Here is a 60948-nt window from a genome sequence, read left to right on the forward strand (position 1 = left end):
TACAAGAAAAAAAGACATGACCATCTTAACTTAGTTAATTAGCATTCTAATAACATGTACGAAATTTTGTCCCATTTAGATTTCTAAAAAGACTAATTTCGAAAATATTATAAATATATACCCCTAACTCTCTTTTGACCAATTCTTTTGACTCATATTGATTGTTATTAGGTTTATTATATGGATGGTTAGTACAATATTTTCAATTAAAGTCTAACTTAAAATATTAGGTATATTTTCTATTAAAAAAAAGACTTTTATCACTTGATTTATTAGCTTTTATTCCCACAAAAACGTAGGAATTATCCCAGAAGTGGTTTTGATCTAAACTGAGAAGATAAAGAGATTGTATTAATGTTTTTTTTGTTACCAGAAAGATGTGAATGGAATGGAAAGAAGCAATTTTGAGTTCATCTAACCATTTAATTTGATAAAAATGAAGAAAAGTGAATTTTTTGAACTCAAAATAAGAAATATTATTTACTTAAATACTTTATTAAACGTTTTAAAATAATGGGGAGAGGATCCTTTGCTCCCGAAATTTCGTTTCTCTTCTTGTTTCCTCTCACAGGGAAGGGACAAACAATAATTTGAAAAAAAATTGTGTACCTTTTGTCCCTGCCTATGAAAGGAAACATGGGGAGCAGAGAGATTTCGGGAGCAGACAACCCTCGCTGAATAATGGGTTGCATTTCTAAATAATAAAATGGATAACATGTATAATATGCTCCCGTACATTTAACTTAGTTTTAATATACATTATTTTGTTTGAAATTGTTCATTGTATATTTATTTTAGTATGAAATTGCTCTTATACATTTATTTTTATTTGAAATAGTAAGTTTTTTCAAACAATACAAAATGAAGAACAATTCTTATTTTATGCTCGAAAGTTGAACCATCTTGATAAGTAATTTAAAATCATCAGTATAAGATTTCGACTAAATTGTATTTATTAGATTTGGATTAGAGTTTATTTTGACTAATAAACTCATTTCTTCTTCAAATCAAATTACATTCATTCTTACTAAAGGATAATCTCTCTTTTGTTGTAAGTCAGGTATAACCGACCGATTTAAACCTATTACGAGTTTTGTATTTTATAATCTTTATCATTATTACATTTTAATTATATGATTATCGTACATCTTCATTTCCTTCGACATCAATATTTTTTTATTGTTTAAAGATGATTAGGGGCACAACACAATTTCAATATCTAAATATGAAGAAGACGAATGAGTAACAACCTCGTCATAGTCTTAATCTGCAACATTGATTTTAAAAATGAAATAGAGTAGATGCGTCATCATTTAAGAATCACGTTAAAGAAGTCATCTCAAAACGAATGTGGAAGTTTTGCCCGCAATAAGACTTAGAAAAATAAAAATAAAATAATATATCACATATAAAAGTAATTTGTGCCTATTTGTAACACAAAATGGTTTTATAACATTTTAAATGATTTTAGATATTTATGATATAAATTCAAACAAAAATAAATGTATTACAAAGATTTTTTTTGTTGCAAATAAGAAGAATTAACATGACACTCCTATAGTCATGATTATCCGTTTTCATTCAAAGCACTATAATAGGAATCAAATATGTGATATTTTGGTATTTTAGGTCGACTCTTTCTACTAAATCACCCTTGCAGGGTGTATATTGAACAATTTCGTAAAGAAATAAATGTATAATGAGCTATTTCAAATCAAAATATATGTATAAGATATAATTTAAAACAAGTTCATGAAAATGAAGATATTCAAAGTTTAATTAAATATTATAAAAAACATCATGCCTTCTACCCTTAAAAAATAAAATCACAAATTAAACTCTATATCCATTGCTAGAGATGGACAACACGTACGCATGTGTTAGCACCATCATGGTAACAAAGAATCCTTTATGTCATGTATTGTCAACCAAAATTGAATCAGACATACCAAGAAGGAGATCAAAACAAATATAAAAAAAATAAAGAAATGATTGAGCGAGGGAATTTAGGGGAGGGAAAAACGTGACGCAATTTGATTCGCTGAAAAAATAACAAATTTTCTTTTTCTTCTCTCTACTCACCGGTTAATTCGATGTTACCACTACAGGCAATACATGTATCTCATTCATGAAGTGACATATATACACAAAAGTGAAACATTGCCTCTCTCATTTGTTGTTTTTTTCTCTTTGCACATGTGGCGCTTTCTTAATGGATATATGCACTACATGTATTAGTAAGCATCGAACTAACCATCCTCACCCTTTATCCTTTTTCCAGCTAGTGATGTGGTGACACGTCATTTCATCTCTCATTCTCTCTCTTCCAAATTCCCTCTATCACTTCTCATTATTTATTAGCTCGACTCGAACTGGAAATAGTTTATAAATTTGAGTTTGATCTCGATTCAATTATTTGGGTTAATGCTGCAATATGTTTCCTAGGCCTTATTCGGTTTATGGTTATTTAAATAACATAATTTAATCAAATATCATTTCAATCTCTCATTCATTACATTATTCATTTCATTAATTAAAATATTAAAATATTATTTATTTTAAATTATTATTTTATTATTATATATTAACATTTTAAGTATTTTTTTTTAAAAAAATTACTTCTTCAAAATCTACTCAAATCATTACTTTTCTTGTTCTCTCATTAGATTTTTTTAAAACCCCCGATCAGAACAAGACCTTAATCGACCTAATGGAGGTTTACATCGGACACCTAGGTGACCCTCTGCAAGTGTCAAAGGCCACGAGAAGGGCCCAAAACTTAAACACCATCCACCATAGATATATATTGGTTGATTTGATTTTATCTTAAGTGAGAATGGATCAGATAAGTATTGATGATGACCCTTATGTAAAGTCACTTTCTAAACCTAACTATATCTAGAATCAATTTATCTATGTTTTTGTTTTAGTATATTCCTTAAAAATTTCTATGCAAACCAGACCCAATCATTACATCATATATATATATGATTCATAATTATATCAACCTATCATGTTTTATTATACAATTCATATATTATTATTATTATTATAAAGAATTGTTTTTTCAGCATTATATATTTACCTTACATTTAACAAAATAAGGATTTAAGCTTAAGATTTGTTTTCCTATTAGTTTTAAAAAAATTGGTTATAAAATTCAATATGCTTCGATTTCTCACTCTCTTTTTTATTGTATTTTTAATAATAATTTAATTCAAAGTGAAATTTAAAGAAAGGGTGACCATGTGTGAGTAATTTTTTATTTTATTTTATAATAATCATAAATAATATTGTATTAAAAAAGATATTAGAATCATTTAAAAAAAATATTATATTAAAATGAATTCATTTGGCATTTCTTATAAATGTTTACCTAATATAGATATTATTTAGAGATGGGTTGGTTGGGAAGTCACTCACATTCTCTCTCTTTCTTATTTTGGAAAGGAAATTATATTTGACACAATTAAAATACTAATTAATATATATTATTTGAAAATATTATATATTTTAACCTGCTTTTAAACTTTTAAAAAATTATATTTTTTATAAAAAAAATTAAAAAATAAGCCACACCTAATAATTATAGCTCTCATTTCACCTCATAATGTTTGTAAGTATGAATTGGAATTTAAATGTTTAATCTCTTTAGTAAAACTCTTTTAACTTGATTTTTTTTTTTAAAGAAAATAGTATTTTGCTCAAATTTGACACACCATTATTATTATTTAGAATTCTTGCTAAATACATCAAATCTCAACTCCCATATTTGTTACATGAAAATAATTCAGTAGTGGTCAAAGTTGAGGGTACCCTAAGTAGAAAACAAAATTTGTTTGATTTTTTTTTAAATTAAATTTAAAAAGTATAATAATTGGGTATCTTAAATCAATAAATATTAACTAATATAGTCAGTTAAATATGATGTTAATGTGTAATTTTATTACGGTATTATTTTACTTTAGAGAATAAACTATGATTTAAAGATAATGATATAATTTTCAAACGATGAATGTACTTCAAGCTATTTTAGGACACAAAACTAGTGTAACTAACGCTAATTCTCAAAAATAAACACACAAAAAGTACTTAACCCAAAATTTGACGAACTTGTTTCGAAATGAGGAAGAGATAGAAGTGATTGAAAAGCTATGGAGTAGGAGAATTAATCAATCTTTACCCCACTACTTAAATGCTTAAACAAGAAATAAGAGGCTTAAATGAAGAGACAAACAGATCTTTAAAAAGAGATTTGGTTTCCTTTGATTAGACAAATTAATAGTGGAATTGAACATGGGAACCATATGGAGTGTTCTCCTAAAAAAAACCATTTGCAAAGGCCAATCAAACTCATATGTGATGCCAAAAACAAACATATATTTTTTATTTATTTATGTCCATTTCACTTCACTTCACTTCACTTCATGTGTATGTCCTTTAATTAATTATAAACTCCTTTTTGATCAACAATGTTAGGTTATAAATGAATGTTTCTACATGCAATTATGGAAGTTAATGTAGTGAGTTTTGTATCATGTTTTAATGTGTTTCTCTTTAGGTGGATATTGCAATTCACCCATCTTACCTTTTTTATAATCAATTATTGTTTAGAATGCTACTTTTAAATTAGTAAATTGTTAATTATTGGTAATAATCTTTATTGATTAATTTTGAAACCCTAATAAAGTGATATTGACTTGGAATCGAAAGGCTTTTTCTCAATGTTTTTTTAAAATAATGCAATAGTTTCACGTTTCCTTAGAAGATTGGATTGCTCGATGTGAAAAAATTCAATCTTTCTAATAAAAAAACATCTTCCTATTTACTAGGGTAATTTCCCTCCGACTGGGGTTCTTTTTAAATTTCTTCGACATTACTTCTTCTTTTAACTTGTTTTGATGTCGTTGTACTATTCTTTTTCAATTTCATTCAAAATATGTCTTTTTTTTTGTTGTTGTGATTTTCTTGTTTTAGCCGAAATATGTTTATCGTACCCAAACAATGATACTTCTTATTAGAGGCGGATGTATGTCCAGCCATCCTTAATTTATTTTATTTTTTTACGGTAAAAATATGACTTAACCTCTTAATTTCTTAAAAAAATTCAATTTAATTTATTATTAATTTTCTCTAATTTATAAAAAAAAATATGAGCAAAATCATTTTTATCTACTCGTATTATTTTTTTTTTAGTTCATTCCAATTATTTTTCAAGCCAACCCCAACTCAAATTACTGAATCCGTCTTTGTCTCTCGTGATATTGTCTTTCATCCCAAACAAAATCCCCAACAAAAGTGGAGTGAGACTCTTTTGTTCGTTGAGGGGTCGGTTCTGGTTATTGCAGTTCTAAATATATTATATGATCCCGAGACTTAGTTGGTTGCAAATTTATAGTTAGTTGGTGTTCGAATTATTGCTTTGCCTCCTTTTGGTGATTCAGTTAATGGCCATCATCTTGGTTCACTGAACTTTTAACACGTGATTCTCGTTTATTTTGCGATCATTACGATGTCTTTATTGTTTGATCTAACCCTTCGATTACATTGTCAATGTAAATTTTGCAACATTTTTGTGGTGTGTCTGAGCATGATGATCTGTCTTAAGCTTTCTAGTTTTTTTTCTAATGTTTTATCCTTCTAAATTCCAGTGTTTTGTACTTGTGTTTGGTTGATAAGGCAGTACAATAATTTCAACTTCTCATATGTTGTTATTGTTTATTTTTTAATTTCAGCAATAAATTTTCATACCCACTTATAAATTGTTGGTCTATTCCTCCTTTTCAGTTTAGTAATATAATTAATTTTCTTACTTCTCAAAAATAATTTAAAGAAGTCAATTCTCCTTAATAGAAGGGATTTGTCTCTAGATCTCTCTTTATCAATGGATTTTTGTTTTTGACTTAATGTTTTGATACTTTAATGGATAAGTGAATGATTTGATCTAATTTTATTTTATAAAAGAGAACAAAAAAAAAACCCAAAATGAACTCCATTTCTTATGACAGAGCTAATCATCATCAAGTATTACTAAAATGTCGGATTTAGAAAAGAAAAAAAATTGATATATATTTTTTATATGAAATTGTGAGATTATTTTTAAATTATTCAGTCTAGTAAAGCATTTTTGTAATCAAACTATTATCTAAATTTTTTTTGGGTAATTATATATATTTATAAGGATTTAATTCTAATTAAATTCAATTAGAAGTTACATCTATCAAAATAATTAGTAAACAATAGTACAAAATAACCTTTAGGAACATTTAAAAAAAATACAAAATATCCAGATATCAATTTGTATAGACAATTTACAAAAATATAATTTTCAATGAAAAAATCCAACGATCATGCGTCGCGCAGTTTGTTGAGACTCATTTAAAAGACGAGTTCATTAGAGTTCTTGAACGATGAGTGTTTGAAGTAAAAACAAGTCGAATGAACCGATGAAAGGTGTCGGAAATATTTCTACCAAATATTCTGAGCGACGATTAAAATTATTCCTAACTAGTTGATAGAGAGGATATCTAAAAAAGAGTCTTCATCATATGAAAGTCTTCATTGAAAAAAAGAAAAATAATTACATATCTGATTATTTCGCTTCCTTTGCGACTATAAAGAGGACATACATTTATTCGAGAAAAAATCACTAACACAATTAGAGAATTTAAACAACAAATGATCCACCAACGAATGATAATATTATTCGGATTATGAAAATCTGAAACAAAATTTTAGTCCGGCTAAACATGATATTATCATGTTGAACCGAATAAAACATAATATCAATTATGAGATATAAAAAGAAAAACATAAAATGATAAAAATAATAATAAAAAAATGAAACTTTTAACTTTTCTAAAGTTTTCTTTTTTAAAGAGTAACGAAATAAGATTGATAATTAATTAATTATATTATAATATATTAAACATACATATTCAAATAAGTCCAAATTTATAAGACCATCTCCAACCCACAAACCCATTCCTAAACCCAAAATGCAGTAAATGTCACTTCAAACAGTAATTCATCTCCAACCCAAAAACTCATTTTCAAACTCAAAAGAATATTCTTAGAATTATTTTTTCTTACACTAACTTTTTAACTTTATTAATATTATCTATATATTTATTAACTTTACATATTTAACCCTAATCTTTTTTTATTTTTAATAAAATTAAAATAAAATTAATTATATATCAATAATTCATACTTAACATATAATTTAATAATATATTTAAATAAATAAACATATTATACTAAAATTTAAGTTATAGAATATAACATAAAAATATATAATAAAATAAAAAATAAATTAAATAAAATTTAAGTATAATAAAATTTAATATTTAATTATAGAGCAAATGAAATGTTTCAAATAATTCATATAAACAAGTTTAATATTTAAATTAAATAGTGTATATATTTCAAGGGCTTATTTGAAAATTTATAAAAAAAATTTGGGAAATGAACAGTAACTACGCATATATGGGTTTTTTTGGTTAGAGAGAGTAAATTCTCTTTTTGGGTATGCGTATGGTGGCCGGTTGAAGCAAAAATGGGAATGCGTTTGCGTTTTGGTGTCCGGTTGGAGATGGCCTAAGAAAACAGCATTACTTGATTAACAAATCAATTAATTATATGTTGAATTATGTTCACATGAACACAAATCCATTTTAGAAAATAGTCACATTAAATAGTCTAGATATAGGTAACTCAGAACTAATTATTTATGGCCTTCTTGAGTTTTCTTAAAATAACATCAACATTAAATTATTTTCTTTTCTTTTTATAGACATAATTATGGTACGGACAGTAGTCATCCATGCCTTGTTTGAAATCCAAAACTAAAAATTTGACTCAAAACTTGTTTGAAACTTAGTAAATAATAGTTTTTGCCTCAATAACTTAAGAAATATTATTGTCACACGGTTTGACATATATTTAAGATAATAGTAACGATAAAAACTAAAAATTTAGTGTCAATTAATGATGTAGAAAATAATGTGTCTCTATTTATACAACTTGAAATTTAATAAATACTGAATTTTTACTCACGTGTTGTCACATCATTTATCTCTATCATTTACTCTTTAGATAAATAGATCATTATCAAAATAATGGTGCTATAAATTTTGAAACAAATAAATAAACTATTGATTCTAAATCATACACGAGTTAGAGTCAACGGATTGACTCAACTAAACATTTATAAAAATAAAAAATAAATGTTTCCAAAATAGTTCTAGACATTATTGATATAGAATGAAAAAGTGGTAATATTGGTTCCACATTAGGGCAAAAATATAAGTGGTCAAGATTCATGGGTATGTCTTGATTAGATAGACCACTATTCTTACTATTTGTTCATCCCAATCCCATATTTCTCTTTCTAGATATAAAGTCCTTGTTTGATTTCAAGTTTAATCCCCCAACTATTCTATAGTAGCTTAAACCAATATGTTACAAATAAACCAAATTAAACATGTCTAAAATTGATTTTAATGAATAAGATAAGGAGAACCATCATGATCCCCGCTTTCATTTAAGGTACTTCTCGTATGTATCGAACCGACTCTTTCCATAGGACCACTACGTGGGTAAATTAGGTCAAGTGCTAAAAAGTTGAATCAAACAGACCCCATGTTTATCATAGTCAGTCCTTCTCTCTCTACCCAACAAATAGATCAAGAATAAAGCATTTATTCTCCACCATCTTCACCATTTCATTTATACATAATGGAGCAAATAAATCAAACTTCCTAAAAATGGAGTCTTTTACAATGAATCAAGAAACAGAAACCGTCGCAGGCGGCGGCGATGAATCCGGCGATTCCGCCAATCAAGAACTCAATCTTATCGACAATCTGAACTCAAACCCAATTGGGATCCCGTCGGATGATACCACCGGCGACGGCGAACCAAGAATTTTCTCATGTAATTATTGCCAGAGAAAGTTTTACAGTTCACAAGCACTAGGAGGCCATCAAAACGCCCATAAAAGAGAAAGAACAATAGCCAAACGAGGTCTCCGATTGGGATCGGCTTCTTTGTTTCCGGGTCAACCGTATTTCTCAAGCTTAGCTTCTCTTCCTCTTCATGGAGCTTCATATAACAATAGATTTCTTGGAATTCAAGCTCATTCTTTGATTCAGAAACCGTCCAATTTCATGCCTAGTTCTTCTGGGTTCAAGAGTATGTTCGCCGGAAATGGGGCTGGATGGTCGTCGGAGCAAAGTTTAGCACCGGCGCAGGTGAATCGGAATGGGGCGGCTAGATTTGTGACGATGGGAGTTCCGGTGGGAGCCGCCGGCGACGGTGGTTATTGGTGGTCAGTTGGTGATGCTACTGGTCGTATGAAAAAGGTTAAGAAGGATGATATTAATAAGCTTGATTTATCACTTAAGTTATGATGTTGTAACTTTTAAGTCCTTTAACTTTGTATTTAGTCAAGTATATCCTCTATACTTTTTCCTTTTTTTTTGTTTTTTTTTTAGATTGGAAACCTCATTTTCATGATTGATATTGATCATTGTTTTTGCTAAATAAAAAAAAGTTCATAATTATAAGGTAGTAAACTCTTAATTAACTTAGTTGATAGAATAATAGTAATCCTAATTAAAGAAAGATGAGATGATAATAGTTATATTTTATCAAATAAATATAATATATTTATATTATTTTGATAAATTTTATGTTAATATTTATGTCAACTTGACTTAAGAACTAAATATTGTCAGTGATTTTATTTTTTTGATTTTGGGCGTTCGTCGTTGAGGTGATTATAGGCAAACGTCGTTGACCTTACCCTAGAGCGAGTCTTATGAGAGACTAAATTCTACTCTCTTTTATAAAATCCGAAGAAAACGTCTAGTTTAGTTCGTTAAATTTTATGTTAACAATTTATACCGAACTTGGTTTTATTTTTTATTTTTCTGATTTTGGGTGCCTATTGGAAGGGTAACCTTATGTCACCGTCGAGCTGATATTAGATTAGAGTCGTCTTATGATAAACTAAATTTTGTTTTTTTTTTAATTCGAAATTCATATTTTTATAAAAACAAAATTATGTTGATTATTTGAGATCTTTTAATGGGTTTTTATCCAAAACAAAATCTAGATCGATGAAAACAATAAATTGTTTAATTTTTTAATTGATTAAATTATTATTATTGTTCTTTTTGTTTAAAATTTAAATTATAAAGTATGGGCTATTTTAGTAGTTTGGTTAATTAATTGGATAATAAAAAAGATATATAATCGAATTATTGAATTTTAGGTAAAAATCTTTAAAATAAACGCATCAAACTAGTTCTTAAAGAAAAAATACTCCCCATTTGTAACTAAAAGGGTCATATGTATATGAAACAACTAGTTAAAGGGGTTGATTTTGTTTTTGGATTAGGTTTGACCAATAACAGTTTAAGGTTATTAAGAACATGCCTTAAAATTATGTATTTTTTTTATCTTAATTATATTGGGGGAGCTGTCGGTTGATTAGCCACAACTTATAATTAAATAAATATATTATAATTTATTTATTTTTGATAAAAACTGTCAACTACAAACAGTAGAGTGAATAAAACCTAACCCATCAACTATGTGAGTTGTAAAACACTTGAGAAAAAGACGTTTGTCCTTTTGGATGTGTTTTTATGTTAAAGTTAAAATGGTCATTTTCTATATTAACTAAATCATACTATTTTTTTCCTTTTCAATAGTTGACAAATGCATGATGTAGCTAAATGGGTCGTGTCAATCGGGTCATGCTCGACCTGACCCACACAAATAATGTTGACCCGTTTGACAGTTAATGGGTCTTGAAATAATGTTGCCCTCATTGGGCCTAGCCCGGACCTAACTTCAAAAGTTTATGATAAGTTGAAATCAATTAGTTAGGAATTAGGTCAAATCAAATACATATGTTTTAATTGGAAAATTTGTTTAGGAATAAAATAAACAATATAATCCAATTTAATTATGACAAAATGGAGAGATATAAAACAATATATATAAATATATGAATGTGAGTTTCAATTAGTTATCCCGATTTTTTAATTCGAACGCCTGAGATTTGTTATACTCTATTTGTCATATAGGTTCTAATTTTGTTCATTAATCGGAACAAGTGTTCATAAGTTTTCATGTATGAGCAAGATAATTTATATCAATAATAACATTGTTCCAAATTTGTTCAACAATTCTATGAGTATGTGTAAACACTCTCGGCCCAATGTGATAAATGATAGCACCATAGAAACACTTAAGCACACTAGAAAATAATTTATCACTTTTTGTCTTTTCCAAAGCTAAATTCGCAAAGACCTTTCTCCACGAACATGGGGAATCGTCTCTTCTTTATGTTGTTCCTAATTATTTTTAATTTTCATATAAATATATTTTGTTTAATTTTATTTTGTGATTGGAACCCACAGTAGTCATGAGCACCCTTAAAATCAGAACTTAGAAAATTATTGATGTTATTATTATTGGGGTGACTTCTTTAGATAAGCATTAATATTGTTAATTAATTAATAATAATAATAATAATAATAATATAAGCCAACTTCACCCTGATTATAGGGGATTTTGTCACTGCCATATGTTTTTGTCACACTTCCACTTTACATCACTCATTTAATACAGATTATTAAAATAAGAAATAAATAAATTGTATATGGATGGTAGGTATCATGGTGATGAATTTTAATAATGAAAAGACCTTATATAAACAAATTTACATGTTTAAATTAAGCTAGAATAGTTAAATTGACCCATTGAGTTTATACAAATGTCTCTTTACCATTGAATTCTAAAAATGTCTAATTTTGTCCATTAAACCTATTCAATTGTCTCAATTCAATTCCATGAACTCGATGATAATAAACCGGTTTCTGATTTGGGTAAACCCTAAACCGCCTAGTTTATGATAAGATGTTCACATTTATGCAAAGATCGAATAAATTTAGGACTATGGTGTGTCATTGTTTATTTAAATTTATTGTCCAAATTAGATACCAAATTGAATTATTGGTTACTCCCATTTTTATAACATGGGTGTTTTTGTGTAATGGTATTTTAATTTTTTATAAATATTTTTTTAAGAAAAAGTGACCCAATTCAAATAATCATATAACATAAACAACTCATTGCCAGGCTAACTCAAACTATAGTCACCACTCACCAAGAAAGCCAGCCAAGCTTGACAATTTTTTAGGTCCATTTCATTAATCTATTTTAATTGAATTCATTTTTTCATTTAAAAAAAAAAAATTAATCCTATTGTCACTAGCTTATGATGTTCTTACTAAGAATCGAATCAATTTATCATCGGTTCTTTTACGATAATCCCCAATACAACAATTTATCATCACGATAACTAAACAGCTAAGAATAACGAGTCTATTTGTTATCAAAAGATCAATCCGAAGGAGAATTCAGTCATTCTTAGTCATGAATGTCTCAAAATTAAACCTATTCAAAATAGAAGATATGATATCTTGAATAATTCATCAACTATTCTCATCTTACATAAGGTATGTTCAATAACAAATAGGTTTACCTCAAACAAATCAATACAATGTGATAAATCGATTGAAGAACCGGAGTAATAAATATCAAACAAAACCTAATACTCATCCAATAGAAAAAAAAAATTAAAAATTAGCCCCTCAACTTTTCCAAGCATACAAAAGAAGAGAAAAACCAGAAGAAGGTCCCTTAAGCTCATTCTCCTCCATGGTTGCCCACTCCATAACCGAACTACAACTTGAAGAACCCGATGAAAGTGAAGAAGAAGAAGAACCCTTTTCAGAAGATTTCATCAAACTCTTCCTCATCTTCATCTTCTCAAACCCAAATCCACAAGATTGTTGTGACCCAAATGAGAAACCATTCTTGTTCATCACTTCTTCATGATCATCTTCAAATAATCCAAGGTTTTCAAATCTAAACATGAAAAGACCATACCCATCTTCATTATCTTCTTCAAACAACCAATTATAAACATCCCAAGAGATCTGAACATAAACACCATCAATTTCAATTCTCTCATTTCCCCTGAATTTCCACTTCAAATGCTTGATTTGCAACACCCTTTTATCATCCACACTAAAATACAATCTCGAATCATCTCCTGTTCTACAAAGTACAGAGATTTCTCGAATTCTATTTCCAAATTGGGCTTTTGTTTTGTATAATTTATTCCCATTGAAATGCTCCCTTCGAAGAACAACCGATTGTGACTTAATTGACTTAGTTGACTTAGTCTTTGAAAAAGCTTCCGCCGGCGAGTCTCCGGCGAGAAGAACCATTGACCCATCTACAACAACGGCGATGTAGAATCCTGAATCGGGTTCAGGCTGTAAACCGAATTTAACCTTAGAAAAATCCCAAAAGATCTGAACCCATTTGGATTTGGAACTGGAATTGGGTAGATTCAGATTCAGATTCAACTTTCTGGATCCAGTTCTGTTCCAGAAAATGAATGGTTTGAGATTAAGTGAGAAAGATGGAGAAGAAGAAGATGATAGATCGCCGGCGTCTGCGTCTAGGAGGATATAGAGATGGAAAGAACGGCGGAGGAGATTGCGACACCAGGTGAGGGCGAAGAGACCATTAGAGGTTTTGTAAACGGATGTTGAGAGGTTATGGGCGGCGGCGGCGGAGCGGTGGTCGCCGGAGACGGCGGAGGTGGTGGATGAACGGAAACAAGGTAAGGGGGAGGAAGATTTGACGTGGGTTGTCATAACTTTTCCTCTTAATTTGGGATTTTTTAGATTTGTTGATTAGGGTTTTTAGAGGAAGTAGAAAAGATTGGTTTTTTAATATGCAAGAACTAGAGAGAGAGAAAAAGACTGAGTCTTTGTGGTGGGACAGGTCACAGAGTGTGTATAGGTTGAAAAATGTTTGGATCTTTTTGGTTTTTCATTTCCTTTAATTTTATTATTATTATTATTTACAGAGTTTCCTATGTGAAGAATATAATTTATTATTATGAGTGCGTTTGATTAATCGTTAGCGCTTAGGGTTAAATATGACAATTATAAACCGTCTCGTCTTGCGAATTACGGCTCGAATATTGTCTCGTTAGGGCGGCGGTTTTTTATTTGTGTCCCCTGTTCTGACTCGGTTTCGATCTCACATAGATTCGACCAAAAACATTATAAACACAATTAAATATATAACATCCCAATATATTTATTTATTATTTATATTTTATAAGAGTATTATGCTAGTTCTTCTTTAATTTTTAAAAATAAGAATTTTAAGTCTATTTATAAATAATATATTACAATATATATATATATAATTTTTATAAATCAGTTTAAATAATTTTATTGAAGTTATTTTTATATAAATATGATATAACGACGCCTTTTGAGAATTTCTCGAAATAGAATGAGACGGACGGTAAACGCATTTTCCGAACCGATTTGCCTCATTGACATACTTAGTCTGCGTAATAATCTGCTACATTAATTTTACGTAATAAGTTAATGCAAAAAATTATAATCAAACAAAGTTTACGTTTAAACGCAATTTTGACTAAGTTTGATTTAGCTTATACTTAGTTAATTCACTCTACCTTATTTAGTTTATTTACGTTTGATATGATTAAGCTTTTATACTCAGCTTACTCGTTTCAGTTTATTTGTCAATAAAGAATTTACAAAAGAAAATTGCGTTTAAATGTAAAATGTATTTGATTATAATTTTGTATTTTAACTTATTACGTAAAATTATTATAACAAATTATTGTGTAATCACTATATGCTTGTATTAAATAACGAATCAAACATGTCACTTTTCTCTACTTTCTCTTTAGGTGAATAAGTTGAAAAGAATAAGCTCAATATAAATTGAATCTTATGAATAATATTTGAGAATAAGTTGAATAAACTAAATAAATAAATTAAGTATAGGATGAACCTATATCTTTCTATATTAACTAATTATTTATTTTCCGAATTTATTAATTATTATATTTTGCCAACTCAGAACATGGTTTAGTTTGATTCCAATTGCTTAGTGTATATTTGTTCTGTTATTTGGAATAATTTAATATGGTGTTATAGAAGGAGAAAATATTTTTTTACTAAATTTGTTATTCATATTAAATTTATTTAAAGCTATCAAATATTATGTCTAATTTTTTTTTGGGAAATAATGTCTAATTTGGGATAACTAACTTGTAATTATTATTACAATAAATGCTGGTTTTGTGTTTGACTCATAATTTCCTTTTGTAACACTTTCTAAATAACATTTTACTACATTTTAATGAAGGTGTAACTAATTTAGAACTATTAAGGAATGAGACTTTATAGGAGTTGTTTTCCAGTTCCATTATAAATTAAAATAATAATAATAAGAAATCTAATAATTTGGTATACCATATAAACTAAAACAATTAATATATTCAATCTTCTATTATTTATTCAACCATTTGCAAAGTCATAACAACCTTCATTGACCTTGAAAAACTGACTTAGCAGCTTCTTAGAAAATTATACTTTTTAATAATTATTTCTTTTTTTTCTTATGTAATTTAGATATTTCAAAGAGAATAATATATAAGAATTTGTCAACTTAAAATCTAGTTTAGTTATAGGTGTAATTTCAAATAGAATGTCTCATTCCAAGGAAAAAGAAAAGTCTAAGATTGAATTTTAATTAAAAAATAACCTAAAAGTATTGTTAATTTTTTATTTTAAAATATTAGACATTATTTCATCTAAATCAATACCCAATTAAATTTTAAAAACAAAATAATTTTTAAATTAATTAAAAAAAAAATGTCCAAAGATTTCCTAACTTTATTGATATAAAATTATTATTATTATTATTTAATTTCATATTTATTAAGTACTATCATTTTAATTATTTTTTTCCTGCATACATTTGGAGCCTGCTGGATCTAGATTCATTTCAAGATAAACTATTATTTTAAAGAAAAGAATCTTACATAATTGAAAGACAAATGATTTGAATCAATTGATTAAAATATCCTTATTATTTATTATTTTAAACTATTATAAAGAATAAAATAAAAATAATTTAATATTTGAGTAGATGATCTCAATTATTTGATCAATTAAAAAAATGATTGATGTTGAGAGTAATTAGTATATTTAGATTTTATTTAAATATAGTCTATAGGAGTTGTCAATATTAATATTAAATATAATAACTTTGACATTAACAAAAATTAGCAACAATATAAATATAAATATAAATATAAATATAAATATAAATATAAATATAAATATAAATATAAATATAAATATAAATATAGATATAAATATAAATATAAATATAAATATATATTTATATTTATATATTATTATCGAAATGACTTTTTATTTTTAAGAACACAATATTCTTGCATATAAGAATAAAAGTTTTCAAAATTCCATTCTTATTAAAAGGATCTTAAATAAAAGTGTGAATATAACTATAAAAGCAGTGTTATTTTTCTAAAATTTTAATAAAAATATGAATCACATTACTTTGAACATTGTTGAAAGAAAAACTAAAATAAATTTCTCTCTTTTCTCATTTTTTTTAAAGGAAAATTAAAATAAATTTCTCATTTTTTTACTTATTAGTATAATTTTTTTTTTTAATGAATCTCTCCTTTTCTCTATTCCAATGATATTTTTGAATAAAAAACTAACACACATTGTGGTGCAATAATAAAATATACTCATAGCACAACCATATTAAGTAAATAGAATTAGAAGATTTACGTCAAACATACAAGAAGTAATCTCAGAATAGAATAAATCAAATTTTTATTTTCAGAAATCAACAAATTTTCTCACAATTTTTTTCAACCATAAAATTATTTCTTCTTCTTGGGTGGACATCACCGCATTAATACCTTTAACAAAGAATATATCGCTTTTGTATCTTATTTAGACACTTCTTTCAACTTTTCGTCGTTTTGAGTTATTAGTGCCAAATTACAATTATTTTCAACTATTGAATGATTAATATTAATAACAATTAATTTGTCTTTCACTTCTTCTAAAACTGGTTAGACAGAGAACAAACCTTCCTCATATTTTTTTCCCAAAATTGTTAAACCTCATTTATTAAAAAAGTAAGAGCTTTGTATCAAAATTTCCTGAACATCATTGAAATTGATAGTGATGTTTTGATACCCACATTTCACATTTTTCTCAGTCAATAATATAATATTCAAGAATCTCAATCACCTAATTCATTATCAATACAAAATATTTCAAAACTCAAACATTTGGGTCAAGACAATTAATTAACTTGACAATCTAACCACAACTTCACTATTTCAAATATCATAATTAGGCATTGCAATAAATATTTTATTAGTTTAAAAATCTTCAAATTAAAAAAAAAAAGAAAAAAAAGGGCAAAATCCAAAACTTTTTAATTTTCAATATTTATTATTTTAAAATGATTATATTATTTAACAAATTATTTCAAAAATGTTTTAGAATGCAAGTAATTATAAAAAAAAACATCCATAGTTTTTACTTACATGAGATTTAGACATTATGTGTCCAAAATTTATCTCTCACATATACTGTACATGCATCTATTTATTATATTTTTTATTCAGAGAGTTCATTCTTCAAGTAATGTTGATTAAAGTCTTTGAATGAAAGAACTTAATAAATTGATAAAGATATATATTAAAAGGTATGTCTAAATTGAAGAGAAGTAAAATTATAAATATTTTTTTTTTGTTGACTAAGTGCATTCTATAACATCATTGAAACAATTTGTTCAACAATATAATTATTTTGTAAAGAAAAAAAAATGAAAATGAAAAAGTTTTGAACCTCGAGAAAATTTGTACAATAACAAATATTTAAATTGAAAAAATATGATATTTGAAATAGTGAAGAATATTTTGATGATAAATTAAAAGAACTTATAAAAAAACCTGTTGTATAAACACTTTTTTTGGTGGTCATTGTTTGAAGAAAATAGAGGCAATTCATCTTACTTGCAGATTTTGTTTTATTATTGTAAACTATTTAGAAGTTATCATTATTCTTCTACATGCATATGCCTAAAAATAGGATTATTAAAAGTACAAACCTGGATTCCATCCAAAGCTGCCAAAATCTGAAGTTAATCTTATTCAAAGACTCGCTTCGAAGGGCCGAAACACTTCAATTTTCAAACCGAGTCTCGAGATCTATCCAAATGAATCGCTAATTTTCCATATTACCTACCTTCTAACAAGTTCCTCCTCACCATCCAATCCCCACCTCGCTCAAGAAACAAGAGATAATACCGTTATTCTCTCCAAATTTTTCTATCTATATGCACAAACCAGAGAAATAGTTTTTCCTTTCTAGATTGGACAGCAAATCAAGAAGAATTTCTACAAGATTTGTTGAGGATAATATCAAATCCATACAACTCGATCATGATCCATCATTTGCACAAATATCCCTCAAAATAGTGAGTGAATATCCTAGAACATCGACAGAAATGATTCCATTTGGGAGATTAGAATTCAACCCGGATATGAAATCAACCATCCTAACAGTTTTTTGAACATTCCAATAATACAATGAGCAAATCACTTGAAACATTCTAAGCATTCAAGATCTCCAACATCATACTAAATAGAAATACTTGTTCAGGCATAAACACATTTTCTCCAGTTGAACACATATTGCAGTGAATAGTTCAGGTAAACGAGATTCTTCTAAGCAGATTCTCGATAAAAAACAGCTTTAATTTACCATTTCTCAGCAAGGCCATCTAATTATAATCAAAACAGAAAGGAAACAAGTGCAAGATGCCAAAGGATCCTTTGATTCAATTTCAGAAAGCGAAAAATAGCTTATTTCCTACAAGAAAATATACCTTAACAGAATTTCCACAAAGTTCATTGATAAATTTTCAGGTTCTGTCACAACACGTATAAATAACCATGAACAGAGGATCGGAAACCTAGTTTCATCGCACCATTGCAATCTCGAGAAACTTAACAGGTTCCAAATAGAACACTGATGAGACATTAGCTATAACTTGCAATAACGTAAAATGGAGATTCCTCCTTCACAAGAATGTAATATAGTCATAAGAATCTCAATTCCATTCTTCTAGATTAACAAAGTTCTGGTTTACTAATTCATCAGCACATAAGTTTCTCAGTAGCAGAACATTCAAAGCATTCTCTAGATTTGAGAAGTCAGAAACAACAAACAAATGATTAAGGATTTCAAGGAACATGTAGAATCTAGTTCTTGAAGCATTTTCAATCAAATCTATAAAGTCTAGTAGACAGTTTTTCATAGACAATGATACTAGTTATCCCGCATAACATCTATTCCATGATCAATTGACAAAAGAGAAAAATCAGTGTCATAAACTGAAGAACAAGAATCTATACCATCGAGAATGAAGACTAACAATGAACAACATAGTTCAGAACAGTGCAAATGAGATATGAAAAGGAAGAAGAATGTCGAATCCTGAGATACCTGTGTGAAAACTGAGCGGCTAGGGTTGATTGCTGAAGAAACTCACCTCATTGATTTCTTCTACGAGACTAAAACAACTACTTTCTGCATTCACTGGTCAAAAACCCTAAGGAGATTTTGGGTTCTGTTTGGATGATTTGGTCAAGCGACAAACCTAAGTTTATTTTATCATCCGGTTCGTGGTTTTCGATCCAAATTGCTCCTCTCCGTTAAAAACGGTTTTACCGTTTAATCCATAGTTGACCTGGAATGGGTTGGAATGATATTTGTGTTTTGAAACTACTTGGTCCCGAATACTAATAAACACTTAAATTTATAATATCTATTTAGATGATTTGGTCAAGGTCAAATCGGTGGAGATTCATGGCCTAATTTTTTTTTATCTGGTTTATGGGGTAGATGTTAAAGAAGTCAAGTTTAGTATTAGTAGTTTATTTTTTATTTTCTTAACATACCTTATTTTTAAGCATTCTATTAATTTGACTTAATTTTATTTTGATTTTATACTATTAGTTAGACTTAGTTTCAAGGTTTAAAGGTTTTTTAAGTTAGAGCTTTTAGTACTTTTCGTTTTTAGTTCTGAATACTACATTAGACGCGTTTTTTCCATTTAATCGAGATAGTTGATCTGAAAAGAGTATAATCATATTTATCTCGAAATTATCCCTTCCCGAACACTAATAAACACTTAAAATTACTAATCTAACAACAAATTCAAATTATTTTATTTTATAAATAAAGACATAAATATCATATCTATAACTATAAGTTATAATAAATAAGAATTGGGTGAAATTAAATTTATTAACTAAATAAATATATATATGAATAAAAATATACATTTTCAAATATATCACTAAAATTGTTTTGATTTGAGTTGGCCCAAATAACTTGTTAGGTTTAAGATTTACTACGGCCCAATTAATAGTCCAACTCCAAACTCAATTTTTTATTTTTGTTCAAACAAATTTTATGATTCAATTAATTACATTTGCTAAAAAAATAAACACATTTTTTTAAAACAAGTTTCGAAAAACCGTCAACCTACAAATCAATTGTGATACGAGAACCCGATATATATTTTTTTAGTAGTTATGATTAAATTATAATGAAAATTGATTAATTTTTATAAACACTATTGTTTTTAAATTACTAGGACAATTCAAGTAACAATTAAGAATACATTTTAAGTTGAGATGAGGTCATTAACTTTTTTAATTAAAAAACAAACACTAATATTCTTGAGTTAAAAAGTATAATTTAATATAATCACAATTTTATATGATACTAAATTGTTGATTTTAAATTTGACTAGCTAGTATAGATAGATTATAATAAGAAAGCTCAAATTTATTTTGAGGAACAAATAAAATTTCATTTAGTAATAATATGTGACTGTGTGAGAGTTTAATTTGTCAAACAAATTGATAATTAAGTTTATAAACTTGATTTTAGTTTATAACAATCTATCCTTTAATTAATTTTCAAACATTGTGAGGTTTTCTAATAATCAATATTTAATCATTTTAAATATTAAGACAAATAGTGTTATTAGATATTAAGTTTATAATAATCAATTTTGAAGTAAAATACTTATATTTGATTGTCACATATTTATTATAGTCTAACTTAGTAGTTGGAATCTTTATTTTTTTACAAGAATAAAAGTCTCAAATATAATATTAAGTATGAATAATTAGAAACGCAAAATTAGATAAAAAAAAAATAGTTTTTCTTATAATTGACTGCTTTGTTGTGATAATATCTAAAATAAAGTATAAATAAAAACGTATTCTTATATTTTAATTTACTTCAATTGAATCGTTAAATTGATCTGATTATTTTAAAATTACATATTTCATACCAATTATTTATATGCATATATTCTTCACTTATTTGTGTTATGATCGCTTCATCTTTAAAATGACAATAATTTAATTAAGTTTCAACAAATTCTTTCATATATGTTTATTAACAAAATAATCTAAAGTTATCAATCAACATCATTTAAATTTTCAATAAAGTATGAAGAACATGCATGAAAAATCTAAAAATCTAAGGATTGTGATAAGAACAAAGGAAAAGACAATTAGGTTTGTACTATAGACATCAATTTCAAATTTGACATGGCATTACCCTTGTCCATGTTGAAGGGTACATACCCTTCCTTCATCCAAGATTGAAAGGTTTTGCCTAAGTGAATGTATAGATCATATAGAATAAGAGAGAGAAGCACATGGGCATGATTCCAAATTTGTCCTAAATCAAGTTAAGAAAGAAAAAGAGGTAGTTAGGACCATGTGGGTGTTATAGCAAGAACATGTTGTCACATGTGAAGGGATGGAGAAAGATTGGGATATTTCATATCTAGTACTACTAAAACAATTTTATGTCGAACTTGAGACATGTCATGCCAATAAACCCTAAACCAAAACATGTTTTCATTAGGGTTTTTCATTTTCATTTACTTGAGACATGTCTATCTTTAAATATCAGGTGTGATTTTTTCGGCATGATCAATCCATTTAAAAAAAAAAAAAAAGTAGTTGTAGTTGATTTAATTTTAGATTTATATTGAGTTATCATTTTCATATAAATAGTAACAAACTAGTCCAACAAGAAAGATAATTTATATAATTAATGGTCTCAAATTAATTTTCTAATTAAATTATTATCTCTTTCACCACACACAAAAGGTTTTAAAGTGCTTTGGCTTTTCCCATGGTGAAAGCCACCAACTATTTCTTTTAATCCCTTGAAAAAAAAAGTCTAGTCATTTGCCTTATAATCCAAACTCTACAAAAATAATAATATAAATATTTTATTAAAATAATATTATATTTTGAGAAAAGTAAAATAGGCCCTCCAAGATTTCTCGTGTGAGATTCTTTGTAGCCAAGCATGATAGGGTCCGCTATAATGCGCTTTGACTAACTTTTTTCTGAAAATAAAGATCTTTCCTCCTAACTTTGACCTATCTATAGAAATTATTTAAGATAATTTGAAATGGGAACAATTGTATTTTGATTTAGATTTTGTTTATTTTGAAATGGGATAGCAATGGGATCGATCGGGACGGATGTGTTTACCATCTCATTTTATTTCGATATTTTTTTTACTATCATCCTTGCCCGTTCAGTTTTAGAAAATTCCCGTGAGTTATTTTTATACCATATTCTCTATAAAAATAAAAACAATTTGATAAAATTATATAAAAGATTTTTTTTATATATTATATATTATATATATATATATATTAATATATTAAAAATTTATATTATTATAAAGACATAAATTTAAAATTCTTATAAAATAGGAATAATAAATAAATATATTATTAATGTTATATATTTAATTGTATTTATTAGTGGTCGCAAAATCATGATAAGATCGTACCGGATATACAAATATATTCTATTCTCATTTTATCCTTAGTCAACTATCAGTTAAACTGGGCAAAAATTACTCTTAACTGAAAAATTCAGTTTAAAAACACGAGATAAATTAAAATTGTCATTCATAATTTTGAAGTTAAAAGTTGGCATACATCCTATAACTATAACTTACACTTTTATTTAAGGTGTTTAAGTGGAATTGAATCGGTGACCGTATTTGTATTTAGATATAGATTTGAAAGAAAATTATTTATAATTTTTTTAATAATATATATATATATATATTTAATAAATATTAATATAAATGAAATAATATTCAGAAACATACTTTATCAAATATATTCATATATTTAATAATGTTTTTCATATCAAACTTAACTCTAGCTAGCTCCAATATGATATTTCAAACCCGAGATTTAAATTTACAAAGACATGATTATGATAGTATTAGTCCTAAAACAATATAGGGTAGTTGTAAGTGTAATTAGAGGTAAATGGTAGAATTGCAAAAGGGTTTCATTTTTTCTTTAAAGAAAAGTACCCGAAAATTTATCGGACTCGATAAGTGGATGGTCAGGTAAATGAATTGTCATGGTTATTAATGTTCTTGTGTTCAAAAAGGGTAATGATGAAAAACTCACTAGCATGCAAGCCATGATTTTAATCACCTTTGGTGAATCAAAAGAGAGACAATATAATGAGACTAAGTAACTTTACTTCCGATCATTGTGGGGAACCAAATCAATTTCCATACAGACCAATCATCATCAAATGTTTGATCCCACATACATATATAGTCATAGATATTAATTAAGAACACTCTAGACATATAATATTGTTTATATGTAGTCACCAATTAAAGTAACAATAGAAAAAGCAAGCATGGAGTTTGGAATAATTAAATGATATGTGAATAGGTCACATCGAAAGTCATCACAAGAATAGAAAAAAAAAATAGACTAATAAGTTTTACTAAGATTTTGTATCAATATGAGAACACCGGATCAACAAATTAAACCCGAGTAATGTCATAAAATTTGAAGTTCTTTAAGTATTATAGGAGATTAACGAAAAAGTAAACTAAACGAACAATTTATTTTGACCAAAATAAATTTTAAAACTAAAACAAGAAAGTGATGTTTTTCCAATCTATTTTTACTTCCCATTTTGATCCCACAATCTAAAAATAGGTTTAGATAGTGACTTAAAATTATTCATGAATTCACCTTCCTTCTCCATCTCACTATCAACTAAAAGAAAGTCCTATAATAAGTAAGTTTAGTAATTAAAAGGGTAAAAAAAAGAGTTGGTGAAAGTAAGTCCTCCAAAAATCACTGCATAATTATCACATAATGGGAACTTTATTTTTTTGATTATTTTCTTTTTTTTCTTATTGATTGTGCTTTCCAGTCAATTGTGCATGCACCCCGACACTTGCATGCATATTGTCAAATCCCTTATTATCATAATCATGTAACCATGTTGACTATTTATCCATACAAACCCTATTTAATCACAAATTCATATAATTAAGTTGCAAACTTAAGAAAAGAAAAAAATTAATGTAAAAGTTAGATTCACAATCTCACAACATTAATAATAACAATTTGAGATGCAAAATATGTTAATATAAGTTGTAATTTTAATAAAATTTTGTTGTGAAATAAGTTAATAATTCAAAGTTGAGAAAATAGTTGCAAATTGTGTTGCACTTTTTGCAAATTTTCTAGATTTCGTCATATAAGTTGATTCCATCATTAATATTTATAGTGTTGTTAAGATTTTAAGAGTCTCACAAATTTAAAGAATCTTATTATTTCATTGTCTTCTTTTAAAACAATAAGTTGTTTGATCTTGGATTACTGTTAGAAAAGTTGGATATAAATTATAAAAAAAGATATTTGATGAAAAAAATTATTTTGATTAAATTATTAAAATACATTTATATAGTTAAATTTTATAAAGAATAAAATGAAATTATTTTAAAATTTTTAGTTAATAAATTAATTGTTAAAAAATAAATGATCTAATAAAATATTATTTATAAAAATAATTCAAATCAAATCATTAAACTCTAATATTCAAATTTAAGGGTCCCAAAATTTCCCAAAGTTCTTCTTTCTTTTCAACTTTTTTTTCTTGTCATTTTCTTAACATCTTGTTATTAAATAACCATGTAAAATAAATAACAAATTGTTTTCAATACAATCAAGATCATTGAAAAAAATAGAGTTATTGAAATAATTCAATAATTATAATAATTATTTAAAGTTGAAAATATATATTTAGTATGAGTAATTAAATTTTTTTTATTGTGATTTGGCTTTTCATTGGATACTTAATTTGCATGTAGAACTTTCTTATCAAGTTTAAGCTCCTTATTTCCACCTAATCTAATTAAATTAAATCAAGTAGTCCAATTTTTGCTATAGCATCCCAACAATCTTCATTATCTTCTCACCTCATGTTTTAATTTTTTGATTAATTTGTTTTGAATAGGAAATGTACTCTATAATTATTATTTTCACTTTTAATTTGGAGTGTTTTTAAGTAGAAATCGAATAGAAAACAAAAACATACAAAAACTTTAATCATGATATAAGAAAAAACTAGTTAAAAATTCTGAGTTAATATAATCAAAAGTGTATTTCATCTAGATTATCATCATCATGTAAACTTATGTTCATTAAAAAATTTGGTATCTCATCTAGATTAACATATGTAAGCTTATGAAATATATATATATATAATAATAATAATGCTTAATTTTCAAAGTGTCCGAATTGTTGGATTGAGAGTTGTGGTTAATTTGAATATATATGTGAGAGTAAATAGATACTTGGGTTGGATTGTCGGTTGATCCACCAATAAACTTAAAACGGTTAAAAATAAAATAAAAAATGTTATAAGTATGTAACTTTCCACCTAACAAAAATAAGTACAACCCTTTAACTAATTAGACTAATAAGACTTTATATTTTAAATTCAACACCAAATTTGATGAACGCGAGACATTTTAACCCTATAAGTTCAACTTTTTAACTAACTAATCTATATATATAATGATACTTAATATTTAAAGTGTTCGGATTGCCGGGTCGAGAGTTGTGGTTAATTTGAATATATATGTGAGAGTAAATGGATACTTGGATCCGATTACGGGTTGACCCACCCATAAATCTAAAACGATTAAAAATAAAATTAAAAATGTTATCACATTTTTACCGTAATTTCTTTTTCTCGGTTTTTTATCATTACTTGTGCGGACTAAATGCTAGTGTTAATAATCATACATAGCGATATGCAATAAGGACAGTGTAATCAAAATTCAAAAAGCCATAGTTTGATACGTCAAGTTTTATTAATTAAAATAAATCTATCAATTTAGTGTTTATCATAATCGGTTTTTTCGATAAGCTTAGAGATTATTAAACCTCTTTATCATTTTTAAGTATTTTGTGTGGATATTTTTCTTACTTTTTTTCTTCTTTTATATTATTTTTTACTTTTGTTGTTTAATCAACATATTTGTAAAATTAAGTAATTTTTCTTTTAAAAAATTATGCATTTAAATGAAAAGTTGTAATTTAATTCAAAATACCATTTCTTATACATATTTAATTATTTAAAGTAGGAAAGAAACAACATTTATTTCACGTAACAATTTTTGATAAATTAAACAAGAAGAAGAAAATCCAACTTTTATTGTCGTTTCAAATCGAGCTAATGAATAGATGGATTGAACATCACATATATGTGAATGTGACGTTCAATGCATCTCGTTCAGTTTGCATCTTTTTCTTGACCGGATTTGAAACGACAATAAGAAAATTCTTTTCTTTTTCTTACCTTAAGTAAACTTTTGTCTCTAAATGAAAAAGAACTCTCAATCATGACCATCTATAATCATGTGTTTTTCATGAAATTTAAACTCAAGACTTATCTACCCTAATGAGTACTTTAATATTAATGTTAAGTTTGATACATAATAAGTTATGAACTACTCACACAAAGACATTTAGATCATTAAAAAGTTATTGTCTTATGAAAAAACATATTCATAAAACATAGAAAGAATATTATTTAACATAAACCTTAAGAAATTCACATATCCAAACAAATTGCCCAAAATTGCATTTTCATTATTTAATTTTGATTCTAACCTCCCCAAGTTAACCACTATTATTATGAGCACGAGCATTGAGTTGACATTAAATATTTTGATTAATTTATGATAATTTTTTTATATAACATAATAAAATAAGAATTGTGTCTCAATAATTATGATTATTGATCAAACTACTCAAGCTAGTTTAATATAATCTTTCTATGAACAAATTTAATTTAGTTTTCTTCTTAAGAAACTTGCATTCTAATTGTTTAATTTTTCTACCATTAATTCAACTTTCATATTTAGGTTAGTGTTTAGGGTTTAGTGGTTAAAGTTTCTACTTCTAAAAATCTATTGCTTCATCCATTTATTTAACATATCTTGAAGTTTTGAAAAGCTTTTATTTTTTTTTTTAATTTATATTTGCATCTGACAGACAATCATAACGGTTCTTCTCAGATTGTTTTGACTCTCAAACAGGTGATAGAAAATAATAATAAATTATGTTTGGAATAAATCTTATATTTAAAATTTGAGTTAAACGAATAAATTTTATTAAATTTGTTAATATATACTTAATTAAATATATTTTAGAGTATTATTTCATTCAAATTGATATTCAAATAAAATATTTAAAAAAATATTTTTTTTAAATTTATTTTTTCCATTTCCAAATTGGGCAAATATTATTTATTATTTTGTTTAACTAGAAATAACTTTTGTTTTGTTTAAATTATAATAAAAGTCATATGATAAATTGTTACACATGTACTGTTTGAAAATCAACTCATCTGTAAACAATATATCTTAAAAGTAAACTTAAAAAAAATAGCAATAATATTTCTATTCAATTTTATAACGTTCTTAATAAAAAATAGATTAAAATATTATATAAATCTATTTTCACTTAAACTACCCTTATAATCCATTCAATTTACAAAATTTTAGAAACTTTACATAAATCTATTTTCACTTATAATAAACTTTATATTTGCGCGTTTACTTTAATTTATAAGAAATTATAATTATAATACAGAAAATACAATAACAATAATTATTATTATAAAGAAGATAATACAATAATAGAGTAATGTACATATGCTAGCAACTAATTAAATCCTCAAATGGGGTCATCACTTAGAATCCAAGAATTCTAGGATCAATTAATTACAGAGGATTTCAGTACAAAATTACAATAATATCCCTACTAAAAACATTTTTTTTTTGAAAAATTGGGTTAAAAGATTATTTTTAGAAGGGTAATTTAGGAATTACATTACAAACACAACCACCATATTACATGGTGGTGGTCGAATGGAGTTCAATAGAACCATAATAAAGAAGTTCTTCAATCATTTGTTCAACATGATCATCTTCAAGCATCTTCAATTCCTCTTCTTTCCGATCACTGGTTTCAACTCCGGTCATCTTCTCCGGCACCCACATTGGAAGAATTTGAGCTTGCCCTGATGTCGGCGCCGGCACCGGCGCCGGAGAAAACTTGTTGGTGTTATTATTTGCAGATTGAAGTGAAGCCATGTAACATTTGTGTAATTTCGCCGTTAAGGTAGCGGTTAGTAACTTGGACGCCGGCGACTGCGCCGCCGCCGGATTGTATGGGAAATTGGTTCGGGCTCGTGGACCACACATTAGAAGGGCGGCTTCATCGTAGGCCTTGGCTGCATCCTCTGCCGTCTCGAATGTTCCTAACCAGATTCTTGTTTTGCTGTAAAAGGAGAAAGATGAGAAATTTAGTAGCCGGAAAAGAAACAGGGGAGATGAAAGATTTAAGATTTCGGAAAATTTGTAAATTTACAGAAGTGGGTGGCGAATTTCGGAGACCCATGATCCCCAATGTCGTTGTCGGACGCCTCTGAATCGCTGCTGTGGTCTAGCCATGGTGGTTGGCGTTTGTAGAAACGCAGCGGTTTGGTTTTTGTTGAGAAGAGGTGGAAGAGGAGTATAAGTAGTAGAAGGAATTAGGATTTATTGGGAACTAATTTAAGGAAAGAGAGATTGGGACCCATATGTGAAAGATGGTAGGGCTTGTTTGGTTTTTTATGTTATTTTAATAATGTTTGGAGAAAAATATTGTTTGATTTTCTTTTAAACTCACTTGTTGCGCCTGATTAAATGGTTAAGTGTGTTTGCGGGTTATATATATAATTTGTTTTTCCATTTTCTTCTAGTCTAGCGACATTAAAATGTTAATACTAACTCTAAGTTCCTAAGTTCGAATCCATCGGTCGACAAATTATGTGCCTAGTTAAATGATTAAGTGTGTTTGCGGGCTACATATTTAATCCGTTGTCAAATTTATACCTACTTTTAGCCTAAACTTCAACAATATATGGATATCTCTGGCCTTCCTGAGGTTTTGGGTTCGAGCCCGTCAGACTACAAGTTCTGCGATTGGTTAAGTGTGTTTGCGGGTTATATGTTAAACTCGCGGGGATTAGTCGCACTCCACAGGAGAAACGGAATTCAGCGTTCTAAAAAAAAATAATAATAATAATAATTATGTTTTTGAAATGGAAAGTTGCATATTTCACCATTTCAAAAAATTACTATAGATTTTATTCAAAATCTCTACAAATTCACTATTATTATTTGCCTAATCAAATTAGGTCAAACACTTTTAGATCTCTTCTCTCACACCATTTTTTTAGTCCAATTAGTTACCATTTGGGTACATATATCTTTCTTTGGAAATGACATCTGGCAAAGTGATGTATTAGTTTAATAAATAGGTTGTTGGAGTACCTAAAACTAAAATAAAAAAATTCTAAGAAAGTGGCCAAATTCACTTCACATGACTAGAACATAAACATTTCAAATTTAGAAAATATTTTCTTTCAAATTCGAATCAAGACGAGATTACATAGGCAGAAAATATGGAAAAAGAAACTTTTTGGTACGTTATCTTGTCAAAAGTTTTTTATTTGAGAAAAATATCATATTTACAAAATTTGGCAACAAAAAGAGTTTTACAAAATAATTTTCATGTGACTTAGTCACATTTTATCATATCAACCTATTAAAATAATTAATAAATTACTAATTTTTAAATTTAGTAACACATTTAAAACTTTATACAAATTTTCTATTAAATTTGGATTATACTTTTTTCACATTATGTGACATCATTTAGTCTATCAACATCACAATCAAAATAGCATCACTTATAAAACATGTGGTTGTATCTTGATCCCAATGAAGCATATAAATTTAATTTAATTTGGTAAAAAAATCTAAGAAAGTGGCCAATTTCACTAAAAATTACTAGGAAACAAAATCTTCAAATTAAAAAAAAATTAATTTATTTGATATTTTACTCTTTCAAATTCGAATATAGGCAAGATTGCATAGAAGGAAAATCCGAAAAAAGATGGGACTTTTAGTACGTCATTTTGTCAAAAGTTTCTTACCTAAAAAATATCATCATTTTACAAATTCCGTAAAAAAAAAAAAAAAAATAAGAAAGTTGAAAGGTTTCACAAAATAAAGTTACATGTAGCTCAGTCATATTTTATCATACCAATTGTCAAAAACTTGTTTTTATTTTGATTTTTTTTTTAAAATAATAGTGGTTAAAATGGTTGATAAAATATTAATTTTCAAATTTATTGAAAATTTCTTCATCAATTCTCATAATATTCTCTTTCACTTAAGATAGATTTTTATATGAGCATGACTTAGTCTATCAACATCAACATCCAAAGTAAAACAAAGATGATTTTTTTTTTAGTTTGGAAAAATTATATATTGATACTATGTTTTAAATTATAGCTTAACCCATTTGGAACAAAATTTTGAAGTAGGTTTCACTTCTTTGAATTGGATAAATTTAATTTAATTTGGTAAAAATTAATAACCTAGAATTGAAACTTTGAATCACAAATTGAATAATTGGGTGTTTGTTTAGAAGACTAGATTTGAAAATACATGTAATTTGTAACCAAAGTATGAGTAACAATTTGGTTCATGTATATATATTAACATGTTGAGGTCATCTCCAACCCTTAATCTCATTCTCACACTCAAAATATAGTAAACGTCACATCAAACAATAATTTATCTCTAATTCAAAAATTCATTTTCAAACTCAAAAAAATATTATCAGAATATTCATTTTCTTATCAACTTTTTAACATTTTCAATATTATCTACATATTTATAAATTTTACAAATTAAACCCCAATATTTTTTTTATTTACTTAAAAATCTTGAAATCGACTATTTTCGTCCTGAAATCTTTATTAATTCTATTTTCATCCTGAAATCTTTATCAATTAATGTAGTCTAAAATGTCTTTTATTTTTAATTTGTAGTTTGTAATGTTATTTCCCTAATTTGTATTTTGTTTTAATGTATTTTTAATTTTTTTTAAATTTTTTGTTAATTATTATAAATTTAGGATACATACAAAAATATAAAAGAAAAATAAATAAATATATATAAATAAATAAAATTAATATGTAAATAAATTATATAAATATATAAAAAGACAAAATTAATATATTAAAAAATTATATAAAAAATAAAATAAATTATATAAACAAGATTAATATATAAATAAATTATATATAAAAAAAATTAAACCTATAACTTTAAATTCAGTTTGTAAATAAATATTAAAATACAACAAAAACTGAAATATGCGTTTTCAGGAGAGAGGAATGGATAAAAAAAAACTCATTATCCGTATGAGTTTAATGGTGGATTAGAGCTTTCAAACCCAAAATGGGTTTAAGTATGTCGTTGAATTGGAGACGGTCTGAGCGATATTAACTTAAACCTTAATTGTTTAGTAATTTAGGTCAAAATCTCTAACATTAACCTGGTTTATTTGTTTGTAATTGACTTGAACCGAATTTGATTGACCCGATTGACTTGACTCAGCTCGAACTCAACAAAATTTAATCTGATTTAATTAATATCACATCTCTATTCCATATTAAAATGATATGGACATAAGAGAACAATGAAGTTAAATCATAAATCTGTTTATTTAATACCTTATATAGAAAATGGTTGAGTAAAAATACACCAAATTCTAAAAAAAAAAAATTATAAATGGATTGACGGATTTATTTTGAGTCATTTTAGGTCGATCAAATTTTGACATGTTTATTAATCAGATTAAATGAGTTCGACTTGATTTCGATTTCGACTCGAACCAAAAAATACATGACTCTAACCTGATTTTAATGTTTTGTGTTTGGGTAAAAATTGACGGACAAGTATTAAAGCAACCCAATATTTCTTTGTTATAAATGGGGTTATTATTTGATCTAGCTAATTATTAACCCAAATATTGGAATCTTAAAGAAAACAAATTAAGGAGTGATAAGGACAGAAGTGTGTATTGTAATAGAGGGGCATCATAAAAAACATGATTAAGTCAATCTTTTAGGCTGGGGACATGATCAATAAAGAATTGAAACCGCAATAATTAGACCAACAAACCATGATGATATTATGAATCTAAGACACTATTGTGGAATCATTTAAGCAAGGACCAATCACTATCAATTTTTTATATTTTTTAATTAATTAATCAATCTGACACTACTTTTTATTATTTTTAATATTAAAATTTGTAGTTATCAATTATATATATTATAATACTTATCTACATACTCATTATTTAATATGCAGTTAATATATATAATAGTACTAGTGAATTATATCAAATAATATATGCATGTACCAAAATTTATTAGTGCACAATAAAATTGAAGATTGATGTAAAATATCTGAAATAGTATATATATATATATATTTTTATTTTTGTTAGTTATTTAAAAATATTATTTGTTTATTTTATTTTGTTTGTATATACTGTTTGATCATTCATTTGTATTTATACCCACAAAATCCTACCTATTTTAAATAAGGAGGCATATGTGTATCCATAGATGATCTAATAGTCATAACTGAGATTGGATCTTCAGCCTCTAAGATTTTATTTTGTGAGGATCCTTAATTTGTCTAAGATTTTTCATCTATTAATGCGCCAAAAGAAGGTTAAATGCAGCATCGAGAATGGTTGTTAGTACATTTAATTTGTGATTTTAATTTTCATAAAGTTTTTCCTTACAAATGATATTAGGGTGAATTTCATTACGAGAATTGGAGTTGGCATTCAAATTCTAATTTCAATTCACAAAAATTCACATTCAATTCTTATGTTTAAAAAAAAATATAGAATTATAATTTAATTTTAATTTTTACGTTTAAAAAAAATATAATAATTTTTTTAATATATTGGTTTCATACACCCTGTTAGAATAATTTAGTGTAAAGAGTTTTACTGGGCTCGATCCTCATTAAAAAAAAATATCAGTTCAACATTTAAATTTTCTAAATTAAAATAAAATCGGTTCAACACATTAATTGTGTTATAAACGATATATTAATAAGATGTCTAAAGTAATTTGAGATAAATATGTGATGGACTAGTTTCCATAGTTTGTAAAGCTCAATTTTTGTTCCTTTAGGATGTTCTTGTGGAAAGTTGTCATTTTAATTAATGCATATCCTTCTAAGTGGGAAATGTTGTCTATTAGATTATGTAAGGATTAATGTTGTAATTTGTGTTTTGAGAAAGGAGTTTATGAGGTTGTTTTCAGCGTTAATATGTTAAAATGTACAAGTTAAAACTATGTCTGATATGGGTATACGTTGTTTTCATATTTGCTTCAAAAGGAGATTTATTTTTGAGTCGATGAGATATGTTATGACAACTTTAACGAATATGTGATAATGAATTGAGTTTAAACAAGAGATTATATACTTTGAAGTGTAACCGTCATTCAGTGTGACCAATTATTTTGTTTATTATCTAATTAGGTAAATATATTAGGAAAACTTTATAAATTCATCAAAGTGGTAGTCTCAACCGGAGGTTAGAACCAACTTTAAAGTATATTTGGAAATGGATTGAGTTCAAATATGTAAGATTTTATAATTTGAAATTTAATGTTCATTCTCTCATTTATTTTGCTTTATTACTTTAACTAATATGTGGAAATTAATTGAGTTCAAATAAAGAAAATTATATATTTTAAAGTGTAACGGTCGTTCAATGGACAATTATTTTGTTTTATAAATTCAATGAAGTGGTAGTCTTAAAGGGATGTTAAGGCCAACTTTAACGTATTTGTGGAAATGGATTTTACACCTTGAAATGTAATGTTCATTATGTATGACTTGTTTATTTTGCTTTATTATATAATTGGGCCGATATGTGACATGAACGTGTATATGTGAGAATAGATTGAGTTCAAATAAGGAAATTTTATAATTTGAAGTGTAATAGTCATTGAGATAACATATTATTTTGCTTTATTATCAAATTCGACAAATATGCCGTGCACAAATTTATAAATACACTGAAGTGGGTAGCCATAATCGGATGTTAGGGCCAACTTTAATGTATATGTGACAATGAATTGAGTTCAAATAAAGAAGATTTTATATTTTAAAGTGTAACGACCATTAAACATGACCCATTATTTTGCTTTATTATCAAATTCAGCATAGATACACTGAAGTGTGTAGCCGTAACCGGATGTCAGGGCCAACTTTAACGTATACGTGAGAATACATTAAATTCAAATAAAAAAAAATTATATTTTAAAGTTTAACGGTAATTGAGTAGGACCCATTATTTTGTTTTATTATCAAATTTGGTGCACAAATTTATAAATAGACTGTAATACTGAAGCGGGTAACCATAACCAAATGGTAGAGCCAACTTTAACATATATGTGAATGGATTGAGTTCAAATAAAGAAGATTTTATATTTTGAAGTGTAACGGTCATTGAGTATGAACAATTATTTTGCTTTATTATAAAATTCGAAAAATATGCGTAAACTTTGTAGATACACTGAAGCGGTAGCCATAACCGAATGTTAGAGCCAACTTTAAAAAAGATTAAATTCAAATAAAGAAGATTTTATATTTTGAAGTCTAATGGTAATTGAGTATAACCCAATATTTTGGATTATTATAAATTCGGCAAATATTATATGTGTGCAAATTTATAGATACACTTAAGCAGGTAGGCATAATCAGATTTTAGGGCCCTTTAACGGATACGTGACACTAGATTGAGTTAAATAAAGAAGATTTTATATTGTTAAGTGTAACGGTTATTGAGTATGACCCATTATTTTTGCTTTATTATCAAATTCGACAAATATGTAGTGCACAACTTTATAGTATACTAAAGTGGGTGCCATACCCGGATGTTAAAGCCAACTTTAACGTACATGAGAATAGATTGAGCTCAAATAAAAAAGATTTTATATTTTGAAGTGTAATGGTATAATTGAGTATGACTCATTATTTTGCTTTATTATAGATACACTAAAGCGGGTAGCTATAACCACATTTTAGGGCCAACTTTAACTATATGTGACAATATATTGAGTTCAAATAGAAGATTTTATATTTTGAAGTGAAACTGTGATTATGACCCATTATTTTCCTTTTTTTTTTATCAAATTCGGCAAATATACCGTGCACAACAACTTTCTAGATACACTGAAGCGGGTAGCAATAACCGAATGTTATAGCCAACTTTAACGTATATGTGAGAAAGGATTGAGTTCAAATAAAGAAGATTTTATATTTGACGTGTAACAGTCATTATGTACGATCCATTATTTTGCTTTGTTATCAAATTCGATAAATATGTCATGTGCAACTTTATAGATATACTGAAGCGGGTAGTCCTAACCGGATGTCAGGGTCAACTTTAACGTATATATGAGAATAGATTGAGTTCAAATAAAAAAAATATTTTGGAATGTAATATTCATTTAGTTTTATTATCGAATTGGATAGATATATTAGAACAACCTTATACATACATAGAATTGAATTGAGTAACCTTAACAAGATGCTAATGAAATTTTACCGAATATATGAGAATGGAATGAGTTCAAATACGAACGAATTTATACTTTAAAGCATAATGGCATTCTATACTTTGAAGAGTAATGATCATTAAGTAACTAATTTTTTTGCTTTATTATCTAATTTATCGTGACAAATTTAATTGTATATACATGGCATATGTTAGAGTTCAAATATCAAAGATTATATGCTTTCAAGTGTAATATTCATTGAGTGTGGCCATTTATTTTTGCTTGATTGTCTAATTGGGTTGTCAATTATTTATTTAATAGTTTTGTTTTTGTATTTGGTGCATTTTTTTGGCTTTATCTTTGTTTTTTACTAAGTCTAATGTTTGTAGCTAATTTCTCTTTTTAACTGCTATTAATTTTCTGATATAATAAACTGTATCATTGTAAGATAAAATAAAAATACATTTTCTTTAAAAGGAAAAATTAATAAAAACATGTCATTTAGATGACAAAGCCAGAATTTGAAAATTCTTAAAACATAGAGTCCGAATAAAATTATGAAGCCAATTATCGAGACCTCTCGAAGAATATCCATAATTTTCCAGCCTAGTTGTGGAGGATCCAAACATAATCTTTGGACAAGGTTATAAAAATTGAACTCATATCATTTAAGTTTCACTAAAAATCTTTTATTAATATGAAGTAATTTATTATTGAGTGACACAAAAAATGCTCTATACCTAATTATTCAAATTTCTCAAGAATCTTTTATAAATCTAGAAATATCTAAAACATAAAAAAAAAAAAAAAAACTCAACAAACCTTAAATGTTTCCAAAAATAAATAAATAATCATATTCTAATCCATCCAACATAGTCATGTTGTTTGTTGGGGTCAGATGCTTGCTTATATAAAATAAATATGGAATATTTTGAAAATAAGAACATACCCATATGACATTCTCGGGAAGGAGTGACATCAAATTGTTAACCAAATGTGTTATTTATTGTTATTATAAATATTATAAAAATTGTATCATTCATAAAATTATTATTAAAACGTTTTATGAGATTAATGGATGGAATCGACGAGTTATTCATTTTTATAAAATACTTGCAAATTTAATAACCCATTGTGCAACCTTTATATATTTTTTATTTTTAATATATATGTATTGATATTTAATATATATGTATTAATATATAATTTCATAATAATATTAGTTGGGCGGCCATGCCCCTCAATATGATGTGCACCCACGTGCATAGTAAGCAGCCCCATGTTGTAGAAAGAGAATATTTTTTTGGCTATATCTTTATTTATCTATACTTATTTTAATAGTGTTTTTTTAATATTTTGAAATAATTTTTTTTAATTTTTAATTTTAAATATTACAAAATGTTGTATTATTTAAACATTTTATCAATATTTAGAAATAATATTGATATAAATAATAGTTGTTTAAGCATAACCATAAAAGTATTATAAAAATATGAGTATTCATTTTATCATCAAACACACTCAAAACACAACGAGATTAACCATTTAAGAGTACAATAAAAATATAAGCCAAAATGCTCACACAAACATAACATAAAATCTAACGTTAACGAGTTCGGAGATCCTCAAAAAGATTAATGAGTTCACCGACTGCTTGCACATATTTTAAAAAAAGATCAACCTTATTGTCATAATAAACCTCAATTTATACGGTAATTTTTGACTAAATTAAAATTGAGAATCTAAATTTAACTTTTTAATCTGAATTTATCATTTGATGTTTAAATCTTGATATTTTACTAATATTAAAAAGTGGTGGGAAGAAAATAGGATAATTGCCGACGCTTATTATTGTGCCACATAAAATATGTCGCTAAGGTTATTACCAGCGTTTTAAGGCGACGCAAGAAACGCTGGTATTGTTAATATTTAAACGCCTTATTTAGTGACGCTCCTTATTTTTTACTTTCGTACCATGTAACAACGATTAATTAGTAACGCTGTTCGATATATAGCGACGGATAATATATTAATAATCAAACTTTAGCGACACTTTTATTCAAATATTGATAATACTAAATTATTTTAATTAAAATTCTCAAATATATTACTTTTTTAATACAAATAAACTTACATGTATTTATAATAAGATAAAATTTTATGATTGAACATTTTTCCTATTATCACCTAAAAAGAACAATTATTTCCAAAAAATACAATATAAAAATTATATTTTCTTAAATAGTTTTTCAAAGGTTTGCTTAATATTTATCTTTTCATTTTTTAGTTTTTTTTTTGCAATATGCTCAATTTTACAATGTCATTTATCTTTTCCAAATTATCATCGTCATTCTCTTTTAATTATTAAGTCTAAATTAACCGGTTCAAATAGCATTCAAACTTGTTGTTTTGAATTTCAAAATCGCATTTTAAATTATATTTTTTCTTATAAGTGAACTGAATGAGAATCTAAATTTTAGACTCCGAATTGGCGAAATCAAATAAACTGACTATTTTTTAATTCATTCAACAAAACCAAAGATTCAATTATTCAGTTTAGTGACAGTCGAACTGCTTGACCACCAATTAATCATGCTTAAAATTTTAAAATATGCATAATTTAGTTACTACCGAAAATTAATAATCAAAATTCTCTTAATAGTTAAGTTTTGCCACGTCAATGTTATTTATAAATAAAATTAATTCGTCAATTTAATACCGTTTGAAATATAGTTTCTTTTCGAATAAAAAACAAACTTAATCTATTTTTATAAGAGTTAAATTTATTTATGTATAATAATATAAATTTTTAATATATTATAAAAATATATAATATCAAATATATATAACGGTTCATCACGAGATTCTTCGAAACCGAACAAAATGGAAGGATAATAAACATTATTCCGAAGTAAAATAGGCAGGAATGATAATCGCATTTTTTCCTTGGAAAAACCCATTGTCATAGATAGAAGAAGAAATAAATCACTTAAAACCTACAAAAACTAAATTCAAAGAAGGGTCTGATTCCATTTCCATCTTATCTCAATTCTCAGGTTGTAAACATCATCTCCCTCAATTCTTCTCTTCATAACCAACGCAAACTCATTTTACATATATTTGCAGGTATATTCAGTGAGATTTCGCACTTCATTTTCCTGATTCAATCTAATACTTTCACCAATTTCTTGTTTTACTGCCGAATCATCTTCGGCTGATTTATGATTTCATTCAAATTCTTATAAGTTTGCTTTTATGTGATCTGATACAGATGGCTTCGTTAATGCTACACATCACCTCTTCTTTATCTGCTCCATCCTCTCCGTTACATGCCTGCAAGGTAGGATGGAATTGAAAGATGAGTTTTTGGTATTAAATTGCACTTATTCTCTCACGTTCTTTGTTTTATAGCAGAATGATTTGAAGGTAGCAACAATTGGTGGAACTGCTTACCTGAAGAAGGATTATAGAAATCCATTTATAACAACTAAGGTTCCTTTTCACTTTTGTTTCAGATAATTCTAGAGTATGTGGAATATGGGTCATTAGTTTTGTTTCAAGTTACTGAAATTTGTAAGTAAAACAAGCTAAATGAATTTGATCCAAAAATGGTGACTACATCTGCTGCAATTTTCAGTTTGTTTGTTTTAATTCGAATTGTGTTTTCTTCTACAGTCAAGTGGATGGATATCTATGACTTTTGCAGATGATGTTTCTTATTTTGATGGAATTGAAATGGCTCCTCCTGATCCAATTCTTGGGGTTTCTGAAGCATTTAAGGAAGACACAGATGTGAAGAAACTCAACCTTGGTGTTGGAGCTTACCGAACAGAGGACCTGCAACCTTATGTCCTTAATGTTGTTAAGAAGGTCTATTTTCATGCTGAAATATATTTATGATTGTAAGTTTTCAGAGAAAATATGCAAATTTCTCAATAACTTGTATCATATTGCCTGCCATACACTTGCAGGCTGAGCATCTTATGCTGGAAAAGGGGGTGAACAAAGAGGTGCTTCATTGCGAATTCTGAATTTGTAGGTTTATTTCTAAGAAATATATTAATTAGTCCCAATTTTCAGTATCTTCCAATTGAAGGTTTAGCTGAATTCAACAAGGTTACAGCAGAGTTACTATTTGGAGCAGATAATGAAGTGATTCAACAACAAAGAGTATGTTTAAATTTCAACTGAATTTTTCATAACCGCCCATAATGTTATATTCATGTTGCTCGGTTAAGCACACTCTATTGTTGAACATTTGTATTTCCTTATTTTAGGTTGCTACTGTTCAAGGTCTTTCAGGCACTGGTTCTCTGCGGCTTGCTGCTGCACTTATTGAACGCTATTTCCCTGGGGCAAAAGTGCTGATATCATCACCAACCTGGGGTAAGAAACTTCATTTGTAGCTTCTTGGATTTTTTTTTCTTTGTTTGTGTAGAATGATGATTTAAAATATGAACCCTTTATCAGGTAATCACAAGAATATTTTCAATGATGCTAGAGTTCCTTGGTCTGAATATCGGTATTATGATCCCAAAACAGTTGGATTGGATTTTGATGGGATGATGTCAGACATAAAGGTAATGCAAAATCTTTTATTTCTTGAAAGGTGTATTTTCTCATCTATATTGTCCTGTGAGAACTCATTTCTGAATATCATATTATTCAAGCAGAGGCCATTGAATTTCTTCCCCTTCTCATCTATGGCTTTCTTTCTATTTTCGATCCTAGATGTCTGCTAACATGTTCTATGTACTGTATTAATTTCCAGTCAGCTCCAGAAGGATCTTTCATACTACTTCACGGATGTGCTCATAATCCAACTGGGATTGATCCAACTCCAGTACAATGGAACAAAATTGCTGATATCATTGAAGAGAAGGGGCACATTCCATTCTTTGACGTTGCCTACCAGGTATTATTGCACTATTGAAGTTTTTTTTTTGCTAAGACACTATTGAGCCCTTTTGGAAACACCTGTCTGGATCTAAAATTGTCTATGCGCGAGATTATGTTTGGAAACTAAACTTAGTCGTAGACACATTCAATAATTGATTAGTTTATTTTTTTACATAAAACCGATTACTTGGAAAAACCTTTGTTTGATGAAAAAAATGGATTATTTGGATAAATGATTAAAATATACTTTGTATTTAATATTTAAAATGTTATAAAAATAAAGTAAGGAATTTAATATTTTGGTTGATGATGAGATAATAATTTAAACAAGGTAATGTCTCCACTTTCTGTTTGACCTATCCATGTTGGGAATTTGCAAATGAATGATTTTCAGCAATAGTGTTTCGGTCTCTAAATTTGTGTATCAATCCTATAAGTTGACTTATCTTTTAAAAAAAAATTATGCTGCATTGATTAGACACTCTGATCATGACTCGTAAACATAGGGATTTGCCAGTGGAAATCTTGACGTTGATGCATCATCTGTGAGATTATTTACTGCACGTGGAATGGAGCTTCTCGTTGCTCAATCATACAGCAAAAATCTCGGTCTTTATGCTGAGAGGATTGGAGCCATCAATGTTGTTTGTTCCTCATCTGATGCAGCAGTTAGGTACATATCTGGGGATTCTATTGGTTCATAAAAATTAAACTTGGATCTTTCAAGCCATTATCAAAATGAAAATCGACGATAAAAGTTTACACTTTTTATGTGCAGGGTGAAGAGTCAATTGAAAAGAATTGCAAGACCAATGTACTCGAATCCTCCTGTTCACGGAGCCAGAATTGTTGCTAATGTTGTCGGAGATTCAGTTCTCTTCAATGAGTGGAAACAGGAGATGGAATTGATGGCAGGAAGAATCATGGAAGTTCGAAAAAAATTATATGACAGTCTTCTTAATAAGGATAAGAGTGAAAAAGATTGGTCATATATTCTTAAGCAGATTGGCATGTTCTCTTTTACTGGTCTAAACAAAGCTCAGGTATTATTTATTACACTTTTTTTCACATTTTTGAAAAGTGACTAGAGCAAACATATTTTAGCCTAATGAAAAAGATTTACAAATTTTGTAATAAGATGCTGAAATTTCATCAGATGAATACAAAAGTATCATAACTAACCTATTACTTTCTTTTTTTGAGTGGTTTAGAGCGACAACATGACAGATAAGTGGCACGTGTACATGACAAAGGATGGAAGGGTGTCCTTGGCCGGTTTGTCTTCAGCCAAGTGCGGATATCTTGCAGATGCCATCATCGATTCATATTACAATGTCAAGTGAGATGTCAATTTGGGTCGATCGCATGTCAAATGCATTTGGTGAGTGATCTATATATTGAAAATGTACTATATTTTTTAACTGTCTCGATATGGTTCAACTTTAGCCTCAACTCCAATAAGGTATTTTCAGTTGTAGTTTGTTCTATCGGTTTTAACAAAGTTTTGACAATTGTATTTTATTGTATAATGGTTATTAGTAAAAAAAAATACATTAATGCTGCAGCATAGATGACTTCAGGTAGCTTATAGTTTAGACTTTTGAAATAACTAATCAATATTTACTTGCATAGCATGCCACACATTTGTATAGTAAAATAATTTAGTTAAATCCAATGATTTTTTAACCTTTTTTTCTTTGTAAAAGTAGAGTATTGTAGTATAGGATGGGATAGTAAGGTAATAAGTAAACTTAATGGGTTATGAAGAGTATGTATTATTTGGGAAAATAAATGAATTATTAGTATAACCTGGTTATATTTGGGAAAATTGTAAAAAAAATGTGCTAAAAACCAAATTATAGTCATAAATTATAAATTAATAATTACAAAATTTTATGCAAAATTAAGAACTTGTTTGATCTGAGATTATTTAGATTTAATCCAACTCATCTTATTTCTATTGTCAATCTTACTATAAATTAAATAATTCAAATCATCAATTAAAATATTCGATGCACAAATATATCATTTTATGTAGAGAGTCAGATAAATAAAATAGTTACAAACTGAATAAAATAAACATACCTAGATTGGAAAAAAAAAATCCAGAAAAAGAAAAGAAAATGTCCAGTGTTGTGTTATCATCTTGAACTGATAGAAAGTCTTGTATTCCTCAAGGTACCTCCAAGCTCAACAGGAACAAGAGGGATCAGAGAATGCAAAACATCTGTAATCAATGGTCGATAGCTCGGTTCAGGCTGTACGCATAGAACAGCTACAGCAGCAACCTATATATCGAAACTCAGGTTAGATTCATTCATTCACATAAATTGAATTCAAATCCTCAATAAATTTGTTTACATACTTGAAATAGATGCTTTAGATCCATTGTATCTCTAATCACAGGATCCACAATGACAGGTAGCTTTATTCTATCAGTAAGCTGAGGCATTGCCTACACATTTCCATAATAATCAAACATCAAAACAAATCCAACAATGCAATCAATCATACATAAATAAGAAAAATAAAAATAATACAATACCCATGTAACAATAGACTGGCATTGAGATGGTGCCACTTTCTCCACAGCCTTTTTTCCCAATAAAAGCTCCAAAAGCACCACCCCAAACGCATACACATCACTTTTATCCGTCAATTTACCATCTAGGAGATACTCAGGAGCCACATATCCTAGTGTACCCGACAACTTGACATGGTTTTGGGTTCCATCGGTTAAGGCTAACCCGAAATCAGAGAGCTGAAATTCAGTCAAGATATTTTAATATTAATGGGTTGCCACCAGATCATACAGGGCTCATGAACTGAATATATGTTTAAACTATATTAATGTCTTTTTACCCAAATAATCCGATTTTCAATAACCTAGATTATTTGAAAATGACCACTTGATTATTCAAATCACACCCTAGATCAAACAAGGCCATAGAGTCTTTTTTTAATGATGTTGTTACCTTGGCATTGAAGTTAGCATCCAAAAGAATATTAGATGATTTCAGATCTCTATGAATCACTGATGGACTGCAGTGTTCATGTAGATATTCTAATCCCCTGGTCAAACACTTTCATTCAATCAAAAACAATAATATAATCATAATGCAAGTTTATTGAATTATAGCCAATAATCACCTAGCTATATCTAAAGCAATCTTCAGCCTATGATTCCATGACAATGCCGATCCACGAGATTGACCTTGAGAGCAAAAAAATAACATTTTTCTTAATACTCTTGCTTACAAAAACCTTATTCAAATGTAAAGTTATAAAACTCTTACCATGTAATTGAGTATCCAAGGATCCATTTTGCATCAATTCGTATACAATCAGCCTTGTTTCGCCTTTTATACTATAACCCAATAGAGATATAATATTTGGATGATGCATCTTACTTAAAAGACTCACTTCAGTCTGTGGTGATTACCAAAAAATGAAATGAAAACAGTTCTCAATTATCAAAATTTTCCTGCAAATCTCAAATTTATACCTCAAATTCCCTTATTGCATCTGGACTTCCAGTACTGTCTAGTTTCTTCACAGCAACAAGGAGATTGTTTCCTAAATCAGCCTTATAAACACACCCAAAACCGCCAACACCAAGAATGTTCATTTCATCGAAATTGTTTGTTCTTGTTTGTAATAGCTGATAATCCATTAATTTTCTACAATTCAACTTCATAGAATTGCATTCACCCATCACAAATGAATCAAGTGATATCCCATTCAAGGAATCTGCAGAGGTAGAGATAAATGAGTTGGGATCTGAGCAGAAGAAACAGAATTGGGAGAGTTTTTTACCTGAAGTTTGTGAATTCTTTTGGTGGATTTTGAATAATAAACTCTTTCTTCTTTGATAGATCCATAGACATAGTAATAAAGATAGAATGGTTCCTACTAGAACTGTACAAGTAATGATAAGAGCTATAACCAGTTTCATGTGTGGATCCTTTCTGTTTCGATGTTCTTCATTTTCAATCCCTGTTGAAGATATTGTTAAGAGATCAAATGGGTTTTTCTTTAAAGAAATTTGATTTTGAAATTGAATTACCTGGAGAGAAGGCAGCCATTGATGGTGAAGGAACTGGAGTTGCTGTTGCTGTTACTGCTGTTATGGAAGAACATTGATGGTGGAAATTCCAGATGGGTTCATTTAGAAGAAGAAGAAAGACAGTAAGAAGAAGATTCATAATCTCTCTTTTCTATATCTGTATGTAAATTATAGATCTATTTGTGTTCCAAATATCGAGGGATAAAGTTTTGGATCTTCTACTGTTTTTATTATTTTCTTTTTTGAAAACTCTGTCTTTCTCTTTCTTCTGTAGGGCCAATGATCATGGCTCTGACTTTGAGAGAGTGATAGTGAGAGGAGAGAAAGATCATAGATGATGCAGTTTTGATTGCTCATAATTCATAAAGATTTGGAATGGGAATTCAAATTTGTTTGTTTTTGACTTATTTGAGTTATTTTAAAAAATAAAACTTTTGTCATATTACCTCTTCTTTTAACTATTAAAATACATCTTATTTTATTTATAAAGTTTAATTTTAAATATAATATAAAGAAAATTTTATTTTATAACTTTAACAAAAATATTAATTATTAAAATTTAATTTTTATAAATAACTTTTTTTTATTAATGAACAAAGTAATTTATTTAAAATTATTTATAAATAATTTAAATAATCAAGTCACTTGAGCATGAACGGATCTATGTAGGGTTTTTTAAGTCCATTTCACCACCGAAGCATAGGTCCGTCCCTACTCGTTCAAATGATGAAAGCGGCGATATAAAAGATCAAATATTACCGAATTAATTCTTATTAAAAAAAAGTCTTAAATGGTAGTAATTGAGGTTATATTAATGCAAATTTTTAAATTTTTTTTTATCAATATTTATATTTTACCTTGCATGTCATGCATTTTTTTTTGTATGGACGGGAAGTAATACTGTATATCTTAACTTTTTATTTATATTGTATATTGTATATCGTATTGATATTTTAATATATCAAAATTTTGATATAATTTAAGTACATGACTAACATACCGAATATTGAGGGTATACTAATTTTGGTACAGTATAATATTATACTGTTTATATCGAATAATATTATATTTTGATTTTATTATTAAAAATTGAATTTTTATAATTAAATTATCATTAAATATATTTGAACAATAAAATAAACATGTTAAGGTTAAAATGAAATAATAGATACATGAAAAGTTAGTTTCAAATCTATTAAATAAATAAATTTATTAAGATAGATTGTTTGATGACCGATTTATCTTAGTGAAGAGTTCATAATAAAGACGATATAAATCTAGTTCTTCAAATGAAAATTAAAACTTAATTACTTATAATTTTATTAATCATTATTTATTTAATTACAAGTTATATATATATATATATATATAGTTTTAATTTATATACGATATATCCATATTTTGAAAATCTCGTAATTTATTGTATCGATAATTTTAATACCATATCTTACCATTTTTCTCGATATACCAAAAACATCTATCGGTACAATATTTTCGATAAACTAAAAATATCGATTATTTTCTTGCCTAATCTCTTTACTCGCGATGAGATCATATTATTTATACTTTCTAGGGATAGAGATATTATTTTATGTTTTATTTTGATATGACTTTAATATTGATTTTGTGATTAAAAAAAGAAAAAACTAAAAGTTTGATAAAGAAGACCAAAATTGCAAAAGTTTGAAGTCAAACTGGCCAGCAAAATAAATTTAATATATATATTTTTATTATCTACAATTTCTAATTTTCTACACATCTCCTTATTCATTTCAAAATCAACTTAATTTCTTATACTAAAAAATCTGCCGAATCAAAACACTTATTTGGCAGGTATTCTTATTATTTATTATTGTCGGTAGACCATTTAATATTATCAATAATTAATATAACAGTTGTCTAAATCGAATAATTCTATTAATTGAATTATATGTGGACCATGTATTTAAAATACACATACATACTATTCATTTCAATTCATATAATGTGGTCTTGCTTTAAATTTTAATTACATCTCAATTTTTATAGGTACATATTTGAAATGAATCTTAAATTTAATTATTAACATATATATTAGAAATTCAATTATGTACAAATTAATTATAAAACTAGCAATACCCAAAATAAACAATGTATCATATTTCCCAATAAAGACATAATCTTTCAACAATTGGTTTCTTCCAATTCACCATCCATGAAGCTAGAAGCAATTTGAGTCTTAATAACTTCATTATGAATCATTTTATCTCTTATCAAATTTGATTCTTCCCACATACCTAATGAAGAATACATATTTGATAAAAGTAAATAAGAACACGATTTCGTCGGCTCCAAACGTCGTAACTCCTCCGCCGCCCTTTTCCCTAAACTAACATTCCCATGAACCCTACAAGAACTAAGTATAAGTTCCCAAATCATCGAGATATCATCATCTTTACACGACATTTTGTCCAACAACGCTTCCACTTCAAAAAATTCACCCGCGCGAGCTAACAAATCTATAACGCAAATATAGTGATCCAAACACGGACTTTCTATCGAATTAAATATCTTTAAACCTAATTCAACCATCCCCGAATGACTACAAGCGGTTAAAACCGAGACAAATGTGACTCGATCGGGTATCTCGCTCGATGATCCGATCATTTCTTCGTAGAGAGCGACTGATTTATATCCGAAACCGTTTTGTGCATACCCGTGGATCATCTCGTTCCACGTGATCGTGTTTTTCGTAACCATGGTGTCGAAAAATTGTCTAGCTTCGTCCAAATGACCGCATTTGGAGTACATGTTAATCAAAGAACTCCCCACGAATACGTCGTGCACGAATCCTCTTCTCGATATCTGACCGTGCATTTGTCTCCCGGTCGTAAGCGATGAGAGTTTTGCGGAAGAGCCTAATATGGTCGCGTAAGAGAATTGAGTCGGCGAGATTCCTTTATCCAACATGTTTTTAAAGAGACACAATGCTTCCTCGTCCAAACAATTTATCGATAAACCCGCGATCATCGAGTTCCAACACCCGATATCGGAAACGGGTTGACTTTGAAATATCCGTTTGGCTATCTCTATTCCATTAGATTTCGAGTACGCGCCAATAAGCCCGCTCGCAACGAAAACATCGACGTGTAACATAGATCTTAGCGAAACAGCATGGATTTCTCGGGTTCGTCTTTCGCCTTCTACAAGTTCTATATCGGAACAACACATAAGCATAACCGCTAACGTTGTTTCATCGGGTCGGATGGATTCAAATTGCATTTTTCTAAAGAGAATTATCGCCTCTAGAAGGTAACCGTGTTGAGAATACCCCGTTAGCATCGCGTTATATAAACGCAAGCTACGGGATTCTATTCTATCGAAAATCTGAAGGCCAACTTCGACACTTTCGGACATAAAGCATGCCATGATCATATTAATATAAGTAATTTCATCGGGTTCAAACCCATTCAACCGCATTTCTTCCATACAACGTAAAGCTTCTGAAATTTGTTTCCTCCGACCATAACCTCCGATCATTATGTTCCAAGAAACGCTATTACGCTCTGTCATATTAGCAAAAACAAGGTTTGCATTGTCCATTTCTTCGTTCTCAACATACATGTTGAGCAATGAATTAGATAAATAAGGATCCTTCTCGAAGCCAAGTTTAATAGCAAGATTATGAACTTGTTGAGAATAAAACGCAGAAAACATAGTCGATAACGAAACATGATCTATTCTACACGACATATTCATTTGCATCAATCTAAACACTTTAGCAGCCTCGAAAACACGACCGCAATCAGCCAATCCTCTAATCATCGTCGTGAACGACACTTCATTCGGTCTATTTAAACACTCGAAAATCTTAATAGAATCGCAAATTCGATTACATTTAGCATACATAACCAACAAAGCATTGCCAACAAAAATATGATCACCTAGACCAGTTTTCACAACAACAGCATGAGATTGTTCGCCACATTTCACATCGACCAACGAACCGCAAGCGCTCAAAATGCTAGCGAATGTGAAATTATTCGGAAGAAAACCATCCATATGCATGGATTGATAAGTTTCAAGCGCATCCTGTTCACATCCGTTTCTAACCAAAGAACTTATCAAAGTGTTCCAAGACATTGTATTTCTCTCAGGCATTTTTACAAACAGGTCACGGGCATATATTAAATGACCAGTTTTACAAAAACCATCTAACATGGTAAGCCAAGAATAAACATTTCTTTGTGGCATTTGATCGAACAGGTAACGTGCACTATTTATGTTGCCTGATTTGAAATAGAATTCAATTAGGCAATTCGTGAGGAAAGTGTCAATAAAGGTCCCAGTTCTTAGGAGATAGCCATGGATATGTTTTCCTAATGATTGAGAATTCTCATTCATGGAAGTTCGTAGGAGATTGGTTAAATGTTTCAAAGTGTTGGTAGATTCCATAGTAATAAACTTTGGAAATTGAAAAGGAAAATGCGAATTAAATGAAAGAAGTATTACCTTCTTATCAAAGCGAAAGCTCTTGAGAATGGCTGTAATGGACTGGGTTTTCCAGATAACTGAACGCTGAAGTTGTAGAAGACGAGAAGAAGAAGAAGGAAACTATTAATTCAAATAAATATGATGCAACTATTATATGGTTAAAAAAATATATAAATTAGAATATTCTTAATTTATTAGTATAAAATTTTTAATTATAAAATTCATATTATAAACTATTATGTTTTGATACGTGAGTCTACTTTAAAAATGAAAAATTTGTTACCAACAGATTTTAATTCTTATACTCTTAATTTTGACAAGCCGTTCCCAGTCCGTCCCCGGCCGGCACGCAGCGAACCGCTCTCACCGCGAAAACAGCTCGAGCAGTCCTCAGACAGCCGACGGGTTCGGGACTGGGACCCCCGTGCCCAGCCCTCAGAGCCAATCATTTTCCCGAAGTTACGGATCCATTTTGCCGACTTCCCTTGCCTACATATATCGTTACTCTATACGAAAATGTTCAAACTTTTGTTCAAGTATAAAAAGACTATTTATACTATGTCGTATCAAATTCACGTTAAATTAAAATAAACTACTAAACTCATTTTTTAAAGAAAGATAGGCTGAATAGATCAATATTAAGATATTTGACAAGTATAAAATTAAATGTTCAAATTTATAACCACTCGATTTGACTCTAGTCTCCGTACATATAACTCTTTAAAATTAACATTCAAATATCCATTATGATAATTTAAATCTTTATTATACACAATCTTAAATTTGTAAGAACTCTTAGAGTACGTTAAATAATTATTATTTTTAGATAGTAGTTAGTATTTTTTCTGTAAAATAAATTAAAATTATAAAATAAAAATAATTTATAAAAAGTAAAATATTAAGATAACTAATTTAAAAGTTCCCTTTAAAAAGTTTAATTGTGATATTCAAAAATAAACATTGGTGACAAAAAAAAAAAAATTAGTATTGAAATTTATCAGGTCACTTTCATGTAAACAATACAAAATAATTTTTTTTTTCTCAAAAAGTAAATAATTTCAAATGATAATATGTTCAATAATACATTTTCATTACACAATTTATTTAAATTATAACATCCAAATTAATCAAATTATACAATAACTGTAGTATTATTTGTAACCATCATTGCATAGATGAATTGATAAATAAGAGAAACCTAGGAAGATTCTCTAGAGCTAATGTGAAAAAAGCCCCTATCACAAACATTATAACAAAAGCCAGCAAAATCTTCCCAATATACCCCATCGTTATGTCGGTTTTTATTATACCATCCTCAATATTTGTTTCTTCGTGCAAACCCTGAAATTCGTATACAATCGTCACAAAATATATCTGAAATTTAACTTCTTCTAATTTCCTAACAAGATGGTTCTCGAAAATTCTCAAATGGAGGAATAGATCAAAAGTCTCAAATTCGATTTTCGCTAATGGTCATGCTAGAAACTCAAGATTTAGTATTCCTAAAACAAACAATTTATACCTTATTTCGATAATCAAGCTTGTTTTTTTTACCTTAAATCATTCCTTAATAACCCTTCTACTATTAACAGATTTCAGTTATGTTCTTTCTGAAGTTAAATAAAGGTTTAACCTGATAAATTAGTTAGACAACAAGAACAGATTATAGATGTAACTTGATAATGAAACCCGTGAAGAAATCCTAACCATCAAACCATGTCTTCATGTTGACTCGATGTTAATACACTAATTGATCAACAAAACACTTGCAGCTACTAATCGATTTTCATGATATCCATTACAAAATAAACTATATGACAGATTTGAGTTCTAGTTAATCCAATTTTAAGGAAAGGGTCTTCTAATCACATCACTTCTAAAGATTCTTTATACAAACTATTCAAACCCTAGAGTAAGAGAAAACAACTCAAAGATTATACGCACCTCTGCAGAAGGAATTCGGGATTTTCTCTGTTCTGGCATGAAAGTACCTGAAGTTACAAAAGAGATAAATCTTCAGCTGCCAGAGAATTTTCATTCCAGTACTGTTTAAACATAATAAAAGATGAAGAAACCTTCTGATTCGGTGACTGTTTGCAATTTCCAACCGTCCCCATAGTCTACAAGAATTGCACCTGGACCGAAGCTAACAGGCACCTCTTTCTCCTTTGCTGCTTCAATATGAGATGCTAATGGAAACTTCTTTCCAACCTTTCTATTTATCAAAGATAAAGCAAATCTAGCATCTGTTCCATTAGCAAAACGCCTAATCTCTCCAGAACTTGTACATTGAACCTCCACAAACTACTCCAGCAATAGAAAACATAATCCAATGAAACTCATTATTGTTCAAAATATTGTGAGAAATTTTTATGATTCAATTGACAATCATCCTAAATTCATCTACAGATTATTAGTACAGTTATACAGCATAAGAAGAGTGCAAGTCATGGAGATCGTAACTCGTAAGGGGTCTCAATTCAAAGACAAACGTCAGGACGTAGAATCACATGAATCAAAAGCCAATCTATGAATACTTGGAATTTCATAAGAGTCTAAAGTCCACAGCACTGTGAAGTATTACCGGAAATTAGAAGATAGTAAATTATTATGATTCAATTGGCAATCATCCTAAATACATCTACATATTATCAGTTCAGTTATACAGCATACACAGAATGCAAGTCAGGGAGATTGTAACTCGTAAGGCGTCTCAATACGAAGAGAAAAGACATAAAACACATGAATCAAAAGCCAGTTTAAATTTCATAAAAGTCTATAGTCCACAGAAGTATGAAGTACAGTAAGCGCAAAGAAATTAACCAGAAATTAGAAGACACAAATTATTATGATTCAATTGGCAATCATCCTTAGTTCATCTACAGATTATCAGTACAGTTATACAGCATACGAAGAATGCAAGTCAGGGAGACCGTAACTCGTAAGACGTCTGAATACAAAGAGACACGTCAGGACATAGAAACACATGAATCAAAAAAGCCAATCTATGAATACTTGAATTTCATAAGAGTCTATAGTCCACAGCAGTATGAAGTACAGTAAGCGCGAAGAAATTAACCAGAAATTAGAATAATTCAATTGGCAATCAAATCCTTAGTTCATCAGTACAGTTATAATCGTAACTCGTAAGAAGTCTCAATACAAAGAGAAATGTCAGGACATAGAAAACAAGAATCAAAAAAGCCAATCTATGAATACTTGAATTTCATAAGAGTCTATAGTCTACAGAAGTAGAAATTTACTGGAAATTAGAAGACATAAATTATTACGATTCAATTGGAAATCATATCCTTAGTTCATCATCTACAGATTATCAGTACAGTTATACAACATACGAAGAATGCAAGTCATGGAGATCGTAACTCGTAAAGCGTCTCAATACGAAGAGAAACGTCAGGACATAGAAACACATGAATCAAAAGCCAATCTATGAATACTTGGAATTTCATAAGAGTCTATATATAGTCCACAGCAGTGTGAACTACAGAAAGCGAGAAGAAATCTACGGGAAATTAGAAGCCGTAAATTATTATGATTCAATTGGCAATCATCCTAAATTCATCTACAGATTATCAGTACAGTTATACAGCATACGAAGAATGCAAGTCAGGGAGATCATAACTCGTAAGACGTCTCAATACAAAGAGAAACGTCTGGACATAGAAACACATGAATCAAAAGCCAATCTATGAGTACTTGAATTTCATAAGAGTAGTCCACAGCAGTATAAAGTACTGTAAGCGCGAAGAAATTTACCGGAAATTAGAAGACGTATAAACTACTATGATTCAATTAGAAATCATATCCTTAGTTCATCTACAGATTATCAGTACAGTTATACAGAATTCATCTACAGCTTATGAGTACAGTTATACAGAATACAAAGAATGCAAGTCAGGGAGATAGTAACTCGTAAGGCATCTCAATACGAAGAGAAACGATCAGGACATAGAATCACATGAATCAAAAGCCAATCTATGAATACTAGAATTTCATAAGAGTATATAATCCACAGCAGTATGAAGTACAGAAGACATAAATTATTACGATTCAATTGGAAATCATATCCTTAGTTCATCATCTACAGATTATCAGTAAAATTATACAGCATAAGAAGAATACAAGTCATGGAGATCGTAACTCGTAAGGCGTCTCAATACGAAGAGAAATCAGTACAGTTATACAGCATAAGAAGAATGCAAGTCATGGAGATCGTAACTCGTAAGTCGTCTCAATGCGAAGAGAAACATCAGGACATAGAATCACATGAATCAAAAGCCAATCTATCAATGAATACTTGAATTTCATAAGAGTCTATAGTCCATAGAAGTATGAAGTAGCATAATCGCAAAGAAATTTACCTGTAAGGAATGATTTGCAGGCTTTGGAGAGGGATGATTGACTTTAGAATCTTGTAGTAGTTCCTCTTCCGCCATGAATGAGATTTAGAGAGAGAAAGAAAAGATGTATTAGATGTTGCTAACGTGCTATTATATAGCCAATTTGTAAATAATAAATTGACGCCTCAATTATTCTATTGGGTAAAAAATACCACTAATAAAATACATATTTATTATTATTATTCAAAATTTTAATATTTCATATCATTTAATTTTTTTAATAAAAATTTTAACTAGAATATTACTCTTAATTTTAATGATTTATTTGTAGATTATATAGTCTAAAAATATCAATATTTTTGTTTTGAGTTTTTGTTTATCCATTTCTCAATAAATAATCGAAATATAAAATTATTTTTTATATGTTTAATAAAAATTCATTATAAATAAATCATATTAAAAAAAAATTATATGTATGTAGGAGGAGTTTGTTATATATATATATATATATATATATATATATATATATATATATATATATATATATATATATAAGGAATGATACATATCTCTATGGGGGAGAAACGATGATCTACATGGCTGACACATGGAATTAATAAATAAAAATATAATAATAATTAAGACACGCTCTCCTCTTATTAATTAATTTCTCTCTCTATCTCTACAAATTAATTTATACCATTTATCCATATTCTCACAATTATTATTTTACTCATTTATTATCTCTCATTTAACGGTTAAAATAACTAAATAATTTACAACAAACTCTCCCATTAAATATTTTAATAATATGTTTAAATAAACTTTAAACCATAAACTCTAAACCCTAAATCCTAAATTCTAAACCCTAATTAATATCACTGATTAGTTAAATTATGAATTTATCTCTTTTATTTTTATTTTATTTTTATGACTTTTCAATTCCTTTATTTATCAAATATTTTTTATTTATTTTTTATGCCTCTTTTTTCTTCTTTTTTATTATTTTTTTCTATTGACTTATTAATATTTTTTCACGATTAATTTTTTTTTTTATTTTCACCGGTCAGTTATATGATAGAAATTATTTAATAAAAAGAATGAGAAAATAATTAATGAGAAGAGTGAGAATATTCTACCTGTCGTCCGCTGGATCATTCGCTGTACCAAGTCGCGTTTTATATCATTTTTCATATATATATATATATGAAAAATGATATAGAGCGCGACTTGAGACAACGATTTCAGTGATGTCTGGGCGTACAGGTAGAATATTCTCTCTTCTCTTATTAATTAATTTTTCTCTCCTCTTATTAATTAATTTCTCTCTCCTCTTATTAATTAATTTCTCTCTCCTCTTAATAAATAATTTTATGTTCATGTGAGAGTTTAGGGTTTAGAGTTTAAATTTAGGATTTAGGGTTTACAGTTTAGGATTTAGAGTTTAGGATTTAGGGTTTAGGATTTAAGTTTTAAGGTTTAGAGTTTATTTAAACATATTATTAAAATATTTAATGTGAGAGTTTATTGTAAATTATAAATATCAAAGAAATGAGTAAAATAATAATTGTGAGAATATGGATAAATGAGATAAATTAATTTATAGAGATAGAGAGAAAAATTATTTAATAAGAGAAGAGGGAAATTAATTAATAAGAGGAGAGATTTCTACCTGATGAAGTGTGTCTTAATTATTATTATATTTTTATTTATTTATTAATTCCACCTGTCGGGCACCCACTTAGACCATTACTCCCCCAGTAGCTGGCTGTCTCCCAATAGAGATATGTATCATTCCTCTATATATATTTTCTTTTTACAACGCTATATAGTATGACTAATTCCCGTGGGTTAAACACATCCTCGTAAACATATTCAATCATTTAACTAATGCAGAACTTGAAACCTGACAAACTTGAAGCTGGTGATATTCATGTTTTGTTGTCGATAGGTTAAAATAAAAATTAAAAACAATTTTCTTGTTGCTATGTATTTTTAGTCATTTATGTTATGAGTTTGTGTTTATGAGAAAATTAGTATTTTTTTTATTTTTATGAATTGGTCATACAATTTAATATATAGATTTTTACTTAATAATTTTAATTTTGTATTATTTACACATTAATATAATATAACTATTTATTTGAGTTATATGAGAACTGGTTATAAAACTAAAACCTTTTTTTCTCAAATTTAAACTTTGATCGATTCTCACATACAAAATTCATCATTTATTAAATTATATAATACTTATTAAAAAATAATTACTAAAGATATCAACATATTTTGCTAGAGAATAATAATAAAAATAAATAAATATGTAACATTATCAATATATATTTTTTAACATAAATAAATATATTATATTTTTTTAATATATTTTATAAAAATATAATTTTTTTAATATTTTAAACTATATAAAATAAAAGAAAGATCACTAGTAATCCCATTTGAAAAACACATCTATTTAGATAACTTAAAATATTACCAATTTGGGTTAACAATTATGTATGGAATATTTAAACATTGATTGTGTGGAAAACCAACACTTCAATACAAACTTTAACCTTCAAAGTAAATTTTGTCAATTCTTTTTCACAATCTTCTCTTTATTTTGTTTAACAAAAACAAGTAAATTCACTTTTACAATTCTATGCCAGAAAGATTTAAAAAGGATCTTCATAACTTCTAATACATAATATTCTCAAACAAACCATTTGTTCAATCATCGCCTCGCACCCGTAGTAGTCAAGAGCGTCCAAATAAGGAGCTACGCGTTTTCTGCAAGCTTTTCATCTGGATACTCGTGAAACGTATCGTATAATAACCCTAGTTTTAGTTTCATCTTAACTTGATTTCTAAAGCCTTTTTAGTTACTCTCCCCAATTGGGAATATTTGCAGAGGCTTCATTCACCATTTTCACAAGAGTTACCTGCCATATCATGAAAACAGGCATTATCCTCTCAAAGGCTTGAGTAATGAAAGGGAATTGAACTGTTTTTTTTTGGAAAATAAACTTACAACACTTTGAGATACACCGGGTGGGGGCATCTCGAGGTTTCTTGGAGGGTAGACATGTCCGTAAGATCGTTTATCAAATCTCCACTCACCGATCTTTCCATAGGTCATCTTACCCTGCATTCAGAGTATACAGTGAAAAAACAGATAAAGGGAATGGACCAATTTATGGAGATAATTCTTGATAACATAAAATTTACCTGCATATCAAAGTCGCATCCATATGTGTAATGAATGATGTACTTGTTCCCAACCTCGGTATCCCATGGAGGCTGGAATATACGTAAAATAAGTATATATATCGACAAATCTCACAAAGTAAAGAACAATTTATTTTGAATAACAATCTCAATTCTAAATCATTGTTTTCTTCGTCCAAATCCATCTTCTAAATCACGATCTAGATTATAGTATAGGTTTTATACTTCATTTGGTATAAATCATGATCCATATCATTGTGATTTTTAACAAAAACATAATAAATGTAGATTTGGTTTGAATCGTGATAACAAGTATAGTAGTTTATGGATAAATAGCCCATTTTGGGAAAGTACATCCGTGTATGTATGTTCTATAGTCTTACAAGATCGCTTCATTTTACTTCCAAAAGTGATAAATTAAGATGAGAGTGGTATAAATTTGCAAACCTGAATCATGAAATCCTTGTACAAGATATTGCTCACATCGTGATATGCAGACGCAACAGCATAAGCATACCTAAATAAAGACACGCCAATTCAGTATTTCAACATGAATAATAACTAGAACAACATTAAAATCAATCAATTAATCTTAACTTACATCTCAAGAACCCAACCAAACTTCTTGTCAGTCTCGGGATCCTTCTTCATTGCTAAGGAAACATTCATCCAAGTTGGAGCAATCTTGTTAAGCGCATCCTAAAACCCATACATTCATTACATTACATTAAGAAAACGATTTGAGAAACCTACATTGAGAACTAGTAGCCATTTCACTAACCTTTCCAACTATGACAGGTGAATTTCCAATAGGATCAATGTTAGTTATAGGTCCTTTCTCCTCCGGAAAGTATTTACGAAGAACTGATTCATACTTTTTAGGTTCGATGTAGAAGAAAGGAAATGCAGCTCCAAATCCATCTTGAGATAGATTTGGTATTGGCTTTACAATTATATGATCTGGCTCAGACATCAATATGTAACTGCACACAAATTTTCAAAAGTATGAATTTCCAAGAACTGCAATTGGTATAAAAAAAACAAGATTTGGATCATACTCTTCTTTAATATCTGCATCTTTAAGCCATTGAACAAATGCCCAAGGTCTATTCAATACAATATAACCCTGTAAACATAAATAAACCCTATCAAGAACATCTCCAACAAAACCAGATTACATCAAGAAATTAGGTCAATTCTTACCTGATCCATTCCAGCAGGAAGAGGTTGAGCAACAAAAGTTGGGATCTCATTCATGAACTTATCAGGTTTACCAGAATGAAGGATCCTAGTAAACCCACCCATTTCAGAACCGGGTTCATTCTGAAATTTCTTAAACCAGTAATACATAATCCGAACCTGCCAAGTATTGTAGACGGAATCAGATGCAGTCACTGCTGTGTGAAAAAGGCGTTTCTTTTCCGGCAGATGTTTGTCGACTGGCATCTTGATGATGGGATCAGCGGAAAATGAAGTGGAAGACGATGATGGGTTTGATGGACCGGGTAAATCTTGTCTTAGAGTAGCGCTGGCTGCCATTATTACGTTATATGTGATGAGAGCTGATGAGAAGACGATGATCAAGGTGAAGAAAACGTTTCCGAAACCCATTTCGATGGTTTTTGGGTTCTGTATTTGGGATTTGGAAAAGGGGATTTGATGGAGAAGAAGGTGACAGCTGATGGAAGTCGTCGCTCTCGGCGCTGTGTGTGCTGATTTGCTGTTTTCCCTTTTATAAATTCGTCGCCTTTACTGTTCAATGGGTATTGATTATTGAAGAAAGGAGACTTGTTCTAATTAGATTTTAATTATAGTTTTATAAGTGCAAGTTACCTAAATATTTTTTTGTAAATTAATTGTATACTAAAACATAATATAAATTTTAATATGTAAAATTAATTTAAATCATGAATAAACAATAATTACACAACAATTTCCAATTTATATTAGAAGATGTCACTTTTTAAAAATTAATATATATTATATATTTATTTTTATTCACAATTCTAAATAATGAAATTAAACAATTTTTACATTTTCAAATGATTCACTTTTTTTTAATATATTTTCTCCTTTGATTTTTACAACTCCAAATTCCTTTTAAGAATCCGAAACGATTTCATCCTCCGGCGGCGCGGTTACTGATCTAGACGACGATGAGGAGGTGGTGGTAGAGGTGGTATTGATTTGAGAGTTAGACCAAGACCAAGGGTTGGTAATTAAGATTTGGTTATTGATTGGTTTTTGACATGTTTCTCGTGTCTCTATGTCATCATTATCGTTCGTTTGTTCCAATTTCATGGCATGAATCGATCAATTAAGTATAATAACTAGCTTTAGTAGAGAGTATCTCACTAAAGAAAAAGAATATGTCCCCAGAGAAAAAGAGAGATACGATAATAAATCAAACAGAAAATTATTCATTCGAATTAGAAATTCTGAAAAATATGTCGATTTTATAAGTGGAAAAAATATATCAACTTTTGTTGACATTCACTTTTAAAAAAAATTAATATATCTTTCCCATTTTATTTAACATTTCTCTGTTAAAGAAAACTTAACAAACTTTAATATTTTTCTTTATCGGTAACATAGATGAACATTAAACTCAACTTCAGTGATATGAATGAACAAAAATTAGTGATGTGATACGCGAATATTTCGGTTTTAATTTGATGATAAAATTAACATTTCCCCCATATATTAATAAATAATTATCATATATCAAACTAAAAATTACCATCTTCATATCAATATTTTTGTTATCTTGATTATGGGAACTAAAAATTACCATCTTCATATCAATATTTTTGTTCTCTTGATTATGGGAGGGGTTGAGATTATAGGATATAAAATTGTAGTTGAGGTCGTTTGTTACGAGAATCCACTTTGTGCCGTTTCACAAGGATGGGCAAAATGGTAATACTTTTTATTTTTTAAATATTACCATTTTGCCCATCCCTGTGAGGGACAGAGAAATTCTCGTAACAAAGGAGATCTGATCATTCCGATATGCATTATCAAAATGTATGTTTTAAATTACTAACTTAAATGTCCTTTCACTCAACTCCTAAATTCATTTCTCCTCTTTTCCTTTTCCTCCCTCCTCATAGGGGTATGATCTCAACTCTTAATCTATATTTTGATTTTATTTCAGGTAGTCGAACTCTTTATATTACTTTGTGGCAGAGAGTTTTGTATCTCTTTTCTGGTGTTATAATATTTGGTAGGTCTTTTACTATATTTTTGAATGTATTTTCTGAAGACTATTGTAATTCAGATGTCTATACCTACCGTGCCACAAGTATGAATCGTTTTTAGACAATCTTTCTAAAGCATAGTTGACATTTGATCTTTCTGGAGTAGAGTTGTTGGAGTATAGTTGTTAGGTGTTATTTCTGGAGCATAGTTGATAGAAACTTTTGAGGCAACTTGAAAACATAATATATATGGACCATAATTGAAATATCGTGCTATTTGTGTAGTTGAGAAATTGAATAAATTATTTCTCATCATTTTAATAGACATAATTAGCCCACATTGACAACTATACATCAAGCATTGATATTTCTTAAACAACACACTTATCACCTTTTCTTGAATTTTCCCCACACTTAGTAAGTGATTTTCAGTTTCGGAACATAATAGACATTTGATCAGATAAAATGATTTGTATCTCCATTCTCACATTTCCTCTTCCTTTAACTTCAAATTCCACATTGTTACCTAATCGAACAATATGTTCAAAGCTTTGACCAAGCTGTTCAAACCACCATTTATCACCACACATGTGATTGGAACAGCCGGACTCTATGTTCCAGACTCCACGCACTTGCCAATTCTTTGTTCTGTTAAAACCATCAACAAGACATCTTTTTCTCCTTCTCTGCATAATTTATCTTTTCTTCCCATTTGGGATATTCTGATCGATAGTGCCCTAGTTGATGGCAATTATAATATTCAACTAAAGTTTTATCATATGTCATTTCTCTGCCTCTTCCTCGACCTGTATTTCTTCCTCTACCTTTGCTTCCCATATCTGCTCTCAAAAC

The 60948-nt window shown here is 28.2% G+C and overlaps 8 protein-coding genes across 8 annotated transcripts; 2 read left to right on the forward strand and 6 right to left on the reverse strand.

Annotated features, from left to right (window-relative positions):
• The first annotated feature begins 8768 nt into the window (after window positions 1-8768).
• On the forward strand, window positions 8769-9413 carry LOC124943034 (zinc finger protein 1-like). The gene has a single exon (XM_047483601.1). The coding sequence runs from the start codon at window positions 8769-8771 to the stop codon at window positions 9411-9413; it is 645 nt and encodes a 214-aa protein (XP_047339557.1).
• A 3258-nt stretch (window positions 9414-12671) lies between these two features.
• LOC124943035 lies at window positions 12672-13748 on the reverse strand. The gene has a single exon (XM_047483602.1). It carries the CDS (start codon window positions 13746-13748, stop codon window positions 12672-12674), a length of 1077 nt encoding a protein of 358 aa, XP_047339558.1.
• Window positions 13749-28087: 14339 nt separating this feature from the next.
• Window positions 28088-28989, reverse strand: LOC124942725 (ethylene-responsive transcription factor ERF003-like). Its single transcript, XM_047483278.1, has 2 exons — window positions 28813-28989; window positions 28088-28722 (listed from the first exon to the last, which is right to left on the reverse strand). The coding sequence occupies exons 1-2, from the start codon at window positions 28893-28895 to the stop codon at window positions 28293-28295; spliced, it is 513 nt and encodes a 170-aa protein (XP_047339234.1). The 5' UTR covers window positions 28896-28989; the 3' UTR covers window positions 28088-28292.
• A 10160-nt stretch (window positions 28990-39149) lies between these two features.
• Window positions 39150-43215, forward strand: LOC124943036 (aspartate aminotransferase, chloroplastic-like). Its single transcript, XM_047483603.1, has 12 exons — window positions 39150-39218; window positions 39290-39370; window positions 39554-39748; window positions 39850-39888; window positions 39959-40048; window positions 40156-40264; window positions 40349-40458; window positions 40650-40793; window positions 41284-41450; window positions 41556-41820; window positions 41989-42158; window positions 42956-43215. The coding sequence occupies exons 1-11, from the start codon at window positions 39150-39152 to the stop codon at window positions 42118-42120; spliced, it is 1401 nt and encodes a 466-aa protein (XP_047339559.1). The 3' UTR covers window positions 42121-42158; window positions 42956-43215.
• LOC124941399 (probable receptor-like protein kinase At1g80640) lies at window positions 42799-45052 on the reverse strand. The gene is made up of 9 exons (XM_047481713.1): window positions 44844-45052; window positions 44594-44773; window positions 44283-44527; window positions 44074-44206; window positions 43928-43991; window positions 43753-43849; window positions 43323-43538; window positions 43143-43232; window positions 42799-43065 (listed from the first exon to the last, which is right to left on the reverse strand). Exons 1-9 carry the CDS (start codon window positions 44980-44982, stop codon window positions 42919-42921), a joined length of 1311 nt encoding a protein of 436 aa, XP_047337669.1. The 5' UTR covers window positions 44983-45052; the 3' UTR covers window positions 42799-42918.
• Window positions 45053-46957: 1905 nt separating this feature from the next.
• On the reverse strand, window positions 46958-49381 carry LOC124942061 (pentatricopeptide repeat-containing protein At4g20770). Its single transcript, XM_047482471.1, has one exon. The coding sequence runs from the start codon at window positions 49275-49277 to the stop codon at window positions 47007-47009; it is 2271 nt and encodes a 756-aa protein (XP_047338427.1). The 5' UTR covers window positions 49278-49381; the 3' UTR covers window positions 46958-47006.
• Window positions 49382-50290: 909 nt separating this feature from the next.
• LOC124941727 lies at window positions 50291-53807 on the reverse strand. Its single transcript, XM_047482075.1, has 4 exons — window positions 53699-53807; window positions 51392-51620; window positions 51261-51307; window positions 50291-50657 (listed from the first exon to the last, which is right to left on the reverse strand). The coding sequence occupies exons 1-4, from the start codon at window positions 53771-53773 to the stop codon at window positions 50481-50483; spliced, it is 528 nt and encodes a 175-aa protein (XP_047338031.1). The 5' UTR covers window positions 53774-53807; the 3' UTR covers window positions 50291-50480.
• A 2321-nt stretch (window positions 53808-56128) lies between these two features.
• On the reverse strand, window positions 56129-58610 carry LOC124941726 (hydroxyproline O-arabinosyltransferase 1-like). The gene is made up of 8 exons (XM_047482074.1): window positions 58100-58610; window positions 57955-58022; window positions 57678-57879; window positions 57498-57595; window positions 57344-57413; window positions 56897-56968; window positions 56700-56813; window positions 56129-56610 (listed from the first exon to the last, which is right to left on the reverse strand). Exons 1-8 carry the CDS (start codon window positions 58505-58507, stop codon window positions 56551-56553), a joined length of 1092 nt encoding a protein of 363 aa, XP_047338030.1. The 5' UTR covers window positions 58508-58610; the 3' UTR covers window positions 56129-56550.
• Between the last annotated feature and the right edge of the window lie 2338 nt (window positions 58611-60948).

Source organism: Impatiens glandulifera, chromosome 6 (assembly GCF_907164915.1).
Source record: "Impatiens glandulifera chromosome 6, dImpGla2.1, whole genome shotgun sequence".
NCBI classification, from domain to species: Eukaryota; Viridiplantae; Streptophyta; class Magnoliopsida; order Ericales; family Balsaminaceae; genus Impatiens; species Impatiens glandulifera.

What these genes read in the sequence shown, in the direction of transcription:
- LOC124943034 (XM_047483601.1), top strand. Translation starts at nt 8,769, where the DNA reads ATGGAGTCTTTTACAATGAATCAAGAAACAGAAACCGTCGCAGGCGGC.
- LOC124943035 (XM_047483602.1), bottom strand. Translation starts at nt 13,748, where the DNA reads ATGACAACCCACGTCAAATCTTCCTCCCCCTTACCTTGTTTCCGTTCA.
- LOC124942725 (XM_047483278.1), bottom strand. Translation starts at nt 28,895, where the DNA reads ATGGCTAGACCACAGCAGCGATTCAGAGGCGTCCGACAACGACATTGG. An exon ending in GAAATTCGCCACCCACTTCT is followed by an intron (nt 28,723 to 28,812) that starts GTAAATTTACAA and finishes CTCCTTTTACAG; the next exon opens with CAAAACAAGAATCTGGTTAG.
- LOC124943036 (XM_047483603.1), top strand. Translation starts at nt 39,150, where the DNA reads ATGGCTTCGTTAATGCTACACATCACCTCTTCTTTATCTGCTCCATCC. An exon ending in AAAAGGGGGTGAACAAAGAG is followed by an intron (nt 39,889 to 39,958) that starts GTGCTTCATTGC and finishes CCCAATTTTCAG; the next exon opens with TATCTTCCAATTGAAGGTTT. An exon ending in AAGTGATTCAACAACAAAGA is followed by an intron (nt 40,049 to 40,155) that starts GTATGTTTAAAT and finishes TCCTTATTTTAG; the next exon opens with GTTGCTACTGTTCAAGGTCT.
- LOC124941399 (XM_047481713.1), bottom strand. Translation starts at nt 44,982, where the DNA reads ATGAATCTTCTTCTTACTGTCTTTCTTCTTCTTCTAAATGAACCCATC. An exon ending in CTTGGATACTCAATTACATG is followed by an intron (nt 43,992 to 44,073) that starts GTAAGAGTTTTA and finishes TTTGCTCTCAAG; the next exon opens with GTCAATCTCGTGGATCGGCA. An exon ending in ATTGCTTTAGATATAGCTAG is followed by an intron (nt 43,850 to 43,927) that starts GTGATTATTGGC and finishes GTGTTTGACCAG; the next exon opens with GGGATTAGAATATCTACATG.
- LOC124942061 (XM_047482471.1), bottom strand. Translation starts at nt 49,277, where the DNA reads ATGGAATCTACCAACACTTTGAAACATTTAACCAATCTCCTACGAACT.
- LOC124941727 (XM_047482075.1), bottom strand. Translation starts at nt 53,773, where the DNA reads ATGGCGGAAGAGGAACTACTACAAGATTCTAAAGTCAATCATCCCTCT. An exon ending in CTGCAAATCATTCCTTACAG is followed by an intron (nt 51,621 to 53,698) that starts GTAAATTTCTTT and finishes TTGCTGGAGTAG; the next exon opens with TTTGTGGAGGTTCAATGTAC. An exon ending in AACAGTCACCGAATCAGAAG is followed by an intron (nt 51,308 to 51,391) that starts GTTTCTTCATCT and finishes TTGTAACTTCAG; the next exon opens with GTACTTTCATGCCAGAACAG.
- LOC124941726 (XM_047482074.1), bottom strand. Translation starts at nt 58,507, where the DNA reads ATGGGTTTCGGAAACGTTTTCTTCACCTTGATCATCGTCTTCTCATCA. An exon ending in GATGCAGATATTAAAGAAGA is followed by an intron (nt 57,880 to 57,954) that starts GTATGATCCAAA and finishes ATTTGTGTGCAG; the next exon opens with TTACATATTGATGTCTGAGC. An exon ending in TTTGGTTGGGTTCTTGAGAT is followed by an intron (nt 57,414 to 57,497) that starts GTAAGTTAAGAT and finishes GTCTTTATTTAG; the next exon opens with GTATGCTTATGCTGTTGCGT.